The 50823-nt window shown below is 63.6% G+C and overlaps 2 protein-coding genes across 4 annotated transcripts; one reads left to right on the forward strand and one right to left on the reverse strand.

Annotated features, from left to right (window-relative positions):
• Positions 1 to 1754: 1754 nt before the first annotated feature.
• On the forward strand, positions 1755 to 27424 carry CHID1 (chitinase domain containing 1). Of its 3 annotated transcripts, none has more exons than XM_058690092.1 (13): positions 1755 to 1883; positions 7498 to 7651; positions 8183 to 8332; positions 8592 to 8724; positions 9452 to 9496; positions 9968 to 10074; positions 10457 to 10518; positions 13315 to 13407; positions 18157 to 18258; positions 18816 to 18971; positions 26689 to 26769; positions 27013 to 27055; positions 27242 to 27424. In XM_058690092.1, exons 2-13 carry the CDS (start codon positions 7541 to 7543, stop codon positions 27338 to 27340), a joined length of 1182 nt encoding a protein of 393 aa, XP_058546075.1. In that variant the 5' UTR covers positions 1755 to 1883; positions 7498 to 7540; the 3' UTR covers positions 27341 to 27424. The 3 variants fall into 3 exon arrangements, with proteins under 3 accessions (XP_058546075.1, XP_058546076.1, XP_058546077.1); XM_058690093.1 differs by lacking the exon at positions 1755 to 1883 and adding an exon at positions 4389 to 4538; XM_058690094.1 differs by lacking the exon at positions 1755 to 1883 and having other exon boundaries at positions 7513 to 7651; positions 8592 to 8773.
• Positions 27425 to 30030: 2606 nt separating this feature from the next.
• TSPAN4 (tetraspanin 4) lies at positions 30031 to 50175 on the reverse strand. The gene is made up of 9 exons (XM_058690096.1): positions 50002 to 50175; positions 46801 to 46900; positions 43070 to 43149; positions 33450 to 33641; positions 32170 to 32244; positions 31146 to 31247; positions 30919 to 31050; positions 30737 to 30821; positions 30031 to 30204 (listed from the first exon to the last, which is right to left on the reverse strand). The coding sequence occupies exons 3-9, from the start codon at positions 43130 to 43132 to the stop codon at positions 30152 to 30154; spliced, it is 702 nt and encodes a 233-aa protein (XP_058546079.1). The 5' UTR covers positions 43133 to 43149; positions 46801 to 46900; positions 50002 to 50175; the 3' UTR covers positions 30031 to 30151.
• Positions 50176 to 50823: the final 648 nt, after the last annotated feature.

Here is a 50823-nt window from a genome sequence, read left to right on the forward strand (position 1 = left end):
GACCTGAGCATAAGTCGGATGTTTAACCGACTAAGCCACCCAGGCGCCCCACATTTCTAACATTTTAAACTGAATTTATACATTCAGTATCTTTTAATTCCTTTTAAAGTGCTGTAGCTTGTCTGAATTGACAACACAATCTTGGGTGTGCCAAGAACTCATACACCCAATAGATTAAAATTTTGAACGTGGTGAACCCCAAGTTGTCTCAATGGTTCAGAAACTTGAAATACCAACTATGTTGAGGTTTAACTTACCATGTAAGAATGAACACTTTAGTTCTGATTCTCTTAAAACGTTCTATGTGTCATTCTAAATCGTGGCTGAAAGATGTGTACCCACTTAAAGAAGTCAGTTTCCAACCCAGGTTCTAGGGCCCCCGGAACCCTGCCCAGTGGGGGCTCTGCCGAAAGGGCTGGCGCTGTCCCTCCTTCCTGCTTGCTCTCGGGTGTAGGGCACTGCTGGCTGAGAGTGAGCCCTGAGCGAACTTTGTAGTACTTGGGCTCCGAAGACCTCTGAACTCTATAGGAGCTCAGGCAGCCACTGTGTGATGACTATAGGCCTTTCTCACTACACCCGTGACCCTGCTGGGGTCTCAGCATTCCTGGGACTGAACAACCACCCGTGCATCTCCAGCAGAGCTTACTGGGGTCCTCTCCACAGCTCTGCCTGACTTGGGGTCACTACGCCAAAGGTCAGGCCTCAGGGCTGAGCTGGGTGCCAGGAACAGAGCTGCCCAGCAGCAGTTGGCACATGCCTCAGCACACACAGCAGCCCCCAGGCCCTTCTGGGAAGACTGGAGTTGGGGCGGGGAGCGGTCAGCTGGCAGGAAATATGGGGAAGAGAAAGAAGGAAACATGACTAGGAAGAAAAAGAACAAAGTTCAGTTCAGGAAGAAACCTCCTAAGCAGCAGAAATGGGGAAACAAGCCAGGCAGTGCGTCCTGGGGCTGGTGCAGAGCCAGGGTGGGGACGGCTGTGTGGTTTTCTGCAGGAAACTGCTGGGAACAGCTAGGGATGGGGGGGGGGGGGGCGTCTGTCAGCTTGTATCAAGTGTAAAATGCCTTGTGATGAAAACTGCTGGCCACGTTGCGGCCCCGGGCTGAGACGGAGGGGTTCTGTTTGCCCCTAGGGCCGGGCGGGGAGTGGGGGGGGTGGGGGGCTCCCGCTTGTGAGAACTGTAAGGTGGTGCCACAGATCCTGGAGGCAGGACAGAGAGCGCTGGGCGTTGGCTTTGCGGGCTTTTCGATATCCAGGGGCCATCCAGAGGCCTAGGGCACCACCGGCCCACGGACGCGGCCTGAGACAGGGGACTGGGCCGAGCTCACTCAGGGACATGCGGGGGATGTCGGGGACGGACAGGCTGGAGGGCGGCCACCAGTGGGGAAGGAGGGGCGCCGGGTCAGGCGATTCCCGACGGTCCTTGCGTGGCCGCCTCGCGGCATCGCCGGGACGCCGCCCTCCCCAGAAGCGCCAGCCTCAGTCCGTCCCCCTGCCCCCTCACTGCCCCGGCCCCTATCCCGACCCCTGTCCCCGCCACGGCTCCTGCCCCGGCCCGGGCCCCATCCCCTACCTCGACCCCCTGCTTTGGCCGCTACCCGGGCCCCGCCCCTACTCCTGCCCTAGGCCCCGACCCTTACCCCTACCCCGCCCGCTGCCCCGACCCCGGGTCCCGGGTCCCCGGCCCCCGGCCCCCGGCCCCAGCAGCCGCCCGTACCCCAGTCCCCTACCTTGACCCCGCCTCCGGCTTCGGCCCCGCCCCCGGCCCAGCGTGCCGTGCGCGACGGCGATCCGCCAGCGTCCTGGGGCGGGACTTCCGGCGGCGCCTGCGAGCGATTTCCGTCCGCGCGCGAGGGCGGTCCGGCCGGCCTCCGGGACATGAAGGTGAGCCCCGCGGCGGCCGGCTGGGGTGGCGTCCGCGCCCCGCGTTTCGGCGCCCGCTCCTCCTCCTCGCACGGCCTCAGTTCCGCGCCGCGAAGTGGGCGCGCCGGGGGCGCGTGCGGGCAGGGGGCGCGGGGGAGCGCGGGTGTGAGAGAGTGGGTGTGGGGGGATAGGTGTGAGGGGCGGGAGTGAGCGTGTGGATGGGTGTGAGAGCGGGTGCGAGTGTGAGGGGTGGGTGTGTGGGGGGGGTGAGAGCAGGTGTGAGCGGGTGGGGGGGCGTGAGTGTGGGCCGGGAGTGAGACGGCAGGTGTGAGCGGGTGTGTGAGCGAGTGGAGGTGTGAGATTTGGGCACAAGGGCGTGAGAATAAGGGCCCGAGTTGGAGGCAGCGAGTGTGACCAGCACGCTCGGTGTGGGTGAGGTGGGGGACACCGAGGGTGGCAGCTGCCCCGTCCCCGGAGCGCGGGCCAGATGTCCCTGTGCGGGTTGGGCTGGGGCGCACTTGGCTGGACCCCTCTTCGCTCAGCCCGGTGTCTTGAAAGCTGTAGACTTTCCACGCAGGAGGTGGCTGGTGGCCCCTCGCTTCCCACAGAGCCGGCGACGGTGGGCTGGTGGCAGCACTGGACCTCGAGCCACGGGTGGCATCCTGTGTCCTTAGCTCTGTTGAGTTAGGGAGGCACGGTGGCCACGCGCCACGTACTCTTCATCTCTGAGCGCCATGAACTCCAGTTCCTGTGTCCCAGAGCCCGACGCGGAGCGCGTGGTCCATAGATGTCAATAGATGTCACCAGGGCTGTGGTCGTCCCACCGCAGCCTTCGCTCCCCAGAGCGTGCTCGACCTCGCCCAGGAATGCGGTTGGCTCCACGGCTGGTGTGGCCGTGACCTGCCCAGGGGAACAGCAGCACTCTGTAAGCCAGCAAGTTGGCTCGTGGTCCGGCCACGTGTAGGTCGTGCCCCCGGGGCGCCACCAGTCTGCGGTTCTCAAACTGCACACCACTGAATAGTGAGAGCAACTTGATGGTAAAATCAATTTTTTTTTTTTTCATGTTTGTTTATTCTGAGAGAGACCGAGCACAAGCAGGGGGAGGGGCAGAGAGAGAATCCCAACCACGTTCCACGCTGTCAGCGCAGAGCTCGCCGCGGGGCTCGATCTCGTGAGCCCTGAGACCACGATGTGAGCCGAGATCAAGTGTCGGACACGTGACTGACTGAGCCACCCAGGCGCCCCTAAATCTCCGTTTCTTAAAAATGAAATAGAGGGATTGTGCGTGCGCCACGGAGCAGGGTTAGCTCTGATGAGCGGCTTCCCCCTGGTGCACACGTGCACCGGGCCGCGGCCGACTCTTACCCTGGGTCTCAAAAACCACCTGAAAGTCACTGCTGTGACTCGCCGTCCTTTGGTCAACACGCTGCTGACAGTCCTCCCAGAGCTCGGAGCCCCTGGAATAGTGGGACTGTCGGTTGTTAGCGCAGATCTGAGACCCCTGCCTCCCAAGGGCCCTGTGGGCGACCCAGACGTGAAGGGGTCGCTACGCACCGCACCCTGCGGGACCCGCACCTCCCAGAGATCATTGGTGTGTGTGGAAGAAACACCGACGCGAGGGGGCGCAGGCGTGGGGTAGGGTGGCCGGGCCCACGCTGCACAGCAGGGGCCGGGTGTTGCTGCCGCTCGAGCCCCCCGCGTGTCCCCAGCGCTCGTGAGCAGCCTGCTCACGTTGCCCCCGGGATGGTGTGGCAGTGCCAGTTCCGGCCTTGAGCTCAGCGTGGCTCCCCTTCCACTTCCCCCTCTGCTGTGCACAGAGGCTGGCGGGGTCCGTCGTCCTTCCCCAGACTGGCCCCATCTCCACCCTTTCCTCAGGTCAGGGGCCGGGCAAGTCACTGGCCGAAGGGTCTCTGGGTGGGTGGGCAGCAGGCGGGGTGGCAGGCCGTGGACAGTGGGCGAGAAGGCCGCGGGGGCACTCCCTGGGCCACTGTGAATTGCTTGAGGACCACCCTCCCGCTTGGTTTCTCATCCCCTTCCGTCCTCAGCGACCCAGACCTCTATCCTGGAGCTGAGAAGGAGCCTGAGGTCATGGAGCAGACCCAGAGGGGCTGGGGTCAAAAATGGGGGCCTCCCCCCCACTCCCTGTGGCTCAGCCAGCAGGTACAGGTGTCCCTGCATGCATAGAACCCACCCCAGCTCTGCAGCCCCTTGTGCAAGGCCTGTGTTCTGGAAGCACATTGGTTCAGGTGCCTTTCTGGCCTCATGGTGGCTGGGCTTCCTAACCCCAGCCCCTCCTAGCTTGGCGGCCATAGTCTCAGCCTGACCGGATCAGTATTGTCCACCCGCCCCCGCTGTGACTGAGGGAGCCCAAGTCCTAGCTGTTGTCACCAGAAGGGAGGGCGGCAGGAGCTGTTGTCCTTGATGATTCTGATACCACAAAGTCACCCAGCAGAGGGGCTGCTGGGGAGGGCTGGGGAGGGGGCAGAGGATGACAGTCTGACCTGGTCTTTGTCTCCCTCCCCATAGCCCCTTCAGAGCTGCCCCTGTTGCACCTCTGCACGGCTTTGTCCCTTCTGTCCTGCGAAGCCCTTGGGCCAGCTGTCTGTGCCTCCCTGCCTCGTGGGGAGGGACCTCCAGGGCTCCTCACCCCAGGCCACCCCAGGTGGCCCCACGCAGGTATGCTGTAGGTGTATCAGGTGCCACAGTGTAGAAACCTGCCCAGGGAAGTGACAGCCCAAAGTTGTGCTGCTGTGCTGCTCTGTGAAGCAGGGAGGGGGGCTTTGGAGGGGTAGAAACAGGCTCCTGGCCAGGAGGTCAACGGAGTGGAGGGGATCAAGGGGCGAGTGCTGCAGAGGGCCTGACTTTGCCAGCTCCTGACAGGGCACGCCCTGCCTGGCTAGAGCTCTGGCGACCCCAGGGATGCCCATGGTCAGAGGGAGAGGCCACGTGCCTGCCTGCTGGGCAGGAAGCTGGGCTGGTTCCCCAGGACCTGCTGGGTCTCCTCTGGCTCTGCCACCAAGTGGCTCCTTAGCTGGTCTGGAAGGGGCTGTATGTCAACCAGCACACTTCACACCTGCACACCTTAAAGCCTCGGGAAAGACCCCAGCCAGTCTGGGCCCGCCCGGTACTCCGCTGCCATGACGTAGAATTGCGGGGGGCTGGGAGTGGGGGCAGAACCTAAAAATGAACTGCACAGCTCCTGAAAGTCCAGTGCAGGAAAGCCAAAAAGTAGCAGCTGACACCAAAATCAGAATGATCAGCGGTCCGAATAGCCTGCTCACTTACTTTCTAGTGCCCCCTTTCATACTTTCTGTGTGGTGTGTACGTATTTTTGAGAGAGGTGCAGAGCCCGATGTGGAACTCGATCCCAGCGCCATGAGATCATGACCTGAGCCAAAATTGTCAGATGCTTAATGGGCTGAGCCACCCAGGCACCCCATACACAGGAATTTTTCAGTAAAGATGGGATTGTGGTGTGTGTGTGTGTTTACATTTTGTAGCATTTGCACCAACAGTGCATTGCAAGCCTCACAGCATCTGTCGGTATTCTCGTGTAGGGAAATGTGTGTTACCGTTTAAACAGAGTGGCAGTGAACCTTCTCGTGCATTTTTCACATAAGTGGGGAAGTCCCTCAGAGTGTAATTTGTAACAGGAAACACATGTTGGAAAGTGTATTTACAACCAGATTGTCACCCAAAAAGATTTTTGCAACTTGAATTCCCAGGAATAGCTTGGGGGAATTGCTGCTGCCCAGGTTACGCCATTAGCTTCATTCCCTTTAGGCCTCCCCGACACTGAGTGTCTGTTCCCTTGATTGCTGGTGAAGCTGAGGTGCTGTTTCTCAGGCTTAGGGCACCTCTGTATTACAGGGTATCTCTGCGTATTGCAGGGCATCTCTAGGTACTACAGGGCACCTCTGGGTATTACAGGATATCTTTGGGTATTACAGGGCACCTCTGCATATTACAGAGCACCTCTGGGTATTACAGGGCATCTCTGAGAATTACAAGGTATCTCTGGGTATTACAGGGCACCTCTGGGTGTTACAAAGTATCTCTGGGTATTACAGAGTATCTCCGTATATTACAGGGCACCTCTGGATCTGTCAGGGTATCTCTGTATTACAGGGCACCTCTGGGTATTACAGGGTACCTCGGTATTACAAGGCACCTCTGGGTATTACAGGACACCTTTGCATATTACAGGGCACCTCTAGGTATTACAGTGCATCTCTGAGAATTACAAGGTTTCTCTGGGTATTACAGGGCACCTCTGGGTATTACAAAGTATCTCTGGGTATTGCAGAGTATCTCCATATATTACAGGGCACCTCTGGATCTGTCAGGGTATCTCTGTATTACAGGGCACCTCTGGGTATTACAAGACATCTCTGGGTATTACAAGGCACCTCTGAGAATTACAAGGTATTTCTGGGTATTACAGGGCACCTCTGGGTATTACAAAATATCTCTGGGTATTACAGAGTATCTCCATATATTACAGGGCACCTCTGCGTATTACAGAGTATTTAGTGTACTTACTACAGGGAATCTCTGGGTGTTGTGGGATGTCTTGTCTATTATAAGGCATCTCTGTAGTACAGGGTATTTTTGTATTTTGGGTTATGTATTATATGGGGTACTTCTATATTATGGGATTTTTATTACAGGACATCTGTATTAGAGTATTTCTATTCCGGGGTATTCCTTTTTACAGGGTGTCTTTACGATAGGATGTATGTATGAGGTACCTGCGTATTATAGAGTTAGGGGTTTTTGTGCCTTAGGACATATGAATGTATCTCTTCATTTTCCTTTTATAATGGGGTGTTTATTGGAGTGTCGTTGACTTATAAGAGCTCTTTGTTTGTTATGGGTAGATAATGGGTAGAAATGTGTTGTGAAGTATATTCTAATTTTTTTTTCTGATTTATTGCTTTAAATTTCTTTTTTGTTTCCTAAATGAAAGTGTCACTTTTTTTTTTCCTTAAAATTCATCCATTTAATTTGAAAAAAGAGAGTGCAAGTGTAGGAAGGGGGAGAGAGAAGGAGAGACAGAATTCCAAGCAGGCTCCACACTGTCGGCACAGAGCCCGATGCAGGGCTTGAACTCACAAACTGACTGTGAGATCATGACCTGAACTGAGATCAAGAATCAGACGCCCAACTGACTGAGCCACCCAGGTGCTCTGAAAGTGTCACATTTTGACATAATGAATTCTGTTGGCATTTTCTTTCCTAACCTCCATCATTGCGGATACACTTGGAAAAGCCTTCTCTGCCCCGAGTTACATATTTTCTTCTAGTCCTTTCTGTGGTTCTTATTTTACGCTTAAACCTTCCAGTAGACCGATTTCTTTGGGTTGGTGGAGGGCAGTCACCATTTTCCTAGATGGCTGAGGCGATGGGGAAGGCTGACTAGCAGTAGGGAGGCCCCTTTCTGGGGCACCTGAGAGGAACAAGGGGCACAGCAGTGCTGGAAGCTGGGTAGGCCACTGGGGCTGCCCCAGGGTAGGGCTCTGCCCTGAGGCCAGTGCCTGGCCCAGTGCCACAAGGACCCAGGCCCCGTTGGATGCTCCATTTGACAGAGGGGACACCCCACTGCTGGTGGTCATGTGGTCTGCTCTCTCTGCAGCCCCCTGGGCCCCGAGATTGGACTGCACTGTGACACTGCCACCATGAGGGCTCTCCTCAGCACACTCTGGCTTGCTCTGGCCTGCAGCTCTGTTCATACTACTCTGTCAAAGTCAGATGCCAAGAAGGCCGCCTCGAAGACACTGCTGGAGAAGGTAAGCGTGGTTAGGGGCTGGCCCTCCGTGCCTTCTTCCTGCCCACGGGAGCCATGCGCCAAGGCCTCTGTGATGCGGCGGTCTGTGAGCCAGGATGCTGGGGCCTTGGCCTTCTTGGCAGCTGGCCAGCACTGCCAGGGGCTCTGGCCGGATGGCCTGGGAGGGAGCGAGCGGCTTCTGGTGCTGGGGCTGAGGGTTTGCCCACCTCCCCCACCGGCCCAAATTTCAGCCCTCACCCGTCCTCTGCTTTTTCCCATGCCTGCACTCTCTCGTCTTGCCTTGCACAGTTCTGTGATGTTCACAGCAGTCGAACGGATCGGACATGAGATGCACTGTGCCTTTGCGCCATTTTTCTGGGATGGGAGAGTGAGCCTCCAAGGGTGGGCCTGTCCGGTGGGCTCTGGTCAGCGGCACCATGTTGACCCCAGGACGTGGTGCCTGGCTCGGGAGAAGACCGTTGCTGCTGCTCAGGGCCCCATGTCCTGCCTGACGACAGACCCTGACCACCTTCTCCTGTCGCTTTTGTTTCAGACCCAGTTTTCAGAGAAGCCGGTCCAAGACCGGGGTCTGGTGGTGACGGACCTTAGGGCTGAGGATGTGGTTCTGGAGCATCGTAGCTACTGCTCACCTAAGGCCCGGGAGAGGCACTTTGCTGGGGACGTCCTGGGCTACGTCACTCCAGTAAGCCAGGCCCTGGGGTGGATGGGGAGGTCCCGAGGGCAAGGCGGCCACTGGGGTCTTTGTCCTCACCTCCCTGGGCTACCGCCGTGCAGGTGCAGCGGGAGAGAGGCCTCCCGAAGAAGTGAGAGTCATGCCGAGGGTTTTCTGGGACTTGTCCTGCACAGCACAGGCGGTTCCGTGGTGTCCCATTGCAGAGGTGTCTCAAGGGCCCTCTGTCCCCAGCCGCAAGCCTGTTCACCTGTTCTCCATTTTCTGCCAGTGGAACAGCCACGGCTATGATGTTGCAAAGGTCTTCGGGGGCAAATTCACGCAGATCTCGCCCGTGTGGCTGCAGCTTAAGCGGCGCGGTCGGGAGATGTTCGAAGTCACAGGCCTTCACGACGTGGACCAAGGTTCTCACGTTGCTGCCCATCTGTGCTCGTCCTGAGGGCCCAGAAGGGTGTGAGTGCCCGTCCGTGTGTGTGAGCACGAGGATGTGATTCTGCGTGTCTGGAAGTGCGTGTGGAGCTGAGTGTGTGTGTCAGTGTCACAACTGTCTGGCATCAGCCAGAACTTTGCTCCCCTCGGCAGTTTGTACACCGGTCCAGGGAGGAGGTGTCTGGGAGGGCGTGGCTGTCTCGACAGCCACGGCAGCCACTTCCGTGAGCATGCACCCAAGTTCCCTTAACTGTCCCCCCTTTCGGGTTTGGAGAGAGGGTGCGTTAGCTACTTGTGGAGATCTGAGCCCCGAAGCCGCTCTTCGATGCTGGGAGGGCAGTGCCCAAGGACACACTGGGTAGCACTGGGACTGGGCCCTCGGGCACCCCTCAGCTCCGAGAAACAGTCCCAGCCCCCTTGGAGGCCACTTTTCCCCAGATGGGGCCGATGCCACGATGTCCCCCCTAGTGGCCCAGGGGTCTGACCCGTCCTGACTGCTCTACATAGGGAGGAGAGGGGAAAGGGGGGGGGGGGGCAGGAGTGGGAGGAGGAGGGGGCTGGACCTGCAGATTCTCTCCTGGTTCTGCCTTTCTGCACCCCCGTCACATGGGGCCCGGCGTTTTCTTCCTTGGGGGTGGGCTGGGTCTTCATGCGGGCAAGGGGCTGTGTCCCTGCACCGACTGTCCTCTCCCCGTCCCACAGGGTGGATGCGGGCAGTCAGGAAACAGGCCAAGGGCTTACGTATAGGTAAGTCTGGTGGGCCTGGGTTGGCGGGGCTCCCGGCCCTTCAGCTACACACCGTGTGTGTCCCTGGCAGGACTAGACAGAATGACATCAGCCCCACCCGTCCTGGAGCATGCAGCTGGCCAGGGTGTTCCCAGAGTGCAGATGGGGCTAGCAGGGTGTGGGGATTAGAGCAAAGGAGCAGGTGATGGCCGAGGAGGAGGAGCCATGGCAGGGGTGGGGGAGGTTCCGGTGGGGAGACGGTACAGCAAGAGCCAAGCAGCGACTTGCTGAAGGAGCTGGGGGTCTGGGCACTCGGAGACGTGGGGTGTGAGGGGGAAGAGGTCAGTACCGCCTACCGCGCCCCCCCCCCCCCCCACCAGGCCTTGTGGGTGCCTAGCTGTGTGCTCACTCTGCTCTGATGGCCAAGGGTTGCCCTGGGGGCAGGGCCAAGCACAGAAGGGTCACCATCTGTGTGCGGGTCTGTCCCCCAAGTGCCCCGACTCCTATTCGAGGACTGGACTCACGAGGACTTTGGGAGTGTCTTGGACAGCGAGGACGAGGTAGAGGAGCTGGGCAAGACCATCGTCCAGGTGGCCAAGGTGAGGCCGGCTGCCCTGGTCTTCGCCTTGACCACAGACGTCCCCTGGGGTGAGGCCTGCTGCCCTGGTCTTCGCCTGGGCCAGGAAGGCTTCCCTCGGGTGACGGCCAGCTGCCCTCCTGGGAGGGCGCCCGCCCTGCTGGTTCTTCAGGTCCCCAGGGTTGGGGTTGGGGAGGAGGCATGTGAGGGGACAAGATGCGTGAGCACCTGGCCCCTCTGCTCCTGGCTCCTATGGGGACCCCCACATTGCCTCCTTCTAAGGGGGGGCTTCTGGGCCTGCCGTGACCTCACTGCATGCGTACTGGTGGCTGGCTCCGCGTTGCCTTCCCACCCGTCCCCACCAGCGTCATCGGACCTGCATTCACCTCCCTGTGCCTTTTCAGAGCCAGCACTTTGACGGCTTCGTGGTGGAGGTCTGGAGCCAGCTGCTGAGCCAAAAGCACACGTGAGTGGGCTCTGTGCTCTCCTGGCCCCCGAGTGTCCTGGAGGGAGGACTGAGGGAGGGCCATCGTAGGGGGACAGGGACAGCACCTCAAGAACAGCCAGGGGCCAGCATCTGGCTCTGACCGTGCTGCTCTGAGGGCCTGGACGCCTGTGTGGGTGGTAAAGGCCACATGATCGACGTCACCCAAGAGTACCCTATGGGAAGATGGGGGCCTGGGCAGTGACACCAGTATCAGGCTTGGACACCAGCCCACACGCCTCTGCTGAGCACCGCAAAGCCTTCCTGGGGACAAGGAGAAGCGGTCGGCCGGGCGGTGGAGTCATCTGGGAGGAAAGCCGGCCGCCCAGGCCCACAGACACTGCCTGTGCGCCTCACAGGGGCACCCGAGTGACCCGGGAGTGGTGCAGTGTCTCCTGCGGCAGCCACTGCCTGCCTCTGTCGGGGATGTGGGGGCAGAGCGGTGGGGAGGCCTACGTGGTGCTGGGGGTGGCAGAGGCTGGCATCCGGCCACCGGCAGTTCTGAAAGCGGCCTCCCCCCACTTCCCCGCCTGAAGGAGTCCCAGCTCAAAGCCTGAGCCCCCCCGCCCTTGCTTCCCCAGCAGCGAGCACTGGGCTAGGGCTCCCCGCAAGGCGTCCCCCCTCCTGTCCTGCGGCCGCAGTCCCTTCTCTGCCCACTAGAGATGGTGTCCCCAAGCCGGTCTCTGGTCTCCACGTGCAGGGGGAGGGCGTGTTGTTGGCTCTGGCCTGTGTCTGGGGCTCCCTGCCCAGCTTTGCAGCGGCGGGCCTGTCCAGGCAGCTGTGACTCCCACCCCACTTGGGTGCAAGCCCCTAGCCCTGGGAGGGCCCTGAGGCCCAGTTTGTGCAGGACGATGCATGAAGACGACAAGAGCTGAGTCGAGTGCCTTGCTGTGTTTATCGGGAGCTGGCACAGGGCCAGCATATCAGGGGCTCTGGCTGTTGGCAGATGCCCGCCCCCCCCCCCCCCAACACACACCTCTCCTCCCAAGGATCTGTTGTGATCTTTGCAGGGCAGAGGCCCTACCAAGGTGACCTTCCATAACCGTCTGATTCAGCTTCTCACCAGACATCTGCATTCTGCCTGGGCTCGCAGCACGGGGCGGGGGTTTACCTGAGCCACAGCCAGGGTGTAGCAAGCATGTGATGAGGGGGCGGTTGGCAGGGGGCAGGCAGGGGGCCAGGTGGAGTAGGGCAGAGAGGAGCCAGTCTGGCAGATGGCTGTGGGCACATTGCTACCTGGGAGCCGTCTCCCAGGATGGAATGGGCCTGGCTGTGGCGAGGCATGATGGGAACATTTCACGAGGCTGTCCCCACCTGTCACCCTCATTGGGGCTTCTGACTAGGCGTCCAAGGGCACTGTTTCCTTCTGCAAAGGTCAGCCTGGAAAGACCATTGTGGCAGATGCTCTGGGGCACATGGCCTGTGTATGATGGGGACAGTGGCAGAGCAGCTCTGTGACACCCGTGTCCCACAGAAGTCCTGTGGGGGGGAGCAAGTGACCTGAGCCAGTAGAGCAGGCAGGGATGATGCCCAGACCTCGTGAGTGGCCAGGTCCCCTCCATTCATACCCAGGGTGTGGCAGGCCTGTTCCCTGGCACAGGGGTGACCGTAGGTTCCCAGTTGGTGGGTGCTGCCCCAGAGGCACGAGACCACCCTTTCCGTCCCACAAAGACGCAGCCCCGGGGCCATCCAGAAAGCCAGGAGAGCAAGTGACAGTGATTGTGCTTCAATGTGACAGCTGTTGGCAGAGCTGATGGAAGCATGTGCTCCCCGGGGGTGAGCCTGACCACAGCCCAAGTTGCCTCCTTCTGGGAGAGTCACCATGGTAGCAGGGATCACTCCCACTGAGCCCAGTCTGGCAGTCAGTGACCACCCGTTCCCGTCAAGACCACCAGGGCCATGCTGGTGGGACCTGGAGGCGGGCACTGGACGCCATGCCCTGGCCACACGGGGGGCCGGTGAAAGTGCGAGTGCCCCGGACCCTCTGGGGGGAGGGCTCGCTGTGCTCTCACAGTGTTGGCAGGGCCAGGCCAGAGTGAACGCCCAGAGCATGGGGCCACCCTAGAACCTGTCGGTGGCATGAGGGGGACTGGGGTGCCTGACAGACGCTTCCAGGTGATGCTTGGAGCTGCGCTCATCTCCGTTCCACTGGGCATCTCTGCTGTGACTCTAGGGGCCAGAGGAGCCCATGGCACTGCCTCCCTCCCTGTCCCCCATCTGGTGGCCCACTCCCTGCTGAGACATGTCCAGGCACAAGTGGAGAGTTCCACATGACACCTACCCACAGGTGCTCCTCCTGTGTGTCCCAGGACTGGAGGCGCATCCCTGCCTGGGACAGACGGCTGTGTCTTCCAGGCTGAGGGTGGCCACGTGAGGGGGCTGGGCTCCCCCCTCAGCACAAGACCTGGTTGGTGGAGCTTCCCTCACTGTTCTGGTCCTGAGTGTTTGATGGCCTGGGCTGACCCACCAGCAGGTCACCCCCTGGCCAGACGGTGTGTCTGGGAGATGTGATGGGGTGCTGCCCAGACAGCCCTTTGTTCCCCATGTCATTCTCAGGGTGATCCCGGGCAGGGAAGGCCAGGGATCAGCCCGCTTCGGGTGGAAGGTGACCCCCACGGGGCCTGCTGGGCTGCCCTGGTGCTCGAGTGTGTGAAGCGCACAGGGCCTCTGGAGCCCATACCTCCAGGGCAGAAGGTGCCCATGACAGGGCTCCTGCCCTGTAGCGGGTCTGGGTCAAACCCCTTGACTTCCTGTTCTTGATCTCCTGGTTCTTTGCAGGGGCCTCATCCACATGCTCACCCACCTGGCTGAAGCCCTGCACCAGGCCCGGCTGCTGGCCATCCTGGTCATCCCACCGGCCGTCACTCCTGGGTAAGTGCCATGTTCACTGTGGCCGGGGACCCAGGTCAACCCCCTGGGCACGCACTACCCTTTCCCCAAATGTTGGAAGGTGCTGGAAGTTCCTGAATTTGAGGGGCTGCATCTTATAGATACTCCCATCATCAGGTGTGGTCTTGCCACAGTGTAGAGCTTTAGGACGAGTCTACACCTGCTGTGCCCTTGGGAGGTCAGGGCTGTGGTCACAGCACCTTCCCAAAGCCTGACTGTTCCCCCTTCCCAGCCCAATAGGGCAACCCTTCTGGAACCTAGGGAACAGGGAGGCGGAGCCGCCCAGGCCCTAGTTGTTGGGACCATGGCCCGTCTGCCCAGGGTATTACCCAGTGCTGGGCACCAGAGAGGCTCCAGATCTATGGTGAGGACTGAGGGCAGACCCAGAGTCAAATGGCAGGGCCTTGTTGGGGAGGAGACCACAAAGGCCCAGGCGGGACCAACAGGGGCCTCTGTCTGGCCTTTGCCAGCCCAGCCCTTCAGCCCACAGGTACCCACTGGGCTCCCACCTGCTGCCCTGGAAGGAAGCAGCTGGCCCACCCAGCTGTTGAGTGGGAGCAGCACGGGTGGGCCTCTGGGGCCTGTGACGTCCCGCCGTGGTTCACAGGCTGACGGGCTCATAGAAGTGCCAGTTGACGCTCGTCCGGAGTCTGCGGGTCACTCCAGCAACTGAGACAGATGTTCCCTGGGGGCAGGCCTGCCTGGCCTTCATGCCCCCTGGCAGCCAGTGCATGCCACCCGAGGCCTGGGCACGTGGTTTAGGGCTGTGGTACCCCGCGCCCTTTGCATCTCCTGGGCGTCAGCCTGCCATCTGAGTTTCCCCCCGACACTTTCAGGGTCCTTGGTCCATCAGGGTGGGCTGCAGTGGGAGTGGGGTTCACACCTGTGTCCCCAGGCCCCACTGTGGGTGGGGAGGGTCCCACAGGCCGGCATCTCCCTCACGGAGCAGGGAGGGTAGTGCTCAGCCCAGGAGGGAGCCCAGCCAGAGCCCCACCTGTCTGTCCTTCCTCCCACACGCAGAGTGTGTGTGCATGTTTGTGAATATGTGGGGGGTGCACGTGTGTCATGGGGCGGCCCCGGGATGGGCTCTTGGGACTCTGAGGTTGGAGCTGGACCTGGGGCTGGAAGAGGAGCTCATGCCCTGGGAAGACCGAGTGCCAGACTCTAGAGCCTGTGGGCATGGCTGTAGGTGCTTGGTGCCCATTTCCTGGGTCTCCCAGTTTCTGTGGGTGGTTTGGGGGTGGGAGGTACTTGGCCGGATGGAGACCCTGTTGTCCTCTGGGCTCAGGAGCCATCTGTGGGATGGGTGCAGGAGGTGCTGTCGGCGAAGGTAAGCTCCTAGAGGCTGGGGGCATCTTAGGCTAAGAGCAGGTGCTACCCAGTCCTGCAGCGCCCCTACCCCCCGACCCCTCCCCAGAGCCTGGCAGTGTCTGGCGCATGTGTGGGGCAGGGTCTCAGAGGGTGTGCTGGACTGTGGGAAGGTAAAGGGGCTGGAGTACCCTGAGGGGCCACCCCTGGGCCTGGCTTTCCCACTGGTGCCCTCTGTGCCCAGGCATCTTACTCTTACCTTACCTGGGCTCCTGGCACCTAGGCAGAAAGTACGTGACCGGCCCCTCATCCTGCAGCCACCATGAGAGGACAGTGGTGGCGGAGGGGGCTGTCCAGAGGGAGGGACCGTGGCCAGTGTGGTCAGCACTGAGGGTGGGGGGCTCTAGGCGCTGATGGGCTCACGGGCTGTGCTGTCCCAGCTGTGAGCCAGCCCAGCCTTTTCCCCCCGAGGCTCTGGCTGGCGGTGCCCCACAGGAGCTCATCCGTCTTGCTGGCGTTTACCCCACACGCTCGCAGATGGCCGCCCTAACGGACAAGCCCAGTGCCTCTTGGCATTCTCGGCAGAGGACTGGCTGCAGCCCACAGAACAGCAGCTCCCGGAGGGAGTCTGCAGTGCCTTTTTCCTGCTGTGCCATGTCTGGGACTGTTGGCTCAGGTAGCCACGTTGACCTTGAGCCCTGCCCTCAAGGTCACAGCCTTGCCTCCAGCAGACCTGATACTCTGGAACTTTTCGTCAGCCTCACGTGCAGGTGGAGACACCAGCTCCAGGTGGAGTAGGAGCCACAGGGCTGAGTAGGCGAGAGGCAGGCAGGGGCTGGGTGACCGGGCCCGTGGGGGGGCAGGCGTGCGTGCTCCAACAGCAAGAATGTGGACGGTGACCCCGCCTTCCACACGTCACCAGTTAGGTGCCCCATCAGGGCTACTATGGGGGCAGCTCTGTGGCTGGTGTTCAGGGGCTGGGCAGCGTGGCTGGTGGCAGGAGCCAGTGGCCATTCACAGAGCCTGCACCGACCCCAGGGAGGGTCAGCCTGGGGAGGGCTGGTCAGGGGGAGGACTTGAGGTTGACTGCTGGTAGGTGGCTGATTTGTGGTGTCTGGGGGAAGATACCAGCAGGGGAGGGAGGTGGAGGATCAAGCTACTTGCGCAGAGCCATGGGGGGTTTGAGAACTGGGGAGATAGGGCAGGACCCTTTCTGGAGAAGAGACCAGTTGGCCCCATGAGAGGTGGGGGTGACTGCAGCAATGGGGCTCAGCCCCCAACACGGCAGCCAGTCAGGGTGATGAAGGAGGGAGGTGTCCACCACATGGGGGTGAAGCGGGAGGGAATGTGGGACAGAGTGTTGGGAGTCCTGGGGGAGGGACAAGGCCCTAGAGGCACACAGAAGGGAGCTGCCAGGAAGAAGCTTGAGCAGAAGATAGACCCCCAGGTGGGACAGTGGGCCACCCCCCATCCGGACCAGCGATGTCAGTGTCCAGAAGAAACTGTCTAGAGGCGCACTGCATGTCCGCCATCTGGCAGCCCGGAGAGGGAGGCCAGGGCCGCACGAGGTTTGCTGGGCCCACCCCTCATCTGCAGTGCCCTCCTGCCTTGTTGCTGGCAGCTGTGGGGTCTCAGCCTGAAGGGGCCTGTGTGGCTGCCCAGCCTTCCAGAAAGGAGGAATGCCCACGCTGGGAAGAAAGTGATTTGGGAACAAGCGTCTGCAGACCAGGGCCGTCCCAGGAGGGTGTGGGAGTCCAGCTTGTGGCAGGCGACCATATGGAGGACCAGCCCAGAAAAGCTAGATAACCCAGGAAGGGTATGGTGGGCACAGGGGAAGGCAGACTGTGGGATGGACTCCATGAAGCTTCTAGAAACCACCCCTAACAGGGCAGCCACTGGAATTAGCAAAGGAGGAGAGGGTCAAGGAGTCATGTCTGCTCTAGACCTCAGCTGTCCTCCCTAAACTGTGCACTTCTCGGGGCAGAGTATTGAAAACCCATAGCTCCCTGTCCCCCGTGGCTGTCAGGAGTGTCTGCTCCAAGCAGTGGCAGGCACGAAAACGGGTTTGGTAGGGCCTTCTCCCAGCTCATTTCTCTGGGCCTCATGCCCGCCTGGGTCCTGCCGCAAGCTGGCCTTCCCTGCACACCTGGGTGGGTCCCCTCTCCCAGTGGAGCAGGGAAGGTGCCAGGCCCCCCAGAAGCCCCTTGGGTACTGCAGCAACTGCGACATGGGCCTAAGGGGTGCACCCCCTGCTGGACCATGCTACAGCAGCCCACAGCCCTGCTTTCCCTCCTGAACCACTGAATCCAGAAATGGCAGGACCTAGGTGTCCATGGGTCCTTAAGTGAATGTCCTACCTCGAGACGGTGAGCCTTTGAAATGGGAAGCGTTTTCCTAAAGCTGATGCGCCCACTGTTCTTGTGGTGCTCCAGGCCAAGGCCCGAAGGGTACGCGATATATTCACATGGCTGCCCGTGGCCTGTCTTCTTTTTGCTGGCAAAAATTAGACAAAACTCATTTTTGCTGGCAAAAATGCCCGTGGCCTGGCATCTTCTGGTCCACTTCGGGGGCCTGTCCCAAGTGTGGCCATTGGGGAGCATGGCTGTTGTTGCCCAGCAAAGTATTTGCCTCCAGGTTCATCCCAGGGTGCCCCTTTGTGTCTGGTGCTCATCAGAGTTGGGACTGTGAGGCCATCATCCACTGGCTCTGCTTCTCTTCAGGTCCTGCAGGTGCCCCGTGTCTCTGGGGGGCCTGGGCCCGGCGTCCTAGCTGCTCCCCCCAAAGGCAGCTGGAGAAGCTTTGCTCTGGGCTGGAGTGGGGCGGCCTTGAGACAGGGTCCTGTGGAAGGGATGACCATCACTGAGGTCCCTGCAGACACGCTTGACCAGGGTTTTGGGGATTCAGGCTGAGAAGGGGGGGTCCTGTCTCAGGTGGAGAGTCCTCTTGGGGATGCTGCAGTCTCCAGCATTGCTGTGGGCACAGCCGTGGGCTAGACGATGGACCACCTGGGCTCTCGGCTTACCTGGGGCACCCACGCCCACCGGTGGGAATGGGGCTGTCCCGGAGCTGGGCTGATCTCGTGGCACCCTTGGATGCGTGGCATGGAGGGCGGGGACAGAGAGAGAAATGAGCCTTTGCTTGACCTTCGACATTGGGCTCGACCTGCTGACCTTCCCGGCCCACCCCTGCTCTGGGAATGTGGCCCTGACCGCTGTGGGCGCTGTCCTATAACTGAGTGACAAGTGCCCTTGCAGGGAAAGTGACTGCCCCCCTCCCAGGGTATAGGGTGGAAGCATCATGGTCTGGGAGCTCTCCCTTCTCTTCCCCCCCCCCCCCCAAGGCAGCTGGCTCTGTCCTCAGTTGGACTCAGGTGTCAGCTGGGCTGTGAGAGGTGGGCAGTGGCAGCCATGCTTCTCTCTGCAGGACTGACCAGCTGGGCATGTTCACTCACAAGGAGTTCGAGCAGCTGGCCCCCGTGCTGGATGGCTTCAGCCTTATGACCTATGACTACCCCACAGCGCAGCAGTGAGTGTGGGCACCAAGGGACCCCGTGAGCTCCATGGCTTGGCGCAGAGGTGCTTGCCTCCTCTGGGGCCTGGACGCTGGACACTCAGAGGGACAAGGCCTGGCTTCCTGCCAGCGTGCTTGGGGCCGTGCCGCCGTCAGCTCTTGGCTCCAGGGTCACAGAGGACCCGAAGCCCACAATTGCCCCTGCATTGGGCAGCCTTCATGTTTTGGGGGCCTGTGCGAGAGGGCAGTGGGCAGCCCTCATGGGACCACCATCCTGGGTTGTCCACCTGTGCCAGCACGGTGGCCGCTGGCACTGGACCCGCCTTATCGCCAAGAAGTTGCTCCCGTGGCCGGGGGTCACTGCCTCGAAGGGAGCCTCGGGTGCAGACATGTTACGGTGCTGCCCACTGCCGTTTCTGTCCCCCGTGGAGGCCCCGGGCGTAGCAAATGCCAGCATGGGTCCAGCTGGAGGCCACTGTGGGAGGCCTGCTGTCTGCTACCCTCCTTCCCATCCTGCCCCTGCCTGATACTTCTGCCTGCTGCTGAATCCCACTCCCCTCTCACCCCTGCAGGCCCGGTCCCAATGCACCATTGTCTTGGGTTCGAGCCTGCGTCCAGGTCCTGGACCCCAAGTCCAAGTGGCGGAGCAAGATCCTCCTGGGGCTCAACCTCTACGGCATGGACTATGCAGCCTCCAGGGATGCCCGTGAGCCTGTCGTCGGAGCCAGGTGAGCCCAGGGCTCCCCACTACGTGGGTGACCTCCGGTGCTGTCCTGCGCCCCTGGCCCTCATTCCAGTGGGTCTGTGTGTCTCCTGGAGGTGGTGGCTTAGAGCAAGGGAGAAGGCCTGGGGCAGTCTGACCCCACACGCCTGGTGCCTGTAGGCAGAGCCTCTGAGCCTGTTGGTTTGGGGGCCCCATCCCAGCACCGTAGCTGAGACCTCCGCCTTGAGATCACCCCCCGTCCGTGGGCACGCAGACCACCTCCCGACAGCGAGGGGCACGTGGGCCTGGCCTGAGAGGCGCTCATGCACTTGGCGTCGTCTCCTGCCCGACAGCCCCCGAGGTCTCTTGCCTTTCGAGTCCGTTGGTACCAAAGTTGTTTTTCTTCATGGTGTTTTTTGGTTTTCTTTTTAACTTCATTTATTTTGAGAGAAAGAGAGGGCGTGAGCAGGGGAGGGGTAGAGAAAGAGTCCCAAGCGGGCCCCGCGGTGTCAGTACAGAGCCCGACGGAGGGCTCCAACCCATAACCTGAGCCGAAATTAAGAGTCAGATGCTTAACTGACTGCCACCCAGGTGCCCTGGCTGGTATCAAATTCTTTTCAGCTTTGTTTTGCGTTGGTTTTCTGGAAGATACTGATGCTAGGGGTGTGGTTCTAGGCTGTCCTGTCCAGGGAGACCACCCCCCCCCCCCCCACGCCCGGTGGGATTTGATTAGCACGCGCCTTCCTGGGGTTTTATGTGTTTTGTACTTGGTTTTCATTGAGCTTTTGGGACCTGTGTATTTGTACTTTTCGTGAAATTTGGAAAATTTTTGGCTGGTTTCTTCAAACGTTTTTTTTCTGTCCCTTTGTCTTCTTTTTCGGGCCCTCAAGCATGTGTGAGGTCACTTGATTTGTCTCCTGCCCCCGATACTCGTTTTGTTTTCCTTTTTGTGGGATGTTTGTCGGCCTTGTCAGGGGTGCCGACTGGTGTCTCTGTCGCACCTTCCGTGGCGTTGCAGCCTGTGCTTCCCCGTCACATCCAGAAGTTCGCACTGGGTTTTCTCTTCCGCGTGTCCTGCACTTCGCACGTGTGGACTGAGCTGTGACAGTCGCACTCCGAGGCGGGCCCGTCCTGGGTCTGCTCAGCTGGTGGCTCTCCTTCCCAGGCTCCCGACTGGCCCGAGCTCTGCAGACTGGGGCCCCTAGGTGGGACGCCAGACATTGTGAATTTTGCCTTGTTGGGCGCTGGGCGCCTTGGCGCTGAATCTTCTCAATCTTTGTTCGGGTGCCTGGGAACCGTGTGAGCCGGCCACGGAGAGCGGGTCCAGACGCTGTGACCTGGGTGCACGCCTGTTGCAGCCTGCTGTCCTTGCAGGGGGGGGTCTCTGTGGGTCACCAGTTGGGCTGCCACCATCAGGCACATGGCATGTCAACCAAGGTGGTGCGGGGGGCAGGGGGTGGGCTGCCGTCCGTGGCTGCTCCTGTCGCTGTGCCTCGGTGGAGGGACAGGGGCTGCCTGGTTGGCCCTTGACTGCACTCGTGGGCTTGAAGGGGCTGCTCCCAGTCACTTGCCCAGCGGGCTGGGGGGCTTCTGTTTCCTCTAGGCCCCTCCTGCTCTGTGGGCTGGGCCTCCAGGACAAGGAACAGTGCCCATGAGGGCCCAAAGCCACCCCTCACCTCAGCTGTCCCTCCACTGCCCTTCCACGAACCCCGAGATCGGCCATGCTCGGAAGTGGTCACCCTGCCAGGACCGTGTCCTCTGGGTACACAGCTGGTGCTGGGGTCTGTGCTGCCCACCCCTGTCCTGGCCCCTGGCATTGGCCACATTCTGTGTCCCTAAACCTGGATCTGCCCCTCTCTGCTGAGAAGGGCCTTGGGAAGTGGCGTGGACACGGCGTGGATGTGGCGTGAATGGCAGGAGCTGGGGAGAGAAGGCCGAGGAGCAGCTCCCCGGCTCCAGGAGGGCTGCTGCGGTGCCTGGCCAATCGCTGGGGCGTTGCCCCATCTCCCAACAGCAGAGTGGGCTTCTCGGTACCCGGCCACCCCTCCCTGAGAGGGGTGTCTATCTGTCTTTCTGGTCGGGTCCCCTAATGCACTTCTCTGACATGGGATTGCTGAGAAAATTCCAGAAGCATTGCTGGTGTCTCCGCTCTTCCCCACAGCCTTGACCGGGTGCCTGGCCCAAGGAGGCAGTGGGCAGAGCCCCATCCAGAGCTCGGGCTCCCAGCACCGGGCCCCAGGATTCCAGGGAGCTGCCGACCGGTCAGCCAGGGGTAGGAGGATGAACCCCCTGCTGCTGAGGGAGGCATCATGCAGGGCCCCCACGCCCCCACCCGCCTCTGCTCCAGCCTCCGGCTCCGCTGGCCCAGGCCTGTAGGGGGCAGGGGACCTAGCCTTGCGGTGCCGCTCAGCCACCTGTGCTGCCGTGCGCACACCACACGTGGGGCTTGAACCTCAGATGGTCACCGTCCCCCAGTCCTGGAGGCCGGAGCCCCCGGTCCAGGCGTGGGCCGGGCCGGGGCCTCCAGAGGCCTCTCTCCTTGGGTGTGGATGGCTGTCCTCTCCCAGTGTCCTCACGGGGTCAAACCTCTGCTCGTGTCTGTGTCCTGATCCCCACTTCTCCTAAAGATCCCCGTCACCTGGGATCAGGGCCCACCCCGATGACCCCGTATTACCTCGGGCACCTACGTAAAGTCTCCATCTGCATGTACAGTCATATTCTGGGGTGCTGGGGGTCAGGACCCCGACATAGGAATCTGGGGGACACTGTTCGTCTCTGTCCCCACCTGAAGGGTGGAGAGTTTGTTTATTCACTAAACTTTGGCCCTGCAGCACAATGGCAGGTGGAGTGTCAGGCTTGTTAACCCCGCGTACGCGGCCCAGGGGTGTGAGTGCTCACCCCCCTCCCCTGCCTCGCCTCCCAGGATCCCGCGAGCAGACAGCAGCTCCAGCCCCCAGCTCCCGCTCAGCAGGGCCACGGCTTACACACCTCACAGGCCCTACCTGGTGGGTTTGCCCCACAGAGAGGGGCTAAGGGGCCTCACAGAAGTGAGAGGCCTGTGGCAAGCAGAGAGGGTCGGTGCCACAGCCTCCGGGCACCAGGCGCTGCCTCGCCTGGGGACTTGGAGCAGAGGAGGGGTCGAGTCTGCTTCCGGGGAGGGCCATAGTGGAGGGCTGCCCCAGGGTCCCCTGCACGGACCCGGCTGTGTTCTTCTCCACCCCAGGCCCCTTCCTGCCGAGCTGTAGAATGGGGCCAGGCTTGGTGCCCTGAGACCCGGCAAGAGACTCTGCCATCCCGATGGTGGCTCCTGGGACTCTCCTTATCCCCCGGGCCACCTCAGGCTGCGGGTCAAAGGGCCTCAGGGCACAGGCTCCCCAGGGCAGAGAGAGCTGCTGTTCTAAGGAGGGAGCCTCGGCCCCAGACAAGGTGGGGGAGGGGCAGGCACGCAGCCCTCACGAGGCCACTCCCCACAGGCCCCACAACGCGGCCAGACTCAGCGATGGGAGACCTTTGCCAAAGCGGGGTCTCAAGCGGAGCACGATTCCCGGTGCAGCACCTTCCCTGGGGTTCACGTCACAGGGAGCTGGCCCCGTGGAGGACTTGCAGGGCCGAGGGGGATCAGGAGGGGCACCCCCTCCAGGAGAGGGGAGCCGAGCCTGGAGAGGGGTCACCTCCCCTACAGGCCAGTCCCAGGGTGAGAGCTGCAGTCCAGGAAGGATGTCGTAGAATGACAGCAGCTCCTGGTGCAAACGGAGGACACACCCAGATGGGGCGATGGACGCTGGCCCCAATGTGGTGTGAGCCTTCTCCCCCCACCCGGCAGAGGCCCCCCTGCCCCCAAGTGCCCCCGACCCCTGCAACACCAACAGGGACGCCAACAGTGAAGCACCCCTTGGGCCCCCGTGGGGGTCCTTTGGCCACAGCCTGATTCTTCCGGGCAGTCCTCCTGGCCTTCAGGGAAGGAAGGCCTGACACACATGCCCCTCTCAGGGCCGCGTCTCTCTGATCCAGCGAGCCAGACGGAAGAGCTCAGCTGGCTCTACACTGATGCCTTTGTTTGCGGGGGGAGGGGAGGGCTCAGGAGCAACACCCTAGAAATGCAGTTCACCAGGATGCCACCCTGGCCAGTCCCCCCCTTCCCTCCCCTGCAGAACCTGCTGTGGCAGGCCCTGCTCTCCGTGCAGGTGACATCGGGCCAGGTGTAGGCCGCCGGTGAGCCCCACGGTCACTCAGGCTCTCTCCAGCTTCGGCGCTGACGGAAGCCCTTGCAGCCTGCTCCAGGGCTATGTGCCCTCCCTGTCTTGGCCACTCTGGCACGGAGACCTGGCCCTTTGTGGCAGGTGTCCTCCGCCTCTTCCAGGGCAGTGGGGGATCGGCCGCCTCACCATCTGCTCGGCCTCAGACAGAGCCAGGACCCCGTGGTGGGGCAGGAGGCCAGCCCCCTCAGGCCCGGCGTGTGGTCTCCCGGCCTCTGCCAGCCAGGCTAGTGTTCTGTGCCCGCCAAAGGGACCTCAGGGGGCCCCAGTCTGCAGTGGCTGTTGCTTCACATCCTGAGTTTCCCTCCCTCCCGACTCACTAGTCTCTGTTGGCCATCCCTGGGCCGCACGTGGGCCTTTTCCTGACCGTGTCCAGGCTCCTCCGTATGGCCTGCTCACTCCCTAACTTCAGGGAGTTTGGGCAGCTGTGAAACGCCCCAGGAGGTAGCACGAGTCTAGGTGCTGGTCTGCGGGTCCCCGTGCCTGCAAAGCCCCTCTCCTGAGAGGCTGTCCTGCTTCCTTGCAGGCCCAGCCTGGCCCCACAAGATACCCGGCACCAATCCACATGGGCCCCTGTTATGTACCTTCGGGGCCAGCAATCCCCACCCTGCTGGGCCATCTCCTGCCCCTGCCTGGGGATCCCCAGCTGGAGCACAGCCAGCTGGGTCCGGAAAGGGCGGGTCATGCTTGGAAGTCTCCTTGAGAGCCGGGGTGCCAGGGGCTCGGGGAAGGATGCTTCCCAGCGAGGCCAGTCCCTATGACCTGCCAGCCCCAGACGACGGTGCTGGGCACCCAGCTCCCCCCAGTTGAGGACAGCAGGTCTGTGTGAGGCCCCGTGGGCAGGGAGCTGTCGGGGAACCTCGTGGGGATGCCTGCTCCGTGGGTGTCGCTGTCCTGTGCCCGGTCTCCCTTCGGCGGCCTCCCTGGGTGGCTTCTCACGGCCGCCTTCCTGTGGCTCTGTGCCTTCTCTCTGTCTTCGCGCCTTGGTCTGTGTCTTCCTTTCCTTCTGCTAGGTCCTGCCTCCAGGCACCCTGGTCTTGTGTCTCAGCCTTGGCCTCCTTGTGTGCCCTGCTTGGCTTTAGAGTTGCCTTTGTCCCTGCTCGGCTCCCCAGGGGTCTTCTGCTGTGGGCCTGTCTCACTTTGGAGGTTTTCCTCCAGGCCTAGCCCGTGAAAGGCAGCTGGGGAGGAGCCCTGCTGCCTGTGGGTGGGCCCTGCAGGTGAGGGTCCTCGTGTCACCCACAGAGGAGCGGCTCATGGCACGGGCCTGCGTCAGGGAGACCCTACCCTGTCCACATCTAGCCCGAGAAGACGCAGCAAGGGCCCAGCCCCAGTGACAGCTGCTGGGGCAGTGGGGGCGGGGGCAGCTCGGGGGACTCTGGTGGCAGTGGGCAGTGGGAACAGTAACAAGGAGAGGCCACTGGGCACATGGGTCCCCCTCTGCGTGTTTATCAGGCCCCTTTGCCAATGGGAGGTTGGGTCTGGGCTGGCAGAGACCCCTCCCGAGGCTGGGGTGTGGGCAGGTCCGGCACGAGTGGGTGGCTTAGACTCGGTCCAGCCCGTCCTGTGCCTCTGGTCTCGTGGGGCAGGGCTCCTGCACTGAGTGCAGGGAGACCTCAGGTCCCACCAGTGAAGGTGAGAAGCCACATGCCAGTTTCCTTTGGGGTGGGAGGCACCCCCCTCCCTCTGTGGTGGTCCCGCACACGTGCACCCTCATTGCCATTTCCGTCGGACCCTTTCTCTGAGCCACTGCTGGTTGGTTTCCATGGGTGTCCCTGTCCCCACCCCCCCCACCCCCCCACCCCCCCCTGCTCCCCCGTAAGGCCCAGGAATGTCCTCATCCTGGTGAGGAATGTTCTCTCCCTGACGTTCCTGGAACCCTTAGGCTAGGTCTGGTACCTTTTTTTTTGGGGGGGGGGGTTCCACACTCCATAAACTCACCGTTTCAGAGGGTGGGGCGCCAGGGCGTTTGTCTCAAAATTGTGCAGCCAGCACCTCAAATTCCACACTTTCCTCCCCCAAAAAGCACCCTTGGACCCTCTTGGCAGTACCCCCCACCCCCACCCCAGCGACCCCAGTCTGCGTCCTGTCTGCGGGGCTCGCCTGGTCTGGGCGGTTCTTGCAACCAGAGCTGTGCGGTGTGCGGCTGAGGGCTCACTTGGGTCAGTTTGGGGAAATGCTGCCGCCCTCGCTTTTGAAGTATTTCCGCTCTTGCTTCTCTCTCTGGCTCCCACCTCCTCGTTTGCCTCCTCTCCCTCTCAGACCCTCCCCTCCCAGCTCTGGTCTGTGCCCAACTGTGCCCTCCCCAGGGTTTGCTCCCCACTGGCCTCTCTGTGTCCCTGGGGCTGCACTAAGGTGAGCACAGGGTCCTGTGTGCCTCCAATCATGTCACCTAGAGGGGAGCGACCCCAGCCTCCGTGCCCTCCACCCCCCAGCCAGGGCCCATCCTGCAGCATCTGCCCACTACCCTGGCTTGGGACCCTGGGGATTCAGGGGCAGCCTGGGTCAAATGCCCTGTCCTTTACCCCCCCACACACACCCTCCCATCTGGCCCTGCATGCTCTGCCCTGCACGTCCTGGATTCTCACAGAGACCTCAGACCAAAAATTGCAAATAATGTGAGCGAACTGAGAACCTTGTTTTAATTAAGGGTAATCTGCTAATGTTGGGTGGTTGGACTTGCAGGGCGCCCCCCTTGCCAGCAGGTACCCGTCCCCTCCTGTCCGGCACTTGTCTGCCAGGGGGCACTCATGAACCCGCTACTGGGAGGCCCGGCCCCCCTGGCCCCACGGCACCTTGGGAAGTCACCTGTCCTCTGCATGCGTCTAGGGGGCCGCGGGATGCAGTCTCAAGCCCCTGGCTCCTGGTGGTCAGAAAGGACTGCTGTGGGTGTGAGGCAGCCCTGTCCACGGCAAGGAAGGCAACGCTGGGGCAGCCTGGCCTCCAGAAGGGCACGGAAACCACCGCCCCTGCCTGCTGGCCCCAGAGAGCTGGGCTGGGGACCTCCGGGGACTGTCCCCAGGCCCCGCTCTTCCTCAGAGGCCTGTGGTTTGACCTGAATGCCCCGCACACCTCCTGTGGCGCTCAGGGCAGTCGCGTGCCTGGTCTGCTCCGTGTACCTTACAGAGGCCACACCCTGAGTGCAGGTGCCCTCACTCTGTCCACTTGGACACTCATGGTGCAGATGTCACAGCAAGAGGCCTGGTCAGGACACCCAGCCCCTTGGTGCAGTCTCTCTCCCACCTGCACAGCCCAGAGCAGTGAGCTCACAGGCTCCTGAGATCGGAGCCGTCTGTCGCGTCTCTGACCGTCCCCCACCCCTAGTGCACGTTCACGGGGGGCAGTGTCCCGTGCCCCATCCTGTGTTCCTGTACGTGTGTCCGGGGCACACGTGTGGTCCTCGCCCGACTGTGACAGCCTCAGCCACCGTGACCCTCCCGGTGTCAGGCTGCCTCGAGGACTCCCACACCTATGCCCGGTTCCCTGCAGGTACATCCAGATGCTGAAGGACCACAGGCCCCGGATCATGTGGGACAGCCAGGCAGCAGAACACTTCTTCGAGTACAAGAAGTGAGTGTCCGGAGGAGGCCCTAGGTGAGGGCTGTGCATACCCAGGCTGGCCAAGGGCCCCAGGGCCTTGCGCTCGACCCCTGCCCCCGAGGGCTGATCCAGCCCAAGGAGCGGACCCGTGGGGCGGCGTTTCCAGCAGGATCTGAGGCTTCTGCTGACAGGGAGGAGGGCCCCGCACTTCCACGTGGGGTGGGGTTGGGAGAAGCTGAGGTGAGCAGAGGCAGAAGGCTCATCCTTTTGCAGAAGCCGCGGAGGGAGGCACATCGTCTTCTACCCGACTCTGAAGGTACTCACGGGCCCGCCTTTGTGCTGGGGGTGGGGGCGCAGGTACCACACCCCTCCCCCCACAGTGACCCTTACAATCGGTGAGCAGCGGAGGTCAGCTCGGGGCCTGACCTGCTACTCCCTGGCGGCCGGGGTGGGGGGCTGCCAGGGGGTGAGAGGTGGGGCTGACGCTTCCCGGGGCCTGCAGTCTGTGCAGGTGCGGCTGGAGCTGGCCAGGGAGCTGGGCGTCGGAGTGTCCATGTGGGAGCTGGGCCAGGGCCTGGATTACTTCTACGACCTGCTCTAGGCCTGGCTCCAAGCGGACGTGTGCTTTCCTGAGCAGTGGAGTGACCAGTTGATAAGCAAAATACAGACTCCTCTTTTCTGTTCAGTTTCTGCTGTGGTCCTCGAGCGGTGGTAGAGGGGGCCCGGGATCCGGGCCTCGTGAGCGATGTGGGGAGGGGTAGCCGGCGGGGGGGGGGGGGGGGGGGGCGGTGCCTGAGAACCCAGGCCCCTCCCACCCAGCCCTCACTGCTGCCTGTCGTTGGCCAGGTTGGGGCAGGACCAGGAGGCCCTCTCACGTGTGGACCCCAGGCCCCTGGTAGGACCTAGTGTCAGCCCAGGGCTGCACAGAGGGGCCTTGGCCTCTCACCGCCCGTGCTGGCTCAGTCCGCTTACCAAGCTGCACACGGCCAGGGTGTAGGCGTCGCTGTAGAAAGCTGGGCTCAGAAAAGCTCTTCCTGTCCCCAGAGGCCCTGGACCCCACGGGGGCAACAGAAGGACCCCTGGGAGCCCTCTGGCACCCATGGGCCGTGTGGTCAGTTTCCACCCACAGGGTAACCTGGCTCCCAGTATGAAACATCAGGAGAAATGCTGGGATTGCCGGTAGCCAAAGACTCTGCCCCCGACCCCCCAGCCAGAAGGGCTGCTCACGCCTCCTCCCCAGTAATTAACCTTCGTGGGCTCCAAGCAGCAGAACCCCTTGGGAACCATGACAGTCCAGGGCCCGGAGCCAGAGCCCTGCCCGCCCAGACCAACCGGCCAGACGCCGTGTGAGAGTGTGCGGCCGCCCCACGGCTCTGGTTTCCCTTACACCCTTGGGCTTAGAGCTCCAAGCTGGGGGTCGTGGGGTGGACGAGAAGCCAGAAGGGCCCCGAGGGGGAAGTTGTGTGTTAGGAGGGGCAGGGCCTTGGGTCTTCCAGTTCCTTGCTGGAGCCACCCTCCCCTCCCGCAGCTGCCCTAGGGAGGAACCCCGTCTCCAGGGGGCCGGGCTCTGCCAGCTACCCCACTCCTGACCCCCAGACCTGCTCACAGGGTGGGGCCTGAATAAGCGGACTGGTGGGGAAGTGTTGTACCAGAAGTCCATGTGCCCGGTTTCCACAGGTGCGTATGTGCCTGTGTGCACGTGTTCACACGTGTGCCTGTCTGCTTGTGGGACGGGGACGCTGACCGGCACATAGGGCCCCACACAGACACCCTGGCAACAGGCAGGAGCACTGGGCGGAACTGTAGGCACAGGCCAGTCCCCTCCCCCCGCCAGGGCTGGGGTGCTGGGTTGTAGGGTGTCTGGAAGTCCGCTCCGGAGTTAGGCTCACGGGATGTCAGGATCAGTGGGCGTGGAGCCAGCCAAGACACTGGGTGTGCATGGGGGGAGCTCCTCAGTGGGGCTTCGGAAGACGGGACCAGTGAAGGGGGGGTGGGAGCCGGGAGAGGGGCCCTGAGGTCAGACCCCTGGGGTGCCCACAGTGAGAAAAGTGAATCTGGAGACCAAGTACAGGCAGCAGGTGGGGTTTGGCCGGAGGGTGGGGAGCATGGCTGCCAAGGCAGTTTGCGGGCCCCGGGGGAAGTGGGGTGCGGGCTGGAGCCTGAGGGCTCACGTGGGCTGCGAGCGAGGGACAAGCCGCCTCCGTCGGTCCAGCGAGGAGCGTACACGCGGGTCTGTCCGTAGGAGCAACCTGGCGGTGGGACAGGTGTGTCTGGTCACATACTTGGACGGGGGGCGGGGGCGAGCTTGGGGAACAGCCCTAGGGCTCCTGGGAACACGGGGTCAGATGGGGACCGCCCTGCTGGACGTGGGCTGTTTCTGTTGGCACTCCAGGAGTTTGCTGCCGGTGGGTTAACCATGTGCCCAGAGATCACGGGCTCGTGTTGGTTCTGGTGGTAGGTTCACTGGTGGTCCTGGTGGTTTCCATGGAGGGAGGACAGGTTGGGAGACGGGGGGAGGGAGGACTCGGCAGTCTGGGTTGTGTCTGTGGCCGTGGTCAGCGTTTGGCTGCGCGTCAGCAGTGTGTCCACCACACAAGAACAGTGACACTTGGGGGCGTCCCTGGGAGGAGCAGGCAGAGGGCAGCACCCTGGAGCCAGCAGGAGTGGGGGCTGGAAACAGATTCAGGGGCTCCTCCAGGAGACCCGCTGCCCCTCTGACTGGGCCCAGGGATCCCTGCCCGGCTCCTGGTGGCCCCCGTACAGATAACAGTTAAGGGGCAAAGTTCACAGCATCAGACCCCTGGGGGGCAGGCAAGGCCCTGGGGCTAGATGGAGGGGCCTCCCCGCGGCGGGGGACAGGACTGGAAGAGCCGAGAGTGGGCCAGGGAGGCACAGGGCCGTTGCGAGGCGCTACTGTGCCACTTTGAGCATCTATCTCGTGGAGTTTGGTGGCTGCACCCGCACACGTCCGGGAACTGCACTCCGGGCACATGGTGGGGAGCCACGGCCGCACAGGGTCTGTCTGGGCGCAGCACCCCCTCCAGGGGTCACGGCGGCAACAGACACGGGGGCAGCTGCTGTCCACGCGCTTTATTAAGACATCCCAGAGCCCGCCCTGGCTCCGCTGTGGAATGTGGTTGGCGGGGCTGTCCGCCACGAGCACCAGGACCAGCGGGCGGCCCTTCAGCCCCCCCCCCCCCCCACCTGCGAATGGCCCCAGCCCTGGGGGAAAACACTGCTCTGCAGGACACACGGATCCGAGAAGCGCCAGAAGCCCCTCCCACCCCCAGCCCCCTCCCCTGTGCCCAGGATGGTGCTGAGTCCTGCAGCAGGGAGAGGCAGGTGGGCTACATCCTTCGGCAGCGGGGTGGGGGGCGGGGGTGGCAGGAGCGGAGCCTACGCACAGTAGGTATCAGCCTTCACCACCTGGCAGTACATGGTCATGGCGAAGGTCAGACCCAGGATCTGCGGGACATGAAGGGGGGGCTGGGCAGGGCGCCAGGAAGCCACAAGCACGGACCTACCCCCCAGCTTCCCGGATGGCCTGCACCCCACTTCTCTGGGGGTGCCCCCCAGCCCTGGCAGTCAGGCCCATCCCGGCCACATCCGCGAGCCATCGCAGGGCCCGCCCACCACAGGCAGACAGGGCTTTCTGGGGCTCGGCCCCGGGACCTGCCTCTCCCTCAGCTTGGCTCCCGTGGGTTCCGCTGGCGGCTTTTTCACGTCCATTTCACTCAGGACTTCCTGGGGGCCGGGAAGACCACCCTCACTCTGCACTGGGCAGTCCCATGACTCCCACCCACCACAGCCACCGGGCAGGCCTAGGACCGCAGAACAAGGCTGCCTGCCTGTGCCTGAGGTGTCAAAGGTCACCTCCCCAGGGACTGGTCCCTGAGCATCCCCCATCAGCCGTGTGGGCTCAGGGAGCCTGAACCCGGGTGCTGACGAGCTGGGGTGCTAGGTTGGAGGCCAGGGTGGGTCTGGGCACCCAGCATACCTGTACCAGTGCCGTGCACAGCCCGAAGATTACCCACAGCCAGGAGGTTCTCCTGGAGCCACATCTTCACGGTCTCGTAACACGGCTGGAAGAAGAGAGGGTGTCACAGGGGCTTCGAGGTCAGCCCTCCACCCCCAGGTCCTGGGGCCAGGACAGGAGGGAGGGGCGATGCAGGCACTCACCGCCTTCCACCAGGTGCCAGGTGCGTGGAGTCCACAGCTGTCACTGAACTCCAGGCAGCAGGAGTCGGGCACACGGGTGGCATTATAGACCTCGAACCAGTCGGTGTAGTTGGAGACCCCACAGCAGCGGAACTGCAAAGGGGCAGGCGCTAGGAGGGCTGGGGAGGCAGGTGGTCCCTGTCCCCCTCACCCGACCTGGCCCACCCCACCCCGCTCCCCAGACTCACATCGGTCTGGATGATGCTCCAGGCATTAGTGAGGCCCACGTTTCCTGGGGTGCCATACAGGTGCAGACCCTTCTTAAGGTCTCGCTGGGCGTACCTGTCGATCTGCAGGTGCAGCGGGGTCAGCAGGGCCACCCCCACGGCCAGCCCCGCCTCCCTCATCCAGACCCTGCAGGTGCCCTGTGCCCCCTCCCCTCCTTGGAGTCCTCTCCTGCCAGAAGCCCCCGTCCCTGTGCCGGGGACTTTGCCCCTGCCCCCTGGGGTGAACTCTGTGGTCTGGACCAGAGTGAGACACGCCAGCATGAACCAGTGTCCGCTCAAGGTCCGGATACCGACAGGTGCAGAAACCCGAGAGCTGTCTGTACACACGGGTTGTTTGTACACGTGGCTCCGACTGTGGGCCGAGAGGCCCAGAGTGACAAGGAGCACGCCAGCCCCAGAACGTGGCTCCCAGGACCATCCTCCAGGGGAGGAGCCGGGGCTCCCGGAGAAAAGGCTGGTCCCGGGCCCGGGGCAGGAGACGCCAGGAAGGAAGGAAGTGCCCACCAGCAAGTGCACTGAGGGGAGGCCGCCAGAGGGACACAGGAGCCAGAGGCGAGCTCCCGACGGGCAGAGAAGCCCACACGTGAGCAAAGTAAGGCCTAGAGTATAACCTGGAGTGTGAAACACGCGAAAGAGCCCTCAGTAACGTAAATAAATGATTAAGCAAGTAAATGGAGGCAGGAGATTTTCCCACCCAACAAGCACGGCGCTGAGGACAGTAGGAGCTCAGCACAGCTCCCCTGCCACCCACTCCCGGAGCCTCCAGGGAGTCCTGGAGTCCCCTCCAGGCCTGGCCTCTGGCAGCTGTGCTTAAAGCTGAGTCCCCAGTGGGTGCGATGCCTGGGACCGCTGCCTGTCCATACAGAGCGTCCACGCCGGGCACAGGGCTTGTGACTGCCATTGTCAGCCCCGCCTGTACCCGTCACCCACGGTGCCATGGCCCTTGCTGGGTGGTGAGGACAGAGGGAGGGAGGAGGTGGCCGACCTTGTCAGTGTAGGCGAAGAAGAGGATGGTGATGGTGGCCTCCAGCAGGAACACCAGCAGCAGCAGCACAAAGAACTGCGGGGGAGACAGGCCCCAGCGACTTGGCCCCCTCGGCCCCTGGCTGCGCCCCGGCCCCTGGAGCCTTCCGAGGGTGGGGCTGCGAACCTCAGATACCCCAGTGCTGGGGGGAGCCCCAGCCGGGTGTCGGCCCCCGGAGGCCGGCACGTCCCCTGATGCTGCCACACCCGCCTCGGAACCCTCCCCTCCAGCTGGGGGGGTGGGGGGAGGGGGGCCTTTGGTCTCGCTCGGGAGCACAACCTCACACCTGCAAACAGGCACCTGTGCCACGTGCCTGTGTCCCTGTGGTGGGCGGGTGGGTGGGGCGATGCCTAGGGGGGCCCTGGGGAGGGGGTGTCCGAATGCAATGGCCCTGAGCCCAGGGTCACGCTTCTCAAGAAGCGGCCCCACCTGACTGCACAAAGCTTGCCCACTGGGTGGCAGTCCCCCACTCAAGCACCCCCTGAGGCACAGCCCTGACCTTGGCCACAGAGGCCCCAGGCCAGCTGAGCAGCAGAGGCATCCTTTGTCCGCCCTGCCTTTCCTGCAGACAGGGACGGGGCCAGGAGGTGGGACCATGCGGAGCAGGCCCTGTCCTCTCCTGGGGTCCCCGATCTGGCCTCCCCTCGGTGTGGGCTCAGGACTCCGGGCCCACCCTGCCCCCAGAAGGCCCCGGGCCCTGAACTCCCAAGTCACCCTGTGGGGAAGGCTGAGGTCAGGGCCCCACACACACCACGGCTTCCTGCCCCAGGGCAGCTGGGGACCCAGCCACACCCCCACCTGCTGCTCCAAGGGACCAGAGGGGCCCCAAGCCTTGATGGGAGCATCTGGACACACTGAACACCTGGGGGAGCTGCGCCCTCTGAGGCCCCACCCTGGGCAAGGGCTCCTCAGACAAGATCGATGAGCGCGTGATTTAGGACTTGGAGCTGCCCGAGGCCTCGGCCAGACATATTAATAGGTGAGGAGCCCGGCCCGGGGATCCTTCTCCGCCTCCGTTATCTGTGATTAATGTTCCCGACGACGACGGAGGGGAGACGCAGCCTGCCTGTAAATGGGCCTCCGAGGCAGAGGTGGGGACTGCGAGCCTCTCAGCTGAGGGTGCGGGAGCAGGGAGTCCCAGGAAGGGTGTTCTCAGAGGAAACGGGCCCGGTACAGGCTGCACCCGTGTGCGTCTGTCTTGTCAAGGGGCTGCCACGGGCCACGGTGTCAGGGGCACTCACGGTGAGCAGCAGGCACTTGTTCTCCTTGATGGCCCCGATGCAGCCCACGAAGCCGATGGCCATGACGAAGGTGCCGGTCACGATGAGCAGGTTGGCAGCCGACAGGGACGGGAAGGAGGAGGACAGGGTAGCAAAGTTCCCCTGCGTGGCAGCCAGCCAGATGCCAACCCCGAGGATGCCGCAGCCCCCCAGCTGGCACCGCCGGGACAGGGGAGAGGGCGGTGAGGCCGACGTCTGTGTGCCCCACACCACCCAGAGCGACACCCGAGGGGCCCTGCACACCCTCACCCACCCTGCTGACCTCCCAGGACCAGCCACCCCTCCCGGTGTCCTCCCAGCACCCAGCCGTTCCCCCCTCAACACACCCCCAACCCACGGCATCAGTGATAGGGACCCCAAGGTCCCCCACCTGTGGCGCTGGGGATACTCTGTCCCAATGCCCCTGGTGAGGCAGTCTGGGCAGGGGGCCCCCAGGGCTCCCCCGAACACCACCCCTCCAGGAGGCACCCCCCTCTGCCCCCACAGCCTCTCTGGACCTGGATGGTCAGGGAGACCATCCCTGCAGACCCTGCCGGACCCCACGCTCCCCTGGTCCTAACCACCTCCCCACGGGCCCCTCTGGTGTCCCCAGCTGTCCCTTCTAAGTGTGCGCGCCAAAGCACCCCTCGGGCCCCCACGTGGAGGCCAGCACCAGAGTGCAGCAGGGAGCCCGATCCTGACCCTGGCCGCCCCTCTCAACCACTGGAGCTTTTACTGAATGTCATCATTGCTCTTATTACAAAAACAAAACGACAGGAAGGAGGAGGAGAAGGCAGAGTGAAGAGTCGGGAGAGGGCGCTCGGCCTCGCATGGTGACAGGGGAGCAAGGTGGGCCAGGGCTGGCTAGGGGGCCCCGGGCTCCGGCCCCCACCCCTCAGACGCTGGGGCTAGGACCCTGGGTGGTCTCAGAACAGGACGGGAGAATGTGTTCCAGGGTGCGGGCTGGAGGCGGTTAGCCCCACTAACACTGACCGGCACCTAGACCCCAAAACCTGGGCTTCAATGAGACCGCTTGGGGACCCAAGGCTTTCCCAGGCTCTGGGAAAGGCCAGCCTCCTCACCATCTGGCCGGGCCCACACGGCCTCAGCCCCCAGCACACTCCTGGGCATGACGTCCCTCTAAAATCACCCTAAATGCCCAGGACAGGCTGGGTCGCAGACCCCAGCGTATACGGCATCCACCCAGGGCTACCACAAGCCCTGTACACCCCGCACAAGCTTCCTGAGCCCAGATGGCCAGATTCCACCCCATTTCCCAGACAAGTAAACTGAGGCTGGGAAATGAGCCACCTGCCCTGTCGGTCAGAGGCAGAGCCAGGGGGAGCCGGGACTGCCCGCACACAGTGCCTCCCCGAGCCTCACCGGGACACCGTGACTCAGCAGACCCCACGGGCTCTGAGACCCCTGCCCAAGAGGCCTAACCCCAAGTGCGCTGGCTCGCCCCTTCCCCCACCAGCAGGTCAGCCTGCCCCAGGGTCTCCACGACTCCCTGGGGACTGCACACACCATGCAGTAAGCCAAGCTGGCGGGAGACTGTGATTATGGGGGGGATCCCTCTGGGCCTCACCCCGGCCGAGTGGGGCAGGACAGCCCCCCAGCTGAAATGGCCACCACCATCGGGGCGGGGGGGGCGGGGGGGAACCAGTCAGCACAGGGTGAACACGGGCTCTGCACCACCCCCTCCCCGCCCCTCTTGGCACCTTCGACAGAAGCGAGAACTTCTGTCTAGAAATTGTAAACGACACCTGCTCTGAATGCTGCTGGCTCGGGACAGCATCCAGGAAGCTGGGGCTCCTGCTTCTGGTCTGCGGTCATCCTGCTTGTTTGAGCCCCTCCCAGAGTAAGGGTGGGGGTCTGCAGCTCAGGCAAGGTGCGCTGGGAGTTGGGGGGGTGGGGTGCTGTGCTGCCGGGTACCTACCAGGTTCGGGGGACCCTGGTGCAGGGGCTGACCTGCCCACCATGGACGGTGACCTCTGCCTGTGGCCAGGGTTTGCACCTGGGAGGCCACCTCTGTGCCGTAACCAAACCCGGGGCCGTGACCAGGTGCCAGAGGCCAGGGGGTCAGGGGAGGCTCAGAGGTGGGAGGGCAGCCGGGGGACCCGCCCAGAGGAGGGGCTCCCTAGGCCTGGATGTGTGCCCCATGTGAGGACCCAGCTGCCTGGGGGGGGGGGGGGCGGGGCGCAGCTCCAGAGCAGGACAGGGTCCGCTGGCTCTATGGGGACGCTCGTGCGCCCACACCTGCAGGATGGGCGTGACTTCCACGTGGGATGCAGGCAGGCCCCCAGCCATGGTGCTGGCCTCAGGCGGGGCCGCAGAGGGGACACCCAGCGCCTCGGGGCACCCCACGCCCGCCTGCAACGGGCACCACTCGGCGCCACGGGGGCACAGAAGCAGCCAGACAGGCCCTGGCCCGCCTCCCGCCCCACCTACAAGTGAGAAGCGGAGCCAAGCCGCCCCCCCCCCCCCCGTGCCTCTTGGGACAGCCAACACCTCGTCCCCATGGCCTCTGGGATCCCCAAAGCCCCAGGGGAGGGTTGAAGCTGGGGCCACCGAGTAAGGTGACTGGGGAGGGGCCTGGGTCAGGGAGGGCGTGAGGGCGGGCCACCTCCCCCTGGAGGGGGACACAGTGACGGCTGCCATCTCCAGGCCTCACACCAGCTTGTCCCCCACTTTGGGGGAGTCACGTCTCTGAGCTGAGCCCCCAGGATGGTGGGCAGGTCCCCGGGCAGAGGACAGAACCGTTCCCTGTGCTTCACAGCCCGACTGTCTGCCTTCAAGGACATCGGCGGACGGCTCCGTCAGCAGGAAAATGAGCCCATCTGAGGGCCCTCGCCCCATGGGGACACGTGGAAGGGCGTGGGGAGGACATCGCGGGCAGGCGCCTGTGAGGGGGGGGCGGTCTGGGTCCCCGGGGTCCCCACCCCCAGCCCTTCTGGAAACAGATTTCCTTAATCAACACCACAAAACGTCCCCACCTGTCCACCCTGAGATGGCAGGGGAGATCCACACGGTGACACGCACAGCCCACACTGTCCCCATGTTACACCACGCTGTCACAGACACCCTCGCCGTCACTGTCACACACACAGACACCGTCACTGTCACACATCACTGTCACAGTCACCCCTCACCGTCACCGTGTCACACATCACGCTGTCACAGACGCCCTCGCCGTCACTGTCACACACACAGATACCCTCACCGTCACTGCCACACAGGCTCATCTCACAGACGTGCTGCCCTACGACCTGTCAACCCCATAAGCTCCAAGGCCCTCCGTGTTCACGCAGACCAGTCACCAAAAACTCAGACGCACACACTAACAGAACGCATACACGTAGTTAATAAAATTATCTGTAATTTTGAAAATGTTTCTGCATACGCAGCTTTTAAAACATTTTGGCAGGAAAATTACAGCCTCCGAGTACAGGAAGAAACAAGCCCCTGTTAGACTCGGACGCAGAACATCAAACACGGGGTAAGTGGGGCTGCGGTCGCCGGGAGGCCAGGACCCCACCGCGACCCTGCAGATGTCCAGCCGCGCTCACTGCCCGGGGCACTGGCTGGACCCTCCTCCCCAGCCCAGCTGGGTCCCGGGAGCAGAGCCCACGAGACCTGAAGCAGGAGCCCAGCCCCACGGTCCGCCGTGGCCTCCCTGACTGCCTCCCATGCACCCTGAGCACATGCCTTGCCTCGTGTCCTCACCTGTCACCGGCCCCAGCCCGGTCCCTGGCTTATGCTCCCCGTCCTGCGGTCCCCTCCCTCGTCTGCATTTTTCAGGTTGGCCCAGGGCTGGGGCACAGGGACCGCATGGTCAGCGATGCCGCCCCCTCCAGGCCCATGAAGGGGCAGGTGTCAGGAGGCCCTCTGCCACTGCCCCTCCGGCCAGCAGATGGCAGGACAGCTGGCCACGTCCTCGGAACACAGCGGAGGGCTGGGCGCCCACAGGGGCCACGCTGTGCCTGGAAGCCCCTCGCCTGGCAGCCGGCATGGCCTTGGGGGGGCCTGGGCACGGCGAGGTGTTCTACCACTCCAGGCCAAGAGCCGCCAGGAGGGGACCCCGTCTGCACGAAGTCCAGGAATGGCAACTTTGTCCGCCGTGCCGGAGACCAGGTCTGCAGCTGCCCAAGGCCGGGGGTCAGGGACACTGGGTGACGTGGCCTGGGGTACCTTCCGGGCTCACAGACGCGCTCCCTGCCTTGGCTGGAGATTGTTATCTGGGTGAAAACTCAGCAGGCCGCTCACTTAAAATCTCCACAATTGCCTGCAGTTAATTTGCTTAACCGCCGGCAAGCTCCCGGCGCCATCACCAGCCCCGTTGGCTCACCCCCAGCCGCAGCAGCCCCCCGCCCCGGCCCATCAGGGGACAGCCCCACCGCCCGGGGACCCCTGAAGCCACTGTCCAAAGAGGAGGGGTTGGGCTGGGGAGCAGAACAGCCCTGGCCGGAGGCTTCGGCGACGTCCAAGGTGAGGAGTTGCTCACTGGACCTCAAAAGGGTCTCCAGGGGCCAGGTAAGAACCACAGCAGCCGGGGGGGGGGGGGGGGGGGGGGGCGGCGCCCAGCGGGCTCGGTCGGTGGAGCGTGGGACTCTTGACCTCGGGGTTGTGACTTCCAGCCCCACGTGGGGTGTAGAGAGAGATTAGTTAAAAATAAATTTAGGGGGCGCCTGGATGGCTCCGCCGGTTAAGCGTCCTGACTCTCGATTTTGGCTCAGGTCACGATCTCACTGTTGAGTTCAAGCCCCAGGTCGGGCTCTGTGCTGACAGTGTGGATCCTGCTTGGGATTCTCTCTCTCTCTCTCTCTCTCTCTCTCTCTCTCTCTCTCTCTCTCTCTCTCTCTCCCTCTCTCTCTCTCTCTCTCAAAATAGATAAATTGTTTAAAAAGAATCTTTAGAAAACAAATCAAGGGGCGCCTGGGTGGCCCAGGCAGTTAGGCGTCCGACTCTTGGTTTTGGCTCAGGTCACGACCTCAGGGTTTCACGGGTTCAGGCCCTGAGTCCAGCTCTGTGCTGACAGCACGGAACCTGCTGGGGATTCTTTCTCTCTGCCCCTCCCCTGCTCACGCTGTCTCTGTTTCTCTCTCAAAAATAATTAAATAAAATTTTAAAAATATATTAATAAAATTCAATTAAAAAAAAAAAAAAGAACCACAGCAACACTGCTTGCGGGGCGGGGAGGGGAGGGAGAGGCCATTGCCAGGTACCTGGGGCAGCGGGGACGGGGCTGCGGGGGTGGGAGGCGCCCCACCGCAGGTAGAAAGACGGGACCAGGGCTGCAGATGGCCGGTGCAACAGGGACACAGCCCCCCCGGCTGCTGCATGGGCCTCCTGACCTCCAAGACCCGCCCCAGCCCTTAATGGCTGAGGCTGTATCTCTGCCCCAGACAGAGCCCACTCCACGCCTGCCTTACACGTAGAAGGTTCTGTCCCTGGCCCTCCCTCCCAGCAGCTGGACTCCAGGGACACTCACAGAGCCCGTCCGGGTCACTTGGGTGGACGGGCCCAACAAGCACCCAGCACAGAGCTGCAGCTGCCTGGACCCCCCGGCGGGGCAGGCAGGGCCCCCATAGCTCCCCCAAAGCTATCAGGGGAGCCGCCAGCTCCCCAACAGGCACACGGGGCCTCCGGCGTCAGGGCCTCTGTTCAGAAACGGATTGCTGCCGCTTAGAGCGCGTGCCTACTGTCCCCACTGTGGGGGCAAGGGCTTGGTCTAGGGGGCTGGGCCCAGAGAACTGGCACCTGCCGGGCCCCAGGGTCCCCGTCTGTCCCATCAGCCAGCATCTGGCCTGAAGGATGGGAGCGTCCTGACCCTTGACTTGACCAGGGCAGTCAAGCACCCCCACCCCCAGCACCTGCTCCCATCCCAGAATCTACCTGCCCTTCCTCCGCCCATCACAAGACTGCCCACCTACCCCTACTTGCAGCCCGCAGGCAGCGGGACACCCCTGCCCAGCCCTGTCGCAGAAAGAAACAGAAGCCAGGATACGAGGATGCCCCCAGCACCACCAGGAGGCCGGAGCCAAGAGGAGGCACAGGGTCTGAGGACTGTGACCTCAAGCAGGTCCCCGCGGCATGCCTGTTCCCCCAGCTGTAGGGAGGACTGGGGGAAGGTCATGGCCCCCAGCTCTGCAGAGCCCTTGCCACCATGGGTCCCCCTCCTCCAGCAGTCTTAGGGGCCTTGCCCAAAGGCCAGTGACAGCAGACCGCGCCACCCACTTGGACGTCACCCGCGGCTCATCAAAGAGGAAAACTCAGGGGCCCACGCGTGGTGCCGGTGGACAAAGTGCATCCTGGGCAGCAGGAGACAGCAGGCAGGGCTCCGACCCCCACCCCAGCCACGCAGAGGGGCCCTGAGCACAAGTGCAGGGAGAGGAGAGCAGGGAGCAGCTCAGAAGTAGGGGAGGTGTGGAGAGCAGGGGCCCTCAGCTTGGCTGATCCAAACCGGGGAGGAGTTAGGCCGCAAGGCTGAGGCCCGGGCGCGGGCCCTGGCTGTGGGGGGACACAGAAGCAACCTTACCTTGCTGAGCTCAGCCCTGCCTCCCCCCAGGTCCACCCCCAGGACCACCTGGGCCACAGGGACTGCCCCCTGGGGGTAGCCCCGAGCACTCTGACCCAGGCAGGGAAGAGGCAAGAACCGCTTTCCTCTCGCCCACCCCCTGCGGCCTCCACCTCTACCTCTGTCACGGTGGAGGCCTGAACTGCCCAGGGCCGCGTAGGGGCTGCACACCCCACCTGCTCCCTGGCCCCATTTTAGGGACTCTATGCACATCTCAGAAGAGCTCCCTGTGCCCTAGGAAGGCCTCATCTGCCGCGGGGAGGCAGGACGGGAGCCGCCACCCCCAGCACCTCTGTTCCTCCCCTGCGAGTGTCACCTGTGCCTTCCCAGCTCCCCCGTCCCAGGGCACCCCAGCTCCAGGCACTGGTGACAATAAGCAGGACTGTTTCCTTCCTTGAGACAACCCAATGACCCAGGCAGGCTACACAGGGCCAGGACAGACAAGCGGTGACTCTTTCCTGCCCTGCAAGGACCCAAGGCTGGAGGCCTCAGTCCTGCCCGCCCAGACCCGAAGGAGCACCGTCAAACCCGGCACATGAACAAGAGTCTTAAGTAAAAAAGGGTCTCAAGTCTTAAGTAAAACGCTTAGGTCAAGCGTCTCCCGAGCCAGCGCCTTCCCCATCCTCAGAGCACCGCCCCCCCACCCCCCACCAGACACAAGGCCCCCATCCCACCCCCACGCTGCAGCTGATGACCTCCCCACTAGCCAGGGCGTCCACGGTGGCCCGGCGGGGCTCTGCAGGGTGAGGTCAGGACTGGCACAGGTGAGCATCTTGAGGTCCTGCCCCGGGGACGCCCCTCCCACTACCCGGGCCCTGATCTTACAGTGAGCTCCAGTGGGTGCCGGTGTGGTCCGTCCCCTGGTCTCCCAGTGACCGTGGGAAATGGGCTGAGGGGCCAGCACCCCCAGGTAGCCAAGGGGCTGGGGTCCCAGGGAAGCGGTGCTGTAGCCTCTGGCCACCTGCACTTACGTGGCACCTTCACAGGGACCCAGACTCCTGACTTCTCACCACGCCTCACCTTGGGTGCTTCCTGTGCACTGTGGGCAGGCCCGGATGCCCTTCCTGACCCACTGGTCTCAGACCCTGTCTGGGCACCAAGCTGGCACGGGGAGGGGCACATGCCAGCAGCAGGGGCCCAGTTTGCTGGGCAGGGAGCTATAATTGTATAATAAAAGGCAATTGGATTTTCCAGCCCAGGAGGGGACCCCAAAGGGGTTTCTGATTTACTCGTTTCCAGGTCGAGGATGTCATCCATGGCAGGGACTGGCGAAGCATGTCTGTCCTGCAGCCAGTACGGTCCCTCCTTTAGGGTTCACAGGGCAGACGCAGCTCTGCCTGGGGACCCGTCAGGGTGGGCAGCTCTCTCAGACCACCGAGGATGGCAGACCAGGGGCAAAGCCCAGGCTTGCCAACCTCCCGGGACCAGACTATCTCTGTCCCCCACCCCACCCCCCACCGCCGCTCCCTGCAGTCAGTCCACCAGCTACACTGTCACCACGGTCAGATCTGGTCACCTGCGGTATCTCCCATGAGGTTGCCCTGGACGTGCCGACCCTGCCAGCCACTCCACACGGGCGGCCGCTGCAGCTGGTCAACATCCCACACCAAGATGTTCGCCCCTCCACACGCCTGGGCCCGAGCTCCCGCCGCCAACACCCCCTTCCTGGCTGCTGGCCTCAGGGGTACTTCACCCCAGACCTGGGCCTCATCCCTCCCAGGATCCCCTTGTAGAGAGAGAGCAAGCCCTCGGGACGGCCGCCTCGAAGCGGGCATCTGGGCCCGGAGGCTTGGGTCTCACCCCGAAGGCAGCCCGGGCTGGCTGCCCCTGCCTCCCAGCGACCCCTGATGGCCCCCCTCCACAAGCTGGGAAGAGAAAACTACAGCCCAGGATGGAAGGGAGGTGAAGAAAGACGGACCCGGGATTCTGGGCATTTGGCCTTAATGGGACTGCGTGCAGATGAGCGTGTGCAGGACAGCCGCCTCGCCTCGTGGGGTCCAGGCTGCAGCTAACGCCACACCCCCTTCCTCCTAGCTGTGGGAAGGAGGGCTGGCTCAAGAATTCACCATGGAGCAGAGAGTGACCTTGGCATCCTCCCTCCACCAAGCCTCGGGTAGCCCAGCCAGGGGACCCCAGCCTGGTCGGGTGGGACACCTGTCACAGCCAGAACCCACCATGCTCCCAACCATTATGGGGCTGGGGCCGGGTGGCAATTTTGTCAATTCCGTCATCATGCCTACTCTCCTCTGGAGGAGGAAGGGGCCACCCTGTGGCACCATCGCCTCTGACCCTGGGCCCACACAGCCCGTCTGAGCAAACCCAACCCATTCAGCAAAAGTTCTGGGCACCAGCCCACACACATGCACACCGTGCAGGAGGAAGAGCCAGCAGGGAGGCCAGACGCCTCCCCAGCACTCACGGTGGGTGGCCCAGCATCCTGTTCAGTGTCAGCCCCAGCCAGGGAACTCACCCATGCGCACACACCCCCTCTCCCTTCCCACAGCACCTGCAGAGACTTGGGGGGGGGGGGGGGGGGAACCACCTGGCCCCCAACAGCCCCTCGGCGACCACAGTCCTTAGGCCTGATGGGTTACTCCACTGGGAGGGCGAGGGGGGTCGAAGAAAGGACGCCGGCTGGCGGCGCGGAGGGAGAGAAGGGGAGGGGAGGGAGGGGGAGCGCCGGTGCTCCAGCGCACTGCCGGCCACGACCAGCACGGGAACCCCGGCGCAGGCGGGCGCAGGTGCGGGACACGTCCGGCCCCAGAAAGAGGGGGAGAGGACGCGGGCAGAGCCTCGGCCACAGCCCCGCGGGTACCGGAAGCGCGCCCCAAGGGCCGGTCCACCGGGCCCCCCGCTGGAGCAGCGACCCCGGGCACGCCACCGCCACCGCCACCACCCCGCCCCGCCCGTCTGCGTCCTGGAGCCTCGCCCCCCATCCCTGCCGGAGCAGCGACTCTGGACCGTGCTGAGAGGCGGGCCGGGCCGGCGCCGCAGCCCCGGGCGCCCCGGGCCCGCCGCCACTCACCCAGAAGAGCAGGTTGAAGGCGAACATGAGGAACTTGACGCCCTGGAGGCAGCCGCGCGCCATGCTGCAACGCTTCAGCTCTAGGAGGAAGACGAAGGAGAGGTCCAGGTAGAAGAACACGTACTTGCTGCCCTTGGGCGACGCGCAGCGCGCCGGGGCCGCCCTGGGGCCGGGGTTGGCGTGCAGGCCGAAGAAGGGGCCGCCGTCCCCGCCGTGCCCGCACAGGCTGCTGTAGCGCCGGAAGGGGCCGCCGCGCGCGAAGCCCGGCTCCTTGCCCTCCGGCGACGGGCTGCGCCGGTAGGTGGACTCGTCCGTGCTCGAGCGGCGCATGGCGCCAGGGCCGCCGCCGGGCTCAGCGCCCCGCGCCCCCCGCCCCGGCCCCCCGCCCCGGCAGCCGGGCGCGCAGCTCCTCTCCGCCCCGGCGGCGGCCCCGGACACCTGCCCGGTCCGCGCGCCGCAGCCCCGGCCCCCGCCCCGCGCCCCGCGCCCCGCCAATCCGCGCCGGCCCCGCCCCCGAGGACCCCTCCCCTCCCCGCCGGCCCGCCAGGCCCGCGCCCCCCTCCCCCCCCCCCTCGCCGCCCCGCCCCGCGGACCCCTCCCCTCGCTCCCCTCCGCCCCCCTGCAGGCCGCCCCGCCCCATCAATCCTACCGCTCCGCGGGCGCCCGCCAATCGCATTCCCGAGGCGACGACCCCGCCCCGCCCCCGGCCCCGGCCGCTCCGCCCGCGCCGGCGCCCCTGGCTCTCCGGGTCCCCGGGCTCGGGAGGAAGATGCTCTCGTAGGGCAGGGGCAGCCTTGGAGGGGGCCGAAGGCCACGGCCCAGGCAGCGCTCAGCCCCGGGAACGAGGCCCCCAGCCTTCCGCCGCGACCGCTCTGCTCCTCCCCTCCCCCCCCACCCCACGCCGGGCCTGGAGACCCCCGACCGCGCTCGAGATACCACAGCGCTATGCAAATGAAGGGATGGCCCAGTTGCTTTCGGGTGGTGACCTGGGCGGCTTCGACTTTGATTCCCACAGCGAGAGAGCGCCTTACAATGTAGCCCCGAGCACGCCCTGGGGTGCGCTTTCTCCAAGCAGCATCCCTCACCTCCAGCCCGGGCTGGTGACGGCCGCGCGGGGACCCCAAAACCCGGGCGGCTCACAGCCTGGATGGGGAGAGGCGTCTGGGCCCCGGAATCAGCCTGGGGTACCCAACCTGGGCGGGGGGGGGGGGGGGGGAGGAGGGGGAGGGAGGGAATCTTGCTGGGGCAGGAGGCAGGACTGCAGCTTAAAGGACGAGCCCCTCAGAGGGGCTGGGACGAGGGAGGGCAAGTGGGGAGGGTGCCCAGGAGGGCAGGTTACTCGGCAAGACCCGTGGGGAGGCTTTCAGACTTACAGAGAGGGGCGGAACACACAAGAGGGTGGGGGTGATCACCGGGCACTGAAAACAGGCGCGGATCCCCACTCCCGCGGCCCTTTGCTCCTTCAACTCAGCCAGGGTGTGCTGGCAGAGCGGCTGAGGGCAGACCCCCTGCCCTGGCCCTCGGCTTCCCTGCCGTAGGTCACACGCAGCCACATAGGGCCCCTCACTGCTTTGATGCCCTGGCGCCACTGTCTTGGCATTACTGGTCATTTTTGAAGGGGCCTCACAGCTCATCGTGCACCAGCCTGGCCTGGAAGTCAGACCCTGCACCTTCCGGACACATCCACACTCGCACGCAGACGTGGGCCCGAGCCAAGATCACAGATTCCCTGGGTGACTTACATACACGCTGGAACGTGCACTAGTGCCCCCTGCACTGCTGGTGTGCACACTAGCCTGTCACTCTGGATGTGCCACGTGCTCGTGTACAGACACGCGTACCAGGAACTGTCTACAGGTGCATACACACACCCCCAATGGCAGATGGGGACCGTTGTCCCCCCCAGCTGTGCCCTCACGGCTCACCCCACTGGTGGGGGCAGCATGGTCTCTGGGGCCCCCTGGTGTTTGGGGGGGGGTACGCATCAGCATGTAAGCCCAATGCCTCCTCCCTATCTGACCCTGGGCCTGCACCCCAGAGGCCAAAGGAGAGCTGAGCCCCCTCCTCTCAAGGCTCTGGGCCTGGGGGATGTGTGTCCTACACCTTGGGCTCAGGGCTGCAGTCAAGGTCCACTGGCAGTGTCCCCCCAACGGGACGGTCCCAGACTCTGAAGTCCAAAGAGGGAAGGGCTGGCTCAAGGTCCCTGAGAGTCAAGTAGCAGAGGGGAGAGAGAGGAGCGGGTGGGAGAGACAGGGGAAGGAGGAGGAGTCAGGAGAGAAGGGAAGGGGAAAGTAGGAGCAAGGGTGCAGGGGAGGGGGGTGGGGAATGACACTGACAAGGTAACAAATTAGAGACTGAGTGGTGCGGGAGACAGCGGGTCTGGGGGGCTGTGCAGCAGCCAGAGCAGGACTGTCTAGAGGGCTGCAGGCGGAGTGCCCTCTGGCAGCCCTGCTGGGCCCTGAGGCCCCCAAGCATGAACCCTCTGCTGCCCCCTGACGACTCTTCCGAGAACCGCAGCTCTGCCCCCAGAGCAGAGCTGGCGCTGGCAGGGAGTGGGGACAGGACAGTCCCAGAGTCTCTGCCTGTCTCACGCTGCTGGCCCACCCAGGGTTTCCCATGGCCCCTCTACCCTTTTCTTTTCCCAGAGCTCTTTGGCACGTCTGGGCCCCACGAAAGGGACACAGCAGTGACGTGCCAGGGTCCCAGTGGAGAAGCAGGTGGTGGAGGGCCCCAGGCCCTACAGAAACCAGGGAACAAGTGGCAGCCGATGAGCCTGGAGACCCCCGTGCCCCCTTGGCCCAAGTCAGCCAGCTCCACAGCCCAGGCCGAGGGTGGGCACTCAGGGAGGCCCACGTATGAGACTGGGTGTACAGAGTGCACTTGTGGGCGCAGGTGGGCCAAGGGAGGACCCGGGCGTGATTCCACCTCACCCTACATGCCCCACACAGATACCACCTCCCCCCACCCATGCATCACCCCTGCACGCCACGGCCAGACAACTCAGGGAAGCACAGCCAGACCTCCAGGGGCCGAAATAAATCTGCTGCCAGCCTGTCAGCTTTGTCCCCAAGGAGGCTGGGGCCAGAGATGTGTGGGGACAGGGCCTGAGGGCCGGAGCCTTCCTTCAGCCTGGCTCCCTGGGCCAGGCTTCCAAGGATGCGGAAGTGGCCTTGGCCACAGCTGGGGGGGGGGGGGGGGGGTTGGGAGTCCCCATGGAGCCCTGGGCTCCCCTCTCTACCACCCCCCCCATCACGCTGGAGCGGGGCAGGGCGGAGGGCAGACGGGGGACAGCCTGGGTTCCCCCACTGGCCCCCAGCACCCAGCTCTATCTCACTATCTCACTCAGCTGTCACCGTCCCAACATCCCCCACAACATCCCATCTACGAAACCCTATACCCACTCCCCCCCAGGTGACGAGAGTCCGTCTGAAACGACATTGGAAAACTCAGCCAAGGGTCTTGGGGCCAGTTGGAATGAGGACACGCATGCATCAGGGCTGAAGCCAGGTTGGGGGGACCCTGTCCCCGAAGTCCAGCCTCTCCCCAGTAGGAGTCCCCTTCCTCCAGCAGGCGGGGCCCCAATGAGACACATTCAGGAGACAGCATCTGGCTGGCTCAGACTCTAAGGACCCGGAGAGCATCCTGCTGGCCAGGCCCCCGGGCCAGGAGTGGGTGAAACCACGAGGCAGCCCAGGTCCGCACCCCTACTGCTCAGCCAGGCTGTGACATACCTGGGCTTGCCACAGAGAAGAAGCCGGGTGGTGCTTGATTCTCCTGAAAGTGAGCCGGCAGGTCGGCCTGCGGTCAATACAGCCAAGGCGGGCGGGAGCCCTGTGGAAAGAAAGGTGGGCACGATGGAGGCCACACCGCGCCCTCCGTGGGGGCTCCCCGAAACGGGACAGGCTCCTGGGGGGTTAAGAGCAACCCTCCACTCAGGACCAGGTCCCTGCAGGGGCAGGCAAGAGCAGCTAGGGGGCGGGGGCACACTGCCAGACTCAGGGGACCAGCCGGGGGTGGGTGTCAAATAGGGCTTTGCTCCCGACCTTGGGTCGCTCCTCCTGAGACGCAGGCTTGCACACACACAGCACGTGCGGGGGCCACGCGTGCAGAGAACACACGTGTTCAGAAGCAGGAACTCAAGCACAACACGGGCCATGTCGTGCTGTCCCACCCCCTTGAGGTCAGCCTTCGGGGTCCGCTTCCCCCGAGACGCTCTGCACCCCGCCCGTTCCTTCCCTGAGCCACCAGCCTCACTCTCTCCCCACAGAGCCAGCTGGGGGTGACTCACCAGGCCCGCTCATCTGCCATCGGCACTCACAGGAGGGTCCTGTCCTCCCCCACCAGCCAGGGTTTTGAGAAGGGGACTCCAAGGTCACACGGGGTGGGGAGGGGCGGTTCTGAGGGCATCCCAGCCAGGCCCCCCAATTCTCCCTCCTCAGACCAGGTGCTCCTTGCAGCCTGGGGGTGGGGCAGGTGGTCCTCTCGGCAGCGCAAGGGCAGACGGCACCATGGCGGCCACCCACTCCCTCACGCCCATCCTCCGTGGGCCACCCACTGCCCGCCAGTCCACCAGACCTGTGCCTGGGGCCGACGAGCAGACCAATTCCCAGCCCCTCAGCAGTCCCCGTGCCCAGGAACGAAGCCTCCACGGAGGGGTTTCAGGCCCGGTGATGCAGCAAGGGCAATGGGGGGGTGGGGGCACACCTCATCCACTTTCCTTGATGAGCAGCCCCCCCACCCAGGGGCTGTGGGGCCCAAAGCCCACAGCAACATTCTAGAAGCTAAAACGCATGTATCATACCCTACCATGCCCCCACCCCAAGACCTGGGAACCGGAAGGGGTGGGGGTGGGGGGTACAGAAGGGCATCCTGGGCAGGAGGCCCCCCAACCCTCCTGGGGCCCCTACGTGAGGAAGTCCCACGGCCAACACAAAGCTGAGGCTGGATGAGACCACTGCGCAGCCACACTCCCAGCCCTCGCCCCCAAGGCAGCCCGGGACCCTCCATGAATGACCTCTAGCCCTTCTGGCCCCCACAGTGTCCTCCATGAGTCCAGAGCCCCCCGCTCCCACCTAGGGCAGCCTAGACAGAACCCTGTGGTTGGGGCAGGGCACAGGGGTTGAACAGGACCGGGACCGGAGCTGTCTCCCCGTCTCTCTGCAGGCCCAGCCTCCTCCTCCAGGAAGCCTCCCTCCCCATTCCCTGCTCTGGGCTTCCTTTGCATGCAGGGTCTGCACGCCCACATCCCCCCCCCCCTCCCCGAGCGGAACCCGCAGCAGGGACAGGGCGGAGGGAGAGCCCCAAGACAAACACACCGGTGATCCTGGGCTGGGCCTTCTCGACTCTGCAGGGCAAGTGAGGGACCCCAAGGGAACCTAAGCCATGAGAAGGCCGTGGGCACCTACCTGGCCAGACCAAAGTCCCACTCAAAGAGGAACGAGCCCGAAAGCCGAAACAGAGATGGTGGGGCGGGGGGGGGGGGGGGGGGGGGGTCGCCAGTGGCGTGGCCCACCCTGGGCCCCAGAAGCTGAGAGGCAGCAGGGGCCTGGCCGGGCAGCAGAGCCCCAGCAGAGGCAGATCGGCGGGGAGAGCAGAGCCGAGGCCTACCCGGGGCCCCCCGGCCGAGCAGGCTCGGAGGCAGCTTGGAGGAGCCCGGAGGCCAACACAAACAGTCCTGTGCTGGCAGCCTTCCAGCTGCTGACCCAGCCCGGCAGGCCCGACGCCCACCCGGGCCCCCACCCTGCACACCCTCCCCACACAGAGCCCAGGCAAGGCCACCCCCCCCACCCCCCAACTGCAGCCGCCTCCAGGGCTCGGAGACACCCGCTCCGGGGGAGGGGTCCCTGTGAAGAGGCCACCAAGGGGCCTCCAGGCTCTCCTGGGCCCAGCAAGGCCAACCCCAACCTCAGGTCTTCCCCCCACACCTCTGCTCCTCTCCCCCTACCCCTGACCCTCAGGTCTGCTGGAGGTGGTGGTGGAGGGGACACAATTCGGACCCAGGGCGGGGGGCACCTTTCCACCTCCCACAGGCGCTGGGGGCCTCCTGCCTCTGGTAACCAAGTGTGTGCCCACCCCTGCTCCCAGCCACCAAGACCCAGACAGAGCAGTACCCTCAGGGAGCCCCAGTCGGGCCCAGGCAGCCCAGCTGGCAGACAGGCTCGTCCAGAGGCGGGGGTCGTCAGCTTAAGGCCAATCCAGCCTCAAGCACACCTGCAAATGGCACCACTCACGACCCCTGCGACCCCAGGGCCAAGGGCTAGTGTGGGTACAGCAGGCAAGCGACCCGTCTGGCCCTGGGGAGGCATCGAGCATGTATGTTCACGGACCCCACCCCGCCCTGCGCACCCCTGTATGAGCACACATCCACCCAAACAAGAGGGGCCAGGGGCCAGGCCTGCAAGGTCAGGATTTTGACCCTCCAGCTGGGCAGCTTCTGGTTCCACCCACTTTACAGATGGAGAAACTGATTTCAGGACCGCTGACTCGCAGGCCAAGCTGGCCCTGTGGCTGGCCTGTTGACAGGGCAATGCTCCGGGCCAGAGCCTCTCAGCAGCAAAAACTTCAGCCGCTGATCTCTCCTTGTCCCCTGTGTGCCCTGCAGTGACCCTCTTCTAGCAGGAAATGTGGCTCACGGGTTCCCAACCACATGTGAGCACAGCCCTCCCTTCCTCCCTCCCTATGCCTCCTACCACTGGGGATAGGATGCCCCATTCTCAAGAAATTGGCACTCTCTCTGGCCGGAGGCCTGGGCCACATCTGTGCTGACACTGCACACCGAGAGGAGAAGCGAGGTCCCCCCACCTCCCACCAGTGCCCTAGGCCCCCATGGCTCCCTCCTGCCCTCTCTGAAGAGAGCCTGGCCCATGGCACACACACACACAGAGGAACATGGTCACCCACGACAGAGGCAGGGGACAGGGGGCAGGGCTGACCTCTGAGGCTCCCCAGTGTCCCCTGGTCAGGGCTGAGCCGAGGCAGAGTAGAGACAGACGACAGGATCAAACGCCCGAAGGGGCCTCCGTGAACACCTATGTTGAGGGCACACAGGCTAAGGTGGGGCAGCCATGATGCTCCCCGTGGCCTCTCCTCTCCTCGGAAGTCAGAGAGCTGGAGGGAGGAGCCCGGGAAGAGGAGGCCACCACCGCCCCCAAAACTACACACAGCTCTCAGAATTCCAGGAATGTCAACTTGGCTCCAGCCAGGATCAGGGCGGGAGGCTCATTCCCCTCACTCTTTCAGAGTAAACAACTGATCCGGGTAGGAGCATGGGTGGGGCAGGCCCTGGGCTCCTCCTCCAGGAAGCCTTCCACCCCCACCAGCTCCCCAAGGTCCCACCAGTTGAAGCCTGGATCCCCTCCCCTGTGTCCCTCACCTCCACAGTTGACAGCAGCCTCTGCAGCTGAGCCTGGGTCTGCCCCAGGCCACTGTGACTCAAGGTCCCCAATCCTGCCCCTCTGTCCAGGGACAGGATGTGCGTCCAGTAGCGGGGGGGGTGGGGGGGGGGGCAGCTGGGAAGGGAAGTGGCCTCACTCGTGGCTCCGCACGTGGCCGCGTGCGGGATGACAAATGCACTGGGCAGACTATCCAGGACCCAGGCAAAGGTGGGGGCACAGACTCCATGCAGGCAGCAGCTCTGGCCAGCCCCACCCAGGCCTCAGGGGACCCTGTGTCTGCCCGCCCCTCAACTAAGACCGGAATCCATCATCCACCCGTGAGAGGACATTAACTGATGCCCGGGACTCAGCACAGGCCCT

This window comes from Neofelis nebulosa, chromosome 10 (genome assembly GCF_028018385.1).
Source record: "Neofelis nebulosa isolate mNeoNeb1 chromosome 10, mNeoNeb1.pri, whole genome shotgun sequence".
NCBI classification, from domain to species: domain Eukaryota; kingdom Metazoa; phylum Chordata; class Mammalia; order Carnivora; family Felidae; genus Neofelis; species Neofelis nebulosa.

Excerpts from the sequence above, each read along its gene's own strand:
- CHID1 (XM_058690092.1), top strand. The coding sequence starts at position 7,541 with ATGAGGGCTCTCCTCAGCACACTCTGGCTTGCTCTGGCCTGCAGCTCT. Across the intron at positions 8,333-8,591 it reads TCCTGGGCTACGTCACTCCA|TGGAACAGCCACGGCTATGA; the intron begins GTAAGCCAGGCC and ends ATTTTCTGCCAG. Across the intron at positions 8,725-9,451 it reads CCTTCACGACGTGGACCAAG|GGTGGATGCGGGCAGTCAGG; the intron begins GTTCTCACGTTG and ends CCCGTCCCACAG.
- TSPAN4 (XM_058690096.1), bottom strand. The coding sequence starts at position 43,132 with ATGGCGCGCGGCTGCCTCCAGGGCGTCAAGTTCCTCATGTTCGCCTTC. Across the intron at positions 32,245-33,449 it reads ACAAGTGCCTGCTGCTCACC|TTCTTTGTGCTGCTGCTGCT; the intron begins GTGAGTGCCCCT and ends TCTCCCCCGCAG. Across the intron at positions 30,205-30,736 it reads TGTGCACGGCACTGGTACAG|ATCCTGGGTCTGACCTTCGC; the intron begins GTATGCTGGGTG and ends CATGTCCCGCAG.